Here is a 72,089-nt window from a genome sequence, read left to right as displayed (position 1 = left end):
TATAAACAGGATGAACCTGTATCCTTGGGGGGAGGTTTGCTAGTACTCTTTGGGAGGGTTTAAACTAACTATGCAGGGGCATGGGAACCTGGACTGTAGCTTTAGGGTACAGGATCTTGAGTGTAGGGAGGTTAGGAACATGGCATCGATCTCGAAGGAGGGTGCCTGTAAACAGGAAGGTGGCTTGAAGTGTGTATACTTCAATGCCAGAAGTATAAGAAATAAGGTAGGTGAACTTGCAGTGTGGGTTGGTACCTGGGACTTCGATGTTGTGGCCATTACAGAGACGTGGGTAGAACAGGGACAGGAATGGCTGTTGCAGGTTCCAGGGTTTAAATGTTTTAGTAGGGTCAGAGATGGGGGTAAAAGAGCGGGAGGTGTGGCATTGCTTGTCAAGGATAGTATTACAGCTGTGGAAAGGACGATGGAGGAAGACTTGCCATCTGAGGTAGTTTGGGCTGAGGTTAGAAATAGGAAAGGTGAGGTCACCCTGTTAGGAGTTTTCTACAGGCCTCCTAATAGTCCGAGAGAAGTAGAGGAAAGTATTGTGAGGATGATTCAGGAGAAGAGTGAAAGTAGCAGGGTGGTTGTTATGGGGGAGTTTAACTTCCCAGATATTGACTGGGAAAGCTATAGCTCGAGTTCGTTAGATGGGTCGGTGTTTGTCCAATGTGTGCAGGAAGGTTTCCTGACACAATATGTAGACAGGCCAACAAGAGGTGAGGCTATACTGGATTTGGTTCTAGGTAATGAACCAGGCCAGGTGTTAGACTTGGAGGTAGGTGAGCACTTCAGGGACAGTGACCACAACTCGGTGACTTTTACTCTAGTGATGGAGAGGGATAAGTGTGCACTGCAGGGCAAGAGTTATAGCTGGGGGCAGGGAAATTATGATTCGGTGAGGCATGACTTAGGATGTGTGGATTGGAAAAATAGGCTTCAAGGGAAGAACACAAATGATATGTGGAGATTGTTCAAGGATCAGCTAATGGGTGTCCTTGATAAGTATGTACCAGTCAGGCAGGGAGTAAAGGGTCTTGTGAGGGAGCCGTGGTTTAATAAAAAATTGGAATCCCTTGTGAAACGGAAGAGGGCGGCCTATGTAAAGTTGAGGCGTGAAGGTTCAGTTGGGGTGATTGAGAGTTATAAGGTAGCCAGGAAGGATCTAAAGAGAGAGCTAAGAGCAGCGAGAAGGGGACATGAAAAGTCCTTAGTTGGTAGGATTAGGGAAAACCCAAAGGCTTTCTATAGGTATGTCAGGAATAAAAGGATGGCTAGGGTAGGTATCGGTCCAGTCAAGGATAGTAGTGGGAAGTTGTGCGTGGAGGCGGAGGAGATTGGAGAGACACTAAATCAATACTTTTCGTCAGTATTCACTCAGGAACAGGACACTGTTGCTGATGTGAATATTGAGTCACAAGTGATTAGAATGGATGGCCTTGAGGTATGTAGGCAAGAGGTCAGGGGAGTACTGGAAAGGATGAAAATAGATAAGTCCCCTGGGCCTGATGGCATTTATCCTAGAATCCTCTGGGAAGCTAGAGAGGAGATAGCGGAGCCATTGGCCTTGATTTTTATGTCGTCGTTGTCTACGGGAATAGTGCCAGAAGACTGGAGGATAGCGAGTGTGGTCCCTTTGGTCAAGAAGGGGAGTAGGGATAGCCCTAGTAACTATAGGCCAGTGAGTCTCACTTCTGTTGTGGGCAAATTCTTAGAGAGAATCGTAAGGGATAGGATTTATGAACATCTGGATAGGAATAATGTGATCAAGGATAGTCAGCATGGTTTTGTGAAGGGCAGGTCGTGCCTCACAAACCTTATTGAGTTCTTTGAGAAGGTGACCAAGGAAGTGGACGAGGGTAAAGCAGTAGATGTGGTGTATATGGATTTTAGCAAGGCGTTCGATAAGTTACCCCATGGCAGGCTAATGCAAAAACTACAGAGGTATGGCATTGAGGGTGCATTAGAGGTTTGGATTAGGAATTGGCTGGCTGGAAGGAGACAGAGGGTAGTAGTTGATGGTATAGGTTCATCTTGGAGTGCAGTTACTAGCGGTGTTCCACAAGGATCTGTTTTGGGGCCATTGTTGTTTGTCATTTTTATAAATGACCTACAGGAGGGGCTTGAAGGCTGGGTGAGCAAGTTTGCGGATGACATGAAAGTCGGTGGAGTTGTGGACAGCGAAGAAGGATGTGGCAGGTTACAGCAGGATATAGATAAGTTGCAGAGCTGGGCAGAAAGGTGGCAAGTGGAGTTCAATGTAGCTAAGTGCGAAGTCATTCACTTTGGTAGTAGTAACAAGAAGATGGATTACTGGGCTAATGGTAGGCTACTTTTGGTAGTGTGGATGAGCAGAGGGATCTTGGTGTCCATGTACACAGATCTCTGAAAGTTGCCACCCAGGTAAATAGTGCTGTGAAGAAGGCATATGGTGTACTGGGCTTTATTGGTAGAGGAATTGAGTTCCGGAGTCCTGAGGTCATGTTGCAGTTGTATAAGACTCTGGTACGGCCTCATCTGGAGTATTGTGTGCAGTTTTGGTCGCCATACTATAGGAAGGATGTGGAGGCATTGGAACGAGTGCAGAGGAGGTTTACCAGGATGTTGCCTGGCATAGTAGGAAGATCGTATGAGGAAAGGCTGAGGCACTTGGGGCTGTTCTCATTGGAGAAAAGAAGGTTTGGGGAAATTTGATAGAGGTGTACAAGATGATTAGGGGTTTAGATAGGGTTGACAGTGAGAACCTTTTTCCGCTAATGGAGTCAGCTGTTACTAGGGGACACAGCTTTAAATTAAGGGGTGGTAGGTTTAGGACAGATGTTAGGGGTAGATTCTTTACTCAGCGGTTGTGAGTTCATGGAATGCCCTGCCAGTAGCAGTGGTGGATTCTCCCTCTTTAAAGTCATTTAAGCGGGCATGCGATAAGCATATGGAGGTTATTGGGCTAGCGTAGGTTAGGTAGGCTTCGGTCGGCGCAACATCAAGGGCCGAAGGGCCTGTACTGCGCTGTATTTTTCTATGTTCTATGTTCTATGTTCTATGTTCTAGGTGGTCTCAGTCCACTATGAGCATTATGGACTTCAGTGAGGCGCGTAAGGTACCGGACACTGTCTCATCTTCTTGTTGTTTACACATTGCAGTTTTGGTCATGTTCATTCGTACTGGGAGTGCCTCCCTACAGGCGGTTGCCAGCACTGCCACAAAAGCATTAAAGTCGCCGTTCTGCTCCACTTGTGGGTTGGCTACTCTGGCATGAATGTTTGTGGCTGGCCAGTTATACTTTATTTTGGTGACATCGGCACCCAGTTTTTGTCCCAGGAGACATCTCATCTCATGTGATGTGGGACGGAACTCAATACAGAACTTGGTCACTTCTTCGGCGAACTTATTACCTCCAATCTCGTGTGGGTCAGACAACTGCCCTTAGGCACTTTCCAGATCCTTCATGGTCCATGGCCAGTGGACCAACACTGGATGCCCTTCTGGACCTGCAACTTCAACTATTGGGGCTTGCAAAACTACCTGGTTAGATGATTGTATGCCAGTTCCCTCACCGTCTGACTCAAGATCAACGTGAACAGGATATGGATGCCTTTCCACCCTGGAGTGGTCATCCTACTTTTGGGCTTCTTGCTTCAATTGGCTGCGGGTATGGCGTGCTATCAGTGATTCAGCAGACCCTGAGGCAGCACCGCTGACGTGGAACCTTTGCCAGGCAGATCTCATAGGGGGGCTGTAGGTCTCGGAGGGCAGTCATCAAGGTCAAGATCTGAAAAGACCAAAGACACTGTACAGCTTTGTTAGGTTGTTTTCCACGTGCATCTGCATGTGCGCTGGTGTTTGTATGTGTATTTGATCTATCCTTTACTTGAGATTTCCTTTCTCTGATGTCTGCCTCAGCCTTCCACATGTTTTAAGCACTCCAATTCACCGGTTCTATTTTTCCCTTCCTTTTCTCCTCCTCTCTCTCCTCCAACCTCAAACTCAAAATCCTCAGGAAGTTCAATCTACACATGAACCACCAGCACCTCATGCTCCTCATGTCTTTTTTAAATCTCTCTTCTCTCACCTTAAAAATGTATCCCCTAATCTTGAAATCCCCCAGCTTGGGGAAAAGACATTTACCATTAATCCTATTACTTTATCAATTTCTGTGAGATCACCTCTCAACCTCCTATGCTGTTGTGTTTCCAGCCTTTCTTTATAACACAAATCTTCCATACTTGGCAACACCCTGGTAAATCTCTTCTCAACCCTCCCCAGCTTAATGATATCCTTCCTATAACTGAGCATCCAAAAGTGGACACAGTACTCCAGAAGAGGCCTTACCAAGGTCCTGTACAACCTCAACATGACATTCCAACTCCTATACTTAAAGAACTGAACAATGAAGAGAAGCATTCTAAATACCTTTTTAACCATCTTGTCTATATGTGACACATATGTCATAGCCTATTCTGCCAGATCTCCAGGGAAAGGACAGCCCGCCTTCACACCACTCCACAACCATGATGTCCAGCTACCTAATGGAGAATCCTCATGTCACCTTCCCTTTTTCTAAAGTGTTCACAATCTGTCCTTGAGTGAGCAAGGCAACATTGGAATGCCAGTGATTGCTTGAATACAAAATGTGTTTTTAAAGATGGTGCAGTCTCAAGGGGCACTGGTCTTTCTGCAGATGTCTGCTAAATAGGGAGATGTTCTAAGAACAATATGGTAAGGTGGAGATAGCAAGGACTGCAGATGCTGGAAATCAGAGTTGAGAACACATGGAAGCTGGAAAAGCACAGCAGGTCAGACAGCATTGAAGGAGCAGGAAAGTCAATGTTTCAAGTCAGCATCCTTCATCAGGACTAGGAAGGGGAAGGGAGCCCAGAAGTAAATAGAGGGAGGACGGTGGGGCTGAGGGAAAAGTAGGTGGGATGGTGATAGATGGATGCAGGAGAGGTAGGAGGTCATTGTGATTGGTCAGCAGGAAGGGTGGACCAGGTAGCTGAGATGGAAGATGGAGAGATTAGGTCAGGTCAAGGTGGCAGGAAGGCGAGGAAGGGCTGATTGATACATATAGAATACTGAATGGCCTGGACAAAGTAGATGTTGGGAAGATGTTTCCATTGGAAGGAGAGACTAGGACCCAAGGTCACAGCCTTAGTGTAAATGGAAGACCTTTTAGAACAGAGATAAGGAGAAACCAGACAGTGGTGAATCTATGGAATTTATTGCCACAGAAGACTGTGGAGGCTAAATGATTGAGTATATTTAAGATAGAAATAGATAGGTTCTTGAGTATCAAGGGGATCAAGGTTTACAGAGAAAAAATGGGAGAATGGGGTTGAAAAACTTATCAACCATGATCGAATGGCAGACCAATCTTGATGGGCTGAATGAGCTGAAAAACGTGTTGCTGGAAAAGCGCAGCAGGTCAAGCAGCATCCAAGGAGCAGGGAAATTGATGTTTCAGGCATAAGCCCTTCTTCAGGAATGGGCTGAATGGCCTAATTTCTGCTCCTGTGTCTTATGGTCTTAGATAGCAGGAGAATTTGCTTGGCTTTGTCAAGGAAATCCCTTCAAAAAACTCGATGCAACTCAGAGCCAAAAAATGTCAGACTGTAATGACAATCATGTTGTCCTATGAAAAGCTGGGATGTGAGAATTGCTGATCAGACAAAAAAAAAGTAAAAATTGGGAAATTATTCCATGTTACTGTTGAAGAAATACATTTCAGAAATTTTATAAGATTTAGTTACCACGATGAAATCCTAGGAGGGGGTTCTGATGTTTATTATTTTTCCAGGAAAATAAGTTGTGTACATAGGTTAATAGAGAAGTGATTTGTTTGTCTTAATTAGCAATTATCACATTTTCTGAGTTTGACAGTACTTGTTTGAACATGTTGTATCAATTACAAAGTTAAAAAAATCACACAACACCAGGTTGTAGACCAACAGGTTTATTTGGAAGCACTAGCTTTCGGAGCGGTGCTCCTTCATCAAGTGGTTGTCTATCAATTACAATCTTTTAAATTAGAGATAAAAAGGCAATGTGCAAAAAGTAGAAGGCTAACTGTGCCCCAGGCCTCTCTCCCAGGTTTTGACCACACCTCAGGTTCCCAGAAAAGTAACAAATATCTTCAATGATAATGGGGGAAGAGATCATTGTGAGAAATGGAATGTGTAATACTTAACACAAAAATATTATTTAAATTATTGAACTTTGTCTGGTTTTTGATGTATTAGTTTCTCTCCAGGACGGGTCCACTTTTGTAAGCGTTATTTCAGTTGAGTTGATAATATTGGAGTAACCTATTGTAGCCTTCAAGCTAGTTAAACAAAAGAAGTGATGAGCCACTACCACTTCCACAGAACAATAAACGTGACCTTGTTATTGGTCAAATATTGGAAACAAATCACTTTTTAAAATCTACAATTCCCACCCCTCCCCCACCATTTCAAATTAATTTTGAGCAGATGTTCAAGTTTACTGAATTATGATTTTTAAAAAATTGCATGTCGAAATATTAACATTTAAAAGATTTGTAAATAACTGAAGAAATTATCCCCGTGAGGAAGGGATTAAGAACATAAAAGTAAGGAGAGCCAATGGATAACATCTCCCAATAAGATTACATTTGTTTTGGAAAGTTACAAGCGTTCAAGTGGAAAATCAACTGCCAATATTGTAGTTATAGTTTGAAACACTTGAGCCAGTAATATGTACTGAACAAATATTTTCACGGATTACTCTCTAACCAGAAAACTCTACGAAACGTCGGCATTTGTAAATGGATGAAAACACATCATGAGCCAAATTTAGGTTTCAATTAAAAATTGGAATCTGTGGACATTTGGATAAGATAGGGGAAATTATCTGTTAAATGAAAACCTGGATTACTTTTTGCAGCTACAAAGGACGGAATCTCATGCTGGGGATATACATGATTATCAGTGAATTGGTTCTCATCTATTGTCCCTAAAGCAGTCTGCGGAATATGGTGATTGTGCTCTTAATTTGATGCAGAATGTTAGTATTCAAAATTCGCTGTCGGGAAGGTGGAGGTGAGAAGTGCCTGATAATTGTTAAAGGTTTCGTGTTAACGAATGTCTGGAGCTCACATTCTTCAGCCAGATTTCACAACTGAAAATAGGAACATTGTCATTATATGTTATTTTTAATCGGAGTAATGGTATTTTTAACAACTAACAGGTAAATCCAGGTATTTCTTCAAAACATTACAAGTTGTTGAATTTGTACTAGCAATATTTCTTCGTCTTTTGTAGGTTTCTTATATTAGTGCTTTTCCCCTTCCAGGCTGTCGCGTTTGGGAATGGTGAGTGTGTACCTTATTTGAAGTGAAGTTCTGCTAATTTAGCCCATTCTCGTGATTGGAAGTAGATTCCTATTGAACTTCAGCTGAATATCGTTTATACTATCTGTTTTCAGATTGTGGAGGTGATTCGAATTGTTATCGACAGACTTCACAGTCCGGTCTGGAGAAACGACTCCGTCAAAGCCCTAAGTCCCTAACTGAGTTTAACCAACTCAACAGCAAACGCCAAGAACCAAACTCTTCGGCTGCTGTGAACATCATTCATTTTGTTGGGGTGCTGGATAGTAAGTTATATGCCACAGCGGTAGAAGTGAATCTTAAATTAACACTGTCGTGTTAATTTAAAGTACGTGTTAAAAAGTACCGTTTTTTAATTTTGTTACAATTTTAAACTTATCTGAAGTATTTCTGTGTGGAGTTTATACATTATCCTTGTGTCTGCGTGGGTTTCCTCCCACATTTTTAAAGATGTGCAGGTTAGGTGAATCGACCAAGCCAAATTACCCATAGTGATCCAGGGTTGTGTAGGCCAGGCTCATTAAGGGGTACTGTCAAGTAGCAGAGTAATGGGTCTGGGTGGAATCCTCTTCGGAGGGTCGGTGTGGACTTGGGCCCAATGGCTTGTTCCATATTGCAGGGACTGTGATTTATGCTTGGTTGTGTACTAGAAGACTTTTACAACTGACTTGGGTATTCAGTATATCACAACTGGATTAATGACTTTTATTGTAACTGCTGATTTCTACACTTTTTTTTGCTCCGCAGGTAAAAAACTGAACAGGAGCTGTTGCAAAAACGGTGGAACGTGCATCCTCGGCAGCTTCTGCGCTTGTCCAGTCCACTTTGTTGGGAGATACTGTGAGCTGGATGAACGCCTCAAGTAAAAAGAAATCATTAATGTGTTTCTCTTTCGAGTTTGTATCTTGTTAAATTCGATTTTTTTAAAAATGTTGATCGTACTTTCGTTCCTTGGCAGGGGATGCGGCAAATTTCGTGATGGCCAGTGGGTTTTAAAGCACTGCACCTGGTGTAGGTGTAGCTATGGTAGTCTACACTGCATTGAAGTATTTGGGAAGGTTGAAAATTGTGGTAAGTATGTAATATTGTGGGGTGAATACTGTAATTACTATTCAATTTAAGGAGAGATACTAAGTACGTCCTTCACTTTGCACAACCGTTTTTAGTATTGTGCGTAAAAGTACTCAAATACTTGCGCCTACATTCACTTCCGTCCTATTTTTTTTATTCCTCTCCCACCGTTCTGAAACTATTAACTCTTTTCTCTCTCTTCCCCAAACAGGTATTATCTGCTTCTAGTTTCTCATTCAAATGTAAATTGTTCTTTTAAACGTTGACAGCAGGTATTTCTACAATCTTCACAAAAAACTTGCATTTTCAGCAGGGGACATTGATTCCCAATTAAGAATGGGAAATGATGACCAATCTCTCCTTTCCATCTGCCCTCAATCTATGACCTGGAAAGTTAGTACAAAAGAAATCAGTTAAAAGTCACAACACCAGGTTATAGTCCAACAGGGTTATTTGGAAGCACTAGATTTTGGAGCACTGCTCCTTCAGGTGGTTGTAGGAGCACAGCACTTGGAAAGCTACTGCTTCCAAATAAACCTGTTGGACTATAACCTGGTGTTGTGATTTTTCAAATTTGTACACCCACCCCAGTCCAACACCGGCATCTTGTGGTTCCTTCACAGGTTAGAGTACCATGTGTGAAGTTTCTGAAGTGTTGCATTGCGTCAAATGATTATTAGTGTTCTACATGATCTTTATAATCTTCAATTGAATTAGCTTCATTGCCACGTACTAAAATGAGAAGTAAAATTTTGAATCGCCACTTACAGCGCCATCTGGAGTACAATGCTATATTACAGAATAGAGAAAAGAAAATTACAGCTATACACGGTTTAACCATAAGTCAAAAAGACAATCCGAATCTGTCTCTGCAGCAGGTTAGTGCAGAGGGCGTCCGTGTGGTTTGACTGGGTGCTGCTATCTCTGGCAACCCCTGACCCTGTTTTTGGAGGGTGGGCGTCCAAGGCTGTATGTGGGGGAAGGAGAACCAAAAGAATGGGTGCACTAGATTAGTTCCAGCTAATGTACTACTCTACCACCATCTTACCAGAAGGTCTGTTGAAGTGTCCCTGAAAACTTCATTTTAAAACTACATTGATCAGACATTAGTCAACCCTTCAATATACATTTTAATCCCTTGTACACAAACCTTCTCAGCATTTGGAGAAATGCTATCTCTATTCAAGTAGCTTAGCATGTTCAATGAATGATGCCAGTTACAAGCATATTTAAATGTGCCATGCAGAAAGATCAATCATAGCAACATCTTTCTGTTTGGGAAGAAGAATTCCTTAACAGGAGTTCTAGGAAAGTGTTGTAGCCACAGGCCCATAGAAATTGGGCTTAAGATATTACATTTGTCTGCTGGAGTTTATGTATGAAAGATGACCTGTTTGGTAATATTGTCTTTAGAGCTGAGAAACTTATTTGGATGAACTGGCATCTCTTGTGCCTGTGGAATCATTGCTCCGCAAAGCTTTCAAGCTGCAATCTAAATGGTGCTATAAACTAGTGTAAATCAAAGTCACATGATTCATGTGATTATGATCTAGTTATTGGACAAACCAGATTGAATATTCATTTTTCAGGTTTGAGTCAGAGGTACAGCATGGAAACAGACCCTTCAATCCAACCCATCCATGCCGACCAGATATCCCAACCTGATCTGTCTGCCAGCACCCAGCCCATATCCCTCCAAATCCTTCCTATTCATGTATACATCCAAATGCCTTTTACATGTTGCAATTGTACCAGCCTCCCCCATTCCTCTGGCAGCTCATTCCATACCCATACCACCCTCTGTGTGGAAAAAGTTGCCTCTTAAACCTCTTTTTCCCCCCCCCCCCCCCTCACCCTAAATCTATGCCCTCCAGTTCTGGACTCTCCTATCCCAGAGAAAATACATTATATATTTATCCTATCCATGCCCCTCAATTTTGTAAACATCTCTCAGGTTACTCCTCAGCCTCCGCTCCAGGGAAAACAGCCCCAGCTCTTTCAGCCTCTCCCTATAGCTCAAATCCTCCAACCCTGGCAAAATCCTTGTAAATTTTTTCTGAGCCCTTTCAAAGTTTCACAACATCCTTTCAATAGGAAGGAGACCAGAATTGCATGTAATATTCAAAAAGTGGCCAAACCAGTGTCCTGTATAGCCGCAACATGACCCCCATAACTCCTGTACTCAATGCTCTGATCAATAAAGGAAAGCACACCAAACACCTTCATTATCCTATCTACCTGCGACTCCACTTTCAAGGAGCTATGAATCTGCACTCCCAAGATCTCTTTGCTCAACAACACTCCCTAGGACCTTACCATTAAGTGTGTAAGTACTGCTAAGATTTGCTTTCCTAAAAGGCAGCACCTCCCATTTATCTGAATTAAACTCCATCTGACACTTCTCAGCCCATTGGCCCATCTGATCGAGACCCTATTTTAAACGGAGATAACCTTCTTTGCTGTCCACGTCACCTTCAATTTTGGTGTCATCTGTAAGCTTACTAGCTATACCACTTATGCTCACATCCAAATCATTTGTGTAAAAATGTAGAGAATCCAGCACTGATCCTTGTGGCACTCCAATGGTCACAGGCCTCCGGTCTGAAAAACAACTCTCTTCTACCTTTTGAGCCAGTTCTGTATCCAAATGGCTAGTTCTCCCTGTATTCTGCGAGATCTAACCTTGCTAACCAGTCTCCCATGGGGGACCTCGTCTAACACCTTATTGAAGTCCGTATAGATCGCATCTACCGCTTTGCCCTCATTCGTTTGTGAGACGTGATTTCCCATGCACAAAGCCATGTTGACTATCCCTAATCAGTCCTTGCCTTTCCAAATACATGTATATTCTGTCCCTCGGGATTCTCTCCAACAACTTGCCCATCACCAATGCCAGGCTCTTGTCTATAGTTCCCTGGCTTGTCCTTACCACGTTAGCCAACCCTCCAGTCTTCTGGCACCTCACCTGTGACTATCGATGATACAAATCTCTCAGCAAGAGGTCCAGCAATCACTTCTCTAGCTTCCCAGAGTTTTAAGGTACACCTGATCAGGTTCTGTTGACTTATCCACCTTTATGCATTTCAAGACATCCAGCATTTCCTCCTCCAGTAATTTGGACACTTTTCAAGGTGTCACTATCTATTTCCCTACAGTCTATATATTCTGTATCCTTTTCCACAGTAAATACTGATACAAAATACTCATTTAGTATCTCCCCCATTTTCTGCTGCTCCACAGTCTCCCTTGCTGATCTTTGAGGGGCCCTATTCTCTCCCTAGTTACCCTTTTGTCCTTAATGTATTTGTAAAAATCCTTTTGGATTCTCCTTAATTCTATTTGCCAAAGCTATCTCATGTCCCCTTTTTTGCCCTCCTGATTTCCCTCTTAAGTATACTCCTACTTTCTTTATACTCTTCTAAAGGATTCACTCAATCTATTCTGTCTATACCTGACATATGCTTTTTCTTAACCAAATGCTCAATTTCTTTAGTCATCCAGCATTCCCTATACCTATTAGCCTTTTCTTCACCTTAACAGGAATATACCTTCTCAGGATTCTCATTATCTCATTTCTGAAGGCTTCCCATTTTCCAGCTGTCCTTTTACTTGCAAACATCTGCCCCCATCAGCCTTTGAAAGTTCTTGGGTCTAGATTAGTGTGGTGCTGGAAAAGCACAGCAGGTCAGGCAGCATCTGAGCAGGAAAATTGACGTTTTGGGCAAAAGCCTATCATCAGGAATAGAGGACATATTCCTGATGAAAGGCTTTTGCCCGAAACGTTGATTTTCCTGATCCTTGGATGCTGCCTGACCTGCTGTGCTTTTCCAGCACCACTCTAATCTAGACTCCTGTTTCCAGCATCTGTAGTCCTTGTTTTTACCTTTTTTTGAAAGTTCTTGCCTAATTCCATCAAAATTACCCTTTTTCGTCAATTTAGAGCTTCAACTTCTGATCTATCCTTTTTCTATCACTATTTTAAATCTAATAGAATTATGGTCACTGGCCCCAAAATGCACCCCCTCCCCGACACCCCAGTCACCTGTCCTGCCTTATTTCCCAAGAGGAGGTCAAGTTTTGCACCTTCTCCTAAAAGGTATATCCACATGCTGACTCGGAAAATTGTCTTGTACATGCTTAACAAATTCCTCTCCATATGAGCCCTTAACACTACAGCAGTCTCAGTCTATGTTTGGAAAGTTAAAGTCCCATACCATAACCATCTTATTATTCTTACAGATAGCTGTGACCTCCTTACAAGTTTGTTTCTCCACTTCTCTCTATTAGGGGATCTATAGTACAAATCCCAATGAGGTGATTATCCCTTTCTTATTTCTCAGTTCCACCCAAATAACTTGCCTGGATATATTTCCAGGAATATCCTCCCTCAGCACAGCTGTAATGCTATTCCTTTATCAAAAATGCCACTGCCCCCTCCTCTCATGCTTCACTTTCTATCCTTCCTGTAGTATTTGTATCCTGGAACATTAAGCTGCTAGTCTTGCCCATCCCTGAGCCATGTTTCTGTAATTGCTATGATATCCCAGTCCCATGTTCCTAACCACGCCCTGAGTTCATCTGCCTTCCCTGTTAGGCTCCTTGCATTGAAGTAAATGCAGTTTAATTTATTCGTCCTACATTGTCCCTGCCTGCCCTGACTGTTTGCTTGACTTGGTTTTGTTCTCAACTGTACCAGTCTCAGAATGATCTCTTTCCTCACTATCTCCCTGCGCAAGCCCCCTGCCCCGGTTTAAATCATAATGAGGTTTTTTACTAAAAGGATTGTAAATACCACTAAAATTCAAATTTGATTGCAGACTTAAAGATATTAAAACAAAATACAATTCCACTAATTCCAAAAGCAAGCTTGCAGTACACTCCAGTGAATTCCCTTTGCTACCTCAGGGCTTTACTTGGCAGGAAATTGAAGCCACTGCTTTTCAAAGCTTGCCTCTTCCATGAGCTTTTATGTAACTGAGCTTCAGTTTGTTTTTACCTCTGCTTCGAATAACCCTTTTGGGTTTTAACCAACACTTCTGGTCCTTCTGCTTTTAAAGCTAAAGTTATTTATATCTGAGTAATCACTCATACTCTCCCACTGAATAGTTCTATCCTCTTTTCCCTCAGGAGTAACTGTTTAAACATTTAACTTCAGTCAAGAATTCTGCAAATCCTAACTGAAACCAAAGGGTTTCTTCAAGCTACAGGTGGTTTTCTTAATTTAAACATGTTTTCAGAACATTCTAAACTGCCTAATGCTTTGCATTTTTTTACTATATTCCTAATCTCACCCAAGGGAGAGAAACTATTTATACACCAAGAGCACCCTATTCTAACAAATCACATTGGTTGCAGGAAATAATTAACTTATTAGAGCCCTTCACACACAAACCAAAACCCACATGCCACTAGCTCAGATTTAAACTAACAGTATATAAATCACACACCTTGCATCACAATGCAGCCTAATGCTGCACCCAATCTTTATTGCACTAATGCTTCAGTAATAAAGTGAAAGACACTTTATCAATTGTTGGAAACCATAGGTTGTGAGCTTTGGGGTTGCCATCCAGCAATTCTAGAACATTTGATTACCTGATTTTGCTTAATGGAAACATCATGGTAACTTTTTGTCATTACATTCAAATACAAATTGCTATTTTTAGCCTTGTAATATTAAATCAGTCTGGAAACTTTAAAGAAGCAAATTATGATGGTCAAATATATTCTTGCTCTGTCATCTACTCTAGGGTAAATAAGATGCCTTCAGTTCTAGGAGGACAATATAATTGGAATGTTAAAAAGCCATTCAGACCTATTAGCCAACTTCAACATTTATTAACATATGATTGACCTACATCCTAAACAAGACCTGTTAGCCCATACTTCGCTAACAAACAACCAACAATCTCCATTATAACTCAACTGAATTAGCATCCATTCTTATTTGCAAAATATTTCAAAGTTTCAACAGTCTTCTGAATTTCACTCTTTAAAGACTTTATTGGGGGATAAAATATGAACATAGCAGACAATTGTCTTGATGTGTATTTAGCGCTGAAAATGTGCTAGTTAAAGCACAGCAGGTTAGGCAGCATCCAAGGAACAGGAAATTCGATGTTTCGGGCCAGAGCCCCTCATTCCTGTTGAAGGGTTCTGGCCTGAAACGTCGAATTTCCTGTTCCTTGGATGCTGCCTAACCTGCTGTGCTTTAACCAGCAACACATTTTCAGCTCTGATCTCCAGCATCTGCAGACCTCACTTTTTAACTACTTGATGTGTATTTATTCAGCATTTTTTTCAAAACTTGCATTATCCCTTCCATCCCCCTCTCCCTGATACTAATGTTTTTTTTAAATTGATATGCCTTATACTTAGGAGCTGTTTAATCTCGTCACTCTTTGCATTTTCCCACTTATCAAGTTCTGTTTTGTTTTTTGGGTTTTTTTAAATTTTGCTTTTTAATTTGTCTCTGACTATGTCCATGCTGTCCTTTTTGGCAAGTAAAGTCCTTTTCTTTATCACGTTAAATCTTTGCTTATCTCCCAATAATATTATGATTAGTCTATTAACAGACATGGACAATCTCTTATTCAACTGCAGTCTTATTGCTTTAAATTTTAAGCTGCTTTGCTTCTCCCTTTTCAGACATTATGTTCACTCCTTGTTACATGCTGATTCACTACCCACAGATCCCCATGCCCAAGACTCCCTTTTTTCAGTGAGTCATATGGATCCTTCACTGTATACTACATAAAGTTTTATACAGGGCCGTTATCTGTATTTTGGAAGTCTGTGCCCCTGTTGCCTGCAGATAATGAGGGTTTGATATACATTGAATTAATTATTCATTTACAGTTAGGTTGACAAATTATGGCTCACTACTATGTTTATTGTAGCATGCTACCTTGTACCATTAGGACATTGCTGCAGGAAGTTGATCTGTGATATTCCTTGTTGAAATTTCTGTCTTTCCTATGTTTCTGATCTGTGCAATATGTAACCTACAGATTTGCAGCTTTTACCAGGATATCTTGTCACCACTCCCACTCCAATCTTAAATTTACTTCTATTTCTTAATTTCTACCTAGAAAGTCTCTACTGTTTACTTTTTTCTTAAATCCTCTGAGATGCTTTTTTTCCTGTACCATTTTCTTGCAGTTTATGATCTTGTATGTGAGTTTCAATTCCATCAGTCTTGCAACCATGTCTCAAGGAGTTGAATATTGTATCTAATGGTTCGTAAAAACATTCTTTCCACTTATGCACTTGTAGAGTGACAAACTGTGGGCCACGACTTAATCCATAAAGCAAGAGGATAGATTATAATGTTGGACAGCAAGCTGATTATCAATGATGGATGAATAAGGCTTTGAGAAAAATGTGGACCGTAGAGCTTTGCATGATCTCCAGTTTCCATATATTAGAAATGGAAGTCTAGTCAGGAGAGCATTAAGAATTGTTTAGAACTGACCAAATATACACTAACAAGGATTTGGCAGTTGATCTGAGGAAGGGTGGAGTCAATTACCAAGATTAAACATGATGGTTGGCTTTGGTCTTTCCTTTAGTTGAAAATTTCTGCTTACTCAGCACTGAATATCACAAGTAGTACAATGATTCAGCAGAGGTGTTGGGAAAGATGCCATATTTCTTATGTGCAACTGTTGAATGATCCAAAAAAAACAAAGACCATAAAGCTTGTACACTGGTTGCAGAGGGAAATTGGATTTGGCTATGTCCTGAGTTTGAATAATGTAAATTGTCAGAATTCTCACTTACAAATGTAACTCCGGCTTGCTGTTAATTATGTTCTTCAACCAAGCTAATCTCCTCCGTCTCTCCCAAACTCAGACACTGGGAAGTAAGCAGTAAAGCAGCAAACAACCAAGTTGCAGCAGGTTGGAAATCTAGGGTCAGAAGTAGGCTAAGTGGGAGCGGCCAAAGCAGTGATGTTGATCAGGACATGTAATCAATATCACATCTGGCACAATGTGCATCTATAAACACTCAATAGATATCTGCCCACTAAAACAACTTTAAAAACAATGCAATTTTGAAGCAAGGACTGACTGAGTGGGGATGTTAAGTTACAGTTTGTGTGGCACCTGACTGGCTGCAAAAATGTTGCCAAGAGACAGCATTCGAATAAGAAATTGGGATTAAGGACAGATTCTTGTGAACTCCATAATTATCTAAGTGGAAAGAGAAGTTCATGAAAGTGATTTTCTGGCTATAAATGTTTCCAGTCCTATTTAGCTAGACAAGTGCAGTCCTGCTCAGCTAGGTGTTAAAAGGTTGGAAATAATTTTACAATATACAGGATACAACTAACCTTTTTTTATAGTTTTTAAAGGACCACTTTCTTAGGACAGAAATCTGATCAGAATTAAAAGTTGGAACTGTAGAGAAGGTGGGAATGGATTGGAAGATGTGCTTGAACTTAAAGGGGACTGAAGTTAAGGCAATTATTTGCAAAAAATGGGTTGGGGCATGTTAGTGTCAAGATTAGGTTTGCTTTCAATATGGGGTGGGTTATAGCACCTGAAATAACACTAGCAATATCTGATTACTTAGGGGGTGGGGGGGTGAATGTGAGAAGGGTGCACAGGCAGCAAGGAAAAAGCAGATTTCTGGCATGAGTGTTTGTGCATTTAAATTGGGAGAAAAACTTGTGGTTTTATTTTTGCTTCAGTTTGGTACTGATGGATGACATGGAATCATTTGAATGGACTTAAACTTTGAACCTTCCCTGCATTGAAAAACTTGGACATAGTTTCAGAAGTACTTCACGCTGTTTTTAGGGGAAATATCTCTTCTGAGTCTTCGATGTGCATGCAGGTTGCAACTTGTGCCATGATGGCTTGACTCGTTTTTTTTTGCCATTGAAGTTCACAGGATTTCTCCCCCCACCTAAGAATCTGACATCCTCTGTAGGAACTTACTCCCTTTTTTACCTCTGATTGTGACACCCTTTTCTTTTCCATTCTAGATCCAGAGCAGGATGATGGATTCTCTGCCAATAGCTCCAGCCTGAAACTAACACGACCATTGTTATTGTCTGTGTGCCTTGCTATAGCATTTGCATTGTGATTTCTTAAATATTTTATCTTGTATAAATTTTAATGGACATAAAGGATCCTTGAGGAGAGAGATGCTGCTTTTGTATACATTACTTTTCTTAATAGACATTACCTATCTCTACCTGATGAAAGTGATTTTTTTTAAATGTAGGAAAGCCAAGATGGTGGGTTTTGGCAAGTTATTCAGCTGCCATAGTCAAGTCACCACAGTCCTGAATTAAATCCTTCCCTCCTTCACCAATCCTTGCATGATTGTACAGCCATGCAAGTTATCAGCAAAATGTTATGTCACAGATTCCTAATCTAAAGTAATTCAATTCAAACGATTCCTGACTTCTCAATTTAAAGCTGCTTTCATGTAATCCTGGCTGTTATTTAAATGGGTTTGTCAAGATTTAACACCAGGAACAAATGGCAATAGTATGTAACTATAAGTGGCTTCAACTGTTTTGTACATTGAAGAACTACATTAGTATTTTACTGCTGTAAATACTAAACTTGTAAAACTTTGAAAACTAGTTTTAGTTAGTATGATACTACACTGTCATGAAATGCCTGATACTACATGGGCAATAAAACCAGGAATCAGTTGACTTAAATGTAATTCTTTCCACTTATTCAAAATGAAAGTGTTTTATTTTCTGGAAAAGTTGAGCTGTCCAATTTGAACCAGAAGATGGGGCAATACTTGAGTCTTTCTAATCTACGTACCACTGCTATCTAATGGAAGTTTAATCTTCCTTTTTAACTCAGTCAATTTGTACCACTTCATATGGCACCAAGTATTTTTTTTCTAAGGCAAAAGCAGAATTCTTTGCCCCATATGGTCATGCATTTACTTGCTGCACCTGGTCACAAATACAATACTAGTTTGGATTCAGCATTCAACATATGCATTGAGTGACCTTTTTAATGTTTTAAAAGGTCAATTTTACTATTTCTTCTGGGTGTATAGATCAATTATGGCAAGATTTATATTAGATTGAGCCTCTGCATCCATTGAAACAAACAGCAAATAAAGTAAGTAATTTGGGCTTCATTGAATGATTATGCTCTCATTTGATATAACATTGGCTGAGTCTCTCTCTATTCCTGTTGTGTCCCCATGATTCCTTGACACAGTCCAAAAAAACTTTTTTTCTTCTGTAATACATTGACTCTTTCTCCACAGCCTTCTGTTGTCAATAGGATGAGGGCAGATCAAATTGAAACTTACAGAATATTAAATGACCTGGAACAGAGGGGACTTGTGGAAGATCTCTCCACAGGTAGGAAAGAATAAAACCTGAAGAGATACCCTTTAAAGGGAAGACCCTTCAGAACAAAAGTAAGGAGAAAAGTCTTCAGCCAGAGTGGCGCATCTATGGAATTCATTGCCACAGACAGCTATGGAGGCCAGGTTATCTGAGTATATTTAAGACAGGTTCTTGATTGCCAAGGGGAGAATGGGATTGAGAAACATCAGCCATGATTAAATTGTGGAGCGCACGTGAATGAGCAGGAATTGAGCCTTTTGGCCCAGTGTGTCATGGTAAGATTCTACAGATTCATGGCCCCAGATGAAATTTCATCTTCCCTCTGTCTGAAATGATTGCATCATGGGATTGTGATCCCTTTGCTTTGCCTCAGAGGCAAACATTATCTCTGCATTCTGGAATACTGGGCTCTGAGCAGGGGTCACTGGACTCAACATGAACTTTTCATTTCTCTTCAGAGGTGCTGCCAGACATGCTGAGCTTTTCCAACAACTTGAGTTTTTATCATCCCTGTGTTGGTCCAGCTGTCAGAATTTTAGTTTTAAGCAAGATCTCCTTTATCATTATTTTACCCAGTTGATCTAATCTCACCTTGTTTGATAAAACTGATACCAGAAATCAATTTGTTGAGCACTTGCTGCTTTGCCTCGAGCAGATATGTCTTTTCTTGCATAATGACCATTTGCATAGTATTCCAGCATAAGTAACAAACACCAGCAGATCTTGTAGCATCTGAAAGGTGGAAAGCTTTCTAATTCAGAATGTGGATGGACCTAGACAAGTTGCAATCTTGATCAAATTTTGGGGAAATAAGGCAGGGCAGGTGACTGAGGGGTCAGTGGGGGAGCACTTTGGGATCAGCAGCCATAATTTTATTAATTTTAACAGTAATAGAAAAGGATATACCAGATCTAAAAGTTGAAGTTCCAAAATGAAGGGGGACCAATTTTGATATTAGGCAAAACTTTCAAAGGTTGATTGGGGAGTGGATGTTTGCAGGTAAAGGGTTGGCTGGAAAAAGTAACTTTTTTTTTTAAAAAGAGTCCAGAGACACACTTCTGGAGGGTGTAAGGAATGCTGGATGATTAGGGAAATTGAGGTTTTGGTCAAGAATTAGGAAGCATATAACAGGTATAGGTAACAGAAATTGCATGATTTCCTGGCGTAGGAAGGTAGTAGGAGGGAAATCAGGAGGGCAAAAGGGTTAAGGAGAATCCAAAGGGATTCTACAAACACATTAAGGACAAAAGGGTAACTAGGGCCACTTAAAGATCAACAAGGCTGCCTAGGTGTGAGACCACAGGAGATGAGGGAGATAACAGTAAACACTGATGCAAAATACTAGTTTAAGAAGGATCAGGAAGACAGAAAAATGTGGGGAAATAAATTGCAACATCGCTAATGCGGAGATCTTTCAAGGATGAGATGCTGGACATCTTAAAACATATAAAAGTGGATGTAACTGGGAAGAGATTGCTGGGCACCTTGAAAAGGCAGGGGATAGTCAACATGGCTTTGTGGTGGGAAATTATCTCGCTAGCCTGATTGTTACTACTTAGTCGTAGAGATGTACAGCACGGAAACAGACCCTTCGATCAAACCCATCCATGACAATCAGCTATCCCAACCCAATCTAGTCCCACCTGCCAGCACCCAGCCCGTATTCCTCCAAACCCTTCCTATTTATATACCCACCCAAATGCCTCTTAAAATGTTGCAATTGTACCAGCCTCCACCACTTCCTCTGGCAGCTCATTCCATACACGTACCACTCTCTCTGTGAAAAAGCTGCTCCTTAGATCTATTTTATATCTTCCCCTCTCACCCTAAACCTATGCCCTCTAGTTCTGGACTCCCTGACCCCAGGGAAAATACTTTGCCTATTTATCCTATCCATGCCCCTTTTATAATTTTTTAAACCTGGTACTGAGCAAAACTGGAGTGATAAGCTTACAAGTCCCAAGGGCCCAATGGACTGAAGCCATAGGCATTAGAAGAAATAGCTAGTGGCAGCGTTATGTATTGATTTTAATGGGCAAACATTTTCTGCATTTAGGGAAGATTAGTCAATTGGGAGAGAGGGAATGTACTTCCATTATTCAAATAAGGTGGGAGACAAAAACCAGTTACAGGGAAAATATGAAAAGCATCACAAAGGATGGAGACTTTGTATTATTTCTCTAATTGTCTTGAATTAATCTGTGGTGAGCACTGCAGCCTCAGTGCCATGGACCGATTCCAGCCTCGGGCAACTGTATGGGTGGAACCCCCACAATCTCCCCATGTCTGCATGGGCCTGCTCCAGCCTCCTCCCACAATCCAAAGATTTGTTGGTCAGGTGGATTGGCCATGCCAAATTGCCCAGTGTCAAGTGCATTAGTCAGAGAGGAAAGGGTCTAGGTGGGTTACGCTTGGGAGGGTCAGTGTGCACTTGTTGGGTCAAATGGCCTGTTTCTACACTGCAGGGAATCCAAAGTTTTATGGAAGGGAAATACTACTTAACCCATTTAATCAAGATCTTGGAATAAGTGCTGCAGATAAACTGATGAGATACTTTGATTTGGCAACTTATCAAATACTTTCTGGAAATCTCTGGTTACTGCAGAAAATGAAAATTCCAGCAGAAGGGGTAATACACTGAGGATAGATGGGATATCAGTGGGCGGCATGGTGGCACAGTGGTTAGCACTGCTGCCTCACAGCGCCAGAAACCCGGGTTCAATTCCCGCCTCAGGCGACTGACTGTGGAGTTTGCATGTTCTCCCAGTGTCTGCGTGGTTTTCCTCCGGGTGCTCCGGTTTCCTCCCACAGTCCAAAGATGTGCGGGTCAGGTGAATTGGCCATGCTAAATTGCCCAAAGTATTAGGTAAGGGGCAAATGTAGGGGTATGGGTGGGTTGCGCTTCAAAGGGTCGGTGTGGACTGGTTGGGCCGAAGGGCCTGTTTCCACGCTCTAAGTAATCTAATCTATCATTGACAGACCAGGAATGAGGCAAAGTTGGGTCACTACTTGACGGCAAGTTATAGGGACTTGTGGATTCCTCTACAGTTGGGAACTTAGACTTATCACACAAGAGTCAGGAAATTCCTTATCTTGGGTCTAAATGATGCATCCATTAATCTGAGACGTCCCTGGGTTTTGGACTCCATCACACACACATCTATCCTGTTATGTGCTGCAAAACTCTTTTCAGGTTCAACAAAATTAACCTCATTCTTCAGAATTCAGACTAAGCACCTACTCAAAAGTCTCCCTCGCAATGTCCCTTCCATATCTCTTCTCCACACTAGCCCCCTGATGTCTCTTTCCTACCCCATGACCTACCTCTCCTCAGCCGTTCCCTTGGCCATCCTATGACCTCTCTTCAGCCCCATGCCATCCTTTCCCCATCAACTCAACCCTCCCGTTCACCTTCAACCCCCTCCCTCTGTACCCCTTCCCCATCCCTTCCCTTCACCCCCTCTCTCCTCAGCCCCACCCTGACCCTGCCCTCCCTTCACCCCGACCCGAGCCATTCCCTTTTCTCTTCACCGTTTCCTTGATCCTCCGGTCCACCTTCCAAATCTTTCCCTCCTCTCCGCCTGTGCCCCCTTGGCTCATCCGCACTGAATACGTGTTCTCGCTGCCAGCTTGCTCCGCTTACTAGGCCACGGCTTTTCACATTTTCATGGTTACCTTTGGCCCCAGATTAGTCCTCAGCACATCCTGTAGGCCTCGAACTGTGCTAATATTAACAGTGAGGGCAGTCTGGGCCCTGGCTATCTCTGCTTTTGGGTTGAGAGCTTTGATTGCAGACATTGCCATGACTGAATCGCCCAACGCTCAACTCCGTCCACTTCCAAAACCTCAGGATTGAGGGCAGAGCATTGGCTGTGATCCGAATGGACTTCGTAAGTGGTCTAGCACAGTTCCTTATTGTACACTGGTTAGCAAGGTTAGATTGCATGGAATAGAGGGAGAACCAGCTATTGGGTACAGAACTGGCTTGAAGGTAGACGATGGTGGCTTTTCAGACCAGAGGCCTGTGACCAGCGGTGTGCCACAAGGATCAGTGCTGTGTCCACTGCTTTTTGCCATTTTATGTAAATATTTGGATGCGAACATTATATATGGTTCGTGAGTTTGCAGATGACACCAAATTGGAGGTGTAGTGAAAAGTGAAGCTTACTTCAGTACAATGGGATCTTGATCAGTTGGGCCAATGGGCTGAGGAGTGGCAGATGGAATTTAATTTAGATAAATGTGGGTGCTGCATTTTGGAAAGGCAAATCAGAGCAGGACTTGCACATTTTTTAATGGTAAGGTTCTGGGGTGTGTTGTTGAACAAAGATCTTAGAGTGCAGGTTCATAGTTCCTTGAAAGTGTAAGTAGGACAGTGAAGGTGTTTGGTGTGCTTTCCTTTTATTGTTCAGAGCATTGAGTATAGGAGTTGGGAGGTCATGTTGTGGCTGCACAGGATATTGGTTAGGCCACTACTGGAATATTGTCTGCAATTCTGGTTTTCTTCTTATAGAAAGCATGTTGTGAAACTTCCAAGCTTTCAGAAAAGATTTACAAGGATATTGCTAGGGTTGGAGGTTTTGAGCTATAGGGAGAAGTTGCATAGACTATGGCTGTTTTCCCTGGAGTGTCGGAGGCTGAGGGGTGATCTTAAAGGCTTATAAAATCATGAGTGGCATGGATAGGATAAATAGGCAAGGTCTTTTCCCTGGGGTGGGGAAAGTCTAGAACTAAAGGGTACAGGTTTAGGGTGAGAGGGGAAAGAAATGAAAGGGACCCAAGGTGCAACTTTTTCACACAGGATGGTGCATGTATGGAATGAGCCTCCAGAGCAGTGGAGACTGGTACAATTGAACATTTAAAAGGCATCTGGATTGGTATTTGAATAGGATGGTTTAGAAGGATATGGGACTAGATTTATTTAGAATATCTAGTATACATGAGTTGGACCAAAGGGTCTGTTTCTATGCTGTGTCAGACTGTCTGTTCTTCAGAATAATTCTCCAGGTGTAGTTTTCCAAGTCCCTAGACTGCTGCACTCAGCTATCCTTGCTCCTGTATGCAAATCCCTCCTGTCCTGATGGCCAACATAACCACTTGCCTTTAAGTGCTTGCTGTACCTGCTTGCTTTGTGACTGGTGTACAAGGACCCCAAGTCCCATTGAATGTCAGCATTTCCCAATCTATTACTATTTAAATAACCTGCCACGATTTTTACTTTTAAGTGGACAATTTCACAATTACTGGTTATACTGCATTTGCCTTCTCAATTTTCATAAAGACCTCTTGGAAGTGCATTATATCCTACTCGCGACTTTGTTTAAGGTAACATTACCATGTGGACTTCAGGGATGTTTTTTTAAAAAAAAAAGAGGAAGATGACTGGGCGTGAGATTAACTTGAGGGGTGGGTTTGAGAAGGTGGAACGTTCATAATGATGTCAACTAGTGAGGGAAATGAACCCAGGCTTTTGGCATAGTTTGTAATGCAAAGCAATCTGTTCAGTCACACGAGGGTAGCAATCTGCAGGGTTTCTTCTGGACCCGACAGAATTATGGAAAGTGGCAACCAATGAATCCATTATCTCCACATAGAGCAGGAACAGGAATCTCAGGTTCCGCAAGTTGGTTCTTGGGCCTTGCCTCTATTGCCACCTTCTTTAGTTCTTTGAAATGTAGGTTATTGGCCTGGGTACTTTCAGTTCCTTGAATTTTTCCAGCTGTCTTTTCAGTAATGCTAATTTCTTTGAATACCTAATTCCACCTTTCCCAATACCCCATTGTTTCTCTAGCATTTGTGGGCTGTTTTGCCATCTTATCTAAAAATGGAACTAGAGGTTTAATCACTGCTAATTGTTATGACAAAGTTGTCCATTTTGCTATCATTGACAAATCGGGACAATGTAGAATACCATTCTATATCCAGACAAGTTTACTTCCATCAAGTTTAAGTATTGGCAGGATTCGGCAACTGCAGTATCTGGCAATAAATGTATTTCGGTGTCTGAGATCTCCATGCCCTCAGATCACATGCTGTAATAGCATGAGTATGTCTCTTAAAGGTATACAGTTGTATTGACTATGACATGAATTAGGGACACAACTGAAACAAACATTTAGTAATGCCTGTTTTATAATATTTTAACCTATGAAATTTTCAGGAGCACAGTTCCTTAGTTTTGAGTCTATTTCCATGAGCCAACTGCAGATCAAGTCCCACATAAGCCCACAGAATTAAGGGTCAATTACTAACAGGTACAGGAAATTAGTTGAGTGGCAGGAAACCATAAGAATAATGGTTTAGTACTTAAAATGGCAGGATGTGATGTATGGTATCCTGCAGGGATCTTTTGGGACCCCAATTATTCACAATATTCCTCAGTTATTTAATGGGATAAAAAGTCAAATATGAATCTGACTACACAATGGGGTAGCACTGTAGACAGGTTTGACAGCAGGATATTGAGATTAGGTGACTGGGCAAAGCTATGGTGGATGGGTCTTAATATAAGCAAGTGAGAGGTTGTCCACTTCAGACTGAGATTGATCAGGATTTTTTTAGGCACTAAGTTCAATAGAAGATGCCTGATGAGATTTGGGAGTTTGGGTACATAGTTGTTTAAAATGCTATAAACAGGGGCAGAGAATAATCAGGAAGGCTAATGGAATACTGGCCTTCCTATCTAAAAGGCTGAAATATAGGAATGCTGCAGTCATACAAAAGCCCTGATTAGATGCTAGTTAGTACTATGAGCAGATCTGGGCACCACGCCTTAGGCTGTTTTGAACCTGGAGGGAGTTCAACCCAAGTTTTTACAAGCATGATATCAGGGGTTAAATTGAGATTAGACAAATTAGGCTTTATTTTTCTCAACTTAAAAGGTTAAGGGGTGACCGAATTGCATTTTCAGGATATTAACAGGGAAAGACAGGGCAGATTAACTGTTTCCACTGGTTGGAAGTTTCTAGAACCTTGGACTAAGAACTTGGGCCAGGCCATTCAGAAAATGTTAGAAAGCACTAACACATACAAGTTGCGGAAGATTGGAACACTTTTCCTCAAGTGACAGTTGAGGAATTCAATTGATAAGTTTTAAATCTGATTAGATTAATCTTTTTATTAAATAAGGGACCTAAGCCTAAAGCAAGCTTATGGATTTAGACCACAGATCAGCAATGATCTTATTGAATGGTGAAGCAGGCTCCAGTATTCTTTTGTTCCTAGATTCCAATCACTAATCAATTTGCTGGGGCTTTTTGTAAGTTTGGGCGTATGGAAAATGCTGTAGTCTCTCTTGAAAGTTGATACCTGAGAGTAAATGAGGTTGCCTTCCTGTGCTCCAGCAGACAATTGGGCAAGACTGAACAATTCTGAAATTGTTCATATAATTAAAATGTTGGATATATCCATACAGGCAGTATTTGAATAGTTTAAAAGGTTAATATTTCAAGTCAATGACCAACCTTCAGATTAGGTGAAGGGCCAGCTAGTTCAAGGCTTGGTAGAAAGGGGTTTGCCTAAGATCCCATCATGGGTGGGGGAGTTGAGTTTGGAGACAGTGAATATTTCCTAGTTGGGGATCATGGTACTTAAAAATAAATGAAGACTGCAGATGCTGGATATCAGCATCAGAGTGTGTGCTGGAAAAGCACAAGCTGGCCAGGGAGCATCCAAGCAGCAGGAGAGTCAGTGGTTTGGGCATAAGCCCTTCCATCAAGAATAAGGCTTGTTGGCTAAGGAGGCTGAGGGGTAAATGGGAAAGTGGGAGTGGGGCTGGGGGAAATGTAGCTGGGAAGGTGATAGGTTAGAGAGGAGGGTGGTGCAGATAGGAGGGAGGGAAGATGGACTGTTCAAGAAGTGGAGCTGAGTTGGGAGGTTGGGACTGGGATAAGGTGAGGGGAGGGAAAACTGGGGAAATCTACATTGATCCTGTGTGGTTCGAAGGTCCTGAGGTAGAAGATGAAATGTTCTTCCTGCAGTCATCGGGTGGCTAGGATTTGGTGGTGGATGAGGCCCTGAACTTGCATATCCTTGGTGGAATGGGAGAGGGAGTTGAAGTTTTCGGACACAGGGTGGTGGTGTTGTTTGGTGTGTGGGTCCTGGAGATGTTTCCTGAAATGTTTGACAAATTGGTGTCCTGTCTCCCTAGTGTAGAGGAGACCACAGCGAGATACCTATGCAGACTGGCCTATGAAAATCTAGTAGGGAAATCACTGGAAACTATTCAAGGACAAAACTGAGGGAGTGCCTTTATCAAAGGATATGACAAATCAAGAAGCCAACTCACTATTGTTATCTCAAGTGAAATTAAGGATGAATCTTATCCTATTAATATCTTAATCTAAATGCTCATTGTTAAATTCTACAAAATGTTACCTCTCTACGAACATTTTTGTTTTAGCATCATTTCTAGCTAAAGAGGATGTTCACCATTATTGGTGTAGTCACTATTAGATACGTAGCCTCCAAATAACCACTTGTTGCAATCCGGGCTGAGTGGACTTTTATGTAATTTGGTTGAAGTTCTCAACCCATCTCATCACCTTTCCCTGCTACATAGCCACTACCCTGCCTGCTACAAACTGCCTGTGGAAACCGTTCAGCCGTACCTCTATCACCATTTTGGGGAAGAAAATCAAGCGTCTAGCTTTCATTTTAAAGCTTTGACTCATTACTTGAACATCATATAAAACACAATTTATAGTCCCAAGCCTTTTAACGATGAGAAAACTAAACTGCAGCTGTCAGTTATGTAAAACAAACAGGTGCGGGCATGTTTATTACATGGTAATAAAATAGTTTATTAGCTAAGCTATCTTAGCCAAAGACTCATTAACTTTATCACATTTCAGAAGAAGCATTGGTGAACCTTGTATCTCCTGGAAGAGATCAAAGTTACATGGTCATTAACAATAGAGATAAGAATAACAGCCTACAATAGCCATTTAGAAGTGATGATCTCCTCTGAGAGATCGTCATTATAGCTCTGTTTACTGAAATATATACAGAGGCTTCAGAGTTGATTCCAACTGTCTTACACAATGGGCATCTCCAAATAACATAAGTTTTTGCGTTTCGTGAAACCAAAGTGGATAAGATGAGCCAGCAAAGCTGAAATTAAGATTTTACCCAAAAGCATTGAAACCCGTCAACCTTACCTACTCATGGCCCAGAAGTGGGAAATGGTTTTCTGACATTTAGTCATGTAGACGGGAAGGTCAATCCAAGAATCTTGCAAATTGGCAGACCCATCTCCCTAGTAGAAGTGACTTTTGCATCTCAGTCTTGCATCCTATTTATAACCACCTCTGAACTCAGCAGACTTTGTGAAAAATGGCACTTAATACGGAGGAACCTTGATTATTCGAAGGACACTGGTGGACAATATTTTGTTCAGTTAATTGAATTCCAGATAATTGAATGCCGGATAGCATAGTTTAGCCGAGCATCGGGACCTTGCAATCTTGCCAGATAATCCGATATTTGAATAATCGAACACTGGATAATCGAGGTTCCTCTGATTAATGTAAACTAATGGTAAGAGAAATTAGCACTCTGATTTTATATCTTGAAATCAGGCATCATAATCTGAAAAGAGTGAAAAAAACTAATTCATGCCTGTTTTATTCCAGCATACAAAGTTTAAAATGACCTCAGCGAGTGAGTGCAAGTTGTATAATGTCAGGAACATTGATCATAGAATATTACAGCACAGTACAGGCCCTTCGGCCCTCTATGTTGCACTGATCTATGAAACCAATCTGAAGCCCATCTAACCTACTCCATTCCATTATCATCCATATGTCTATCCAATGACAATTTTAATGCCCTTAAAATTGGTGAGTATATTACTGTTGCAGGCGGGGTGTTCTATACCCTTAATCCTTTGAGTAAGGAACTTACCTCTGATATCTGTCCTATATCTATCACCCATCAATTTAAAGCTAAGTCCCCTCGTGCGAGCCATCACCATCTGAGGAAAAAGGCTCTCACTCTCCACCCTATCTAATCTTCTGATCATCTTGTATGTCTCTATTAAGTCCTCTCCCAACCTTCTCTCTAATGAAAACAGCCTCAAGTCCCTCAGCCTTTCCTCATAAGACCTTCCCTCCGTACCAGGCAACATTCTGGTAAACCTCCTCTGCATCCTTTCGAATGCTTCCACATCTTTCCTATAATGCGGTGACCAAAACTGTACACAATGTTCCAAGTGTGGCCACACCAGAGTTTTGTACAACCATGATCTCGTGGCTCTGAAATTCAATCCCTCTATCAATAAAAGATACCAAACTGTACTTTTTTTTTTAAACAACCCTATAAACCTGGGTGGCAACTTTCAGGAATCTATGTACATAGACATCGCGATCTCTCTTCTCATCTATATTATTAAGAATCTTACCATTAGCCCAGTACTCTCTATTTCTGTTACTACTTCCAAAGTGAATCACCTCACACTTTTCTGCATTAAACTCCATTTGCCACCTCTCAGCCCAATTCTGCAGCTTATCTCTGTCCCTCTGTAACCTACAACATCCTTCAGCACAACTCTACCGACCTTAGTGTCATCTGCAAATTTACTAACCCATCCTTCTAAGCCCTCATCCCAGGTAATTTATAAAAATGACAACAGCAATAGCCACAAAATAGATCCCTGCAGTACACCAATTGCAACTGAACTCCAGGATGAACATTTCCCATCAACCACCACCCTCTGTCTTCTTTCAGCTAGCCAATTTCTGATCTCAACCGTTAAATCACCCTCAATCCCATGCCTCTGTATTTTCTATAAAAACCTACCATGGAGAACCTTATCAAATGCCTCACTGAAATTCATATATACCACATCAACCGTTTTCCCCTCATCCACCTGTTTGGGCACCTTCTCAAAGGACTCAAAGTTTGTGAGGCTTGACCTACCTTTCACAAAACCGTGTTGACTATCCCTAATCAAATTATTTCTTTCTAGATGATTATAAATCCCATCTCTTCATCCTTTCCAACACTTTATCCACAACTGAAGTAAGGTTCACTAGCCTATAATTACCAGGGTTGTCTCTAATCCCCTTCTTGAACAAGAGGACAACATTTGCTATCCTCCAGTCTTCTGGCACTCTTCCTGTAGACAATGATGACATAATGATCAAAGCCACAGGTTCTGAAATCTCTTCCCTAGCTTCTCTGAGAATCCTAGGTTAAATCCCATCCGACCCAGGGGATTTACCCATTTTCACACCTTCCAGAATTGCTAACACCTCCTCCTTATGAACCTCAATCCTATTTAGTCTAATAGCCTGTATCTCAGTATTCTCCTCGACAATGTTGGTCTTGGGAGACCTCAGGATTAACCTGGTTTAAGTTGTGTGAGCCGAAGGAGAGGCAGTGCCAATGTGGGTACTGTGACTTCTTTATCATCCAGAGTACCACACTAATGTTCTGGACATTGGAACCTGAACTTTAATATAGTAGCTGATGAAATTTGAATTTTAAAAAGGCCTGAACTTAAAAGAAAACTAGCCTAATGAAAACCATATAACCCCTTTTGATTGTCATAAAAATCTATCCTTACCCAGTCAGGCCTACGTGTAACTCCAGATCCTCAGCATTATGGTTGACTCTTAACTGTTCTTTGAACTGACCTGGCAAGCCATTAAGTTTTATCAAAGCTGCTACAAAGTCTGAACCAAGGAATGAAATCAAATAGATCATCTGACATCCAAAATGACAGCAAACCCAGCCCTCATAACAGTTCAGAGTCATACTTACTAACGTATAGGCTTGTGCCTAAATTGGGAGAATTTTACGCAGGCTAGTCAAGCAACAGCTTGCCATTCCACAAGATATGATTATGTGAACATACCCAAAATTACTGGTGTCTAGATGTAGTTATGTCCTGTTCTGATGGCAGGACAGACGCATGTTAATCAGAGTGAAAAGATCTGTAATGTGAGCCACGCAATTTAACAGTCTCAAAACAATCAGGTGGATAGCAGAAAAGTAGTCTGGACATCTAAGAATTACATAAGAGAAAAACACAGCAAACAAAAGCTTTTAAGCTGTCAGAAGGTTGAATGCATGATAAAGAGAAAGTGAGCTAGCAATTGTGTGTTAGCGATTTGATTAAGGGTCCCATGAAGTTACATGAACAAAGGAGATAGTACTGAGTGCAGACATTTTCAGGAAAGAAACCAAATAAAGCCTTGCCAACTGAACTGAAACTGGATGGACAACCTGGCATGGTCCAGGCAGCAGAAATGACAATAGCAAAGGCAGCCCTATCAAGTCTGCAAAATCCTCCTAGTAGCATCTGGGGCCTACTGTCAAAATTGGGAGAGCAGTCTCACAGACTAGTCAAGCAAGAGTTTGACATAGTCATACTCATGGAATCATACATCACAGATAATACTCCAGATACCACCATCACCATCCCTGAAATAATCCTGTTCGACAACAGGGCAGATCCAGTAGAGGTGGTGGCATTCTGGTATACGTTCAGGAGAATATTGCCCTGGGAGTCCTCACTGGTTCTGGACTCCAGGGAGTCTAATGGCATTGGATTAAACATGGGTAAGGAAACCTGCTGATTACCACATATCGTCCTCCATTGGCTGATGACTCAGTACTCCTACATTTTGAACAACACTTGGAGGCAACATTGAGGCTGGAAGGGTACAAAACCTACTCTGGGTGGGGGATTTCAGTGTCCACCACCAAGAGTGGCTTGGCAGCAGCATGACTGATTGAGTTGGTCAGGTCCTAAAGGACATTACTGGGAGCCTGGGTCTGCAGCAGATGATGATGGATCCAACAAGAGAGAAAAACATACTTGACCTCATCATCAATCAAGCAGATGCATCTGGCCATGACAGTATTGGTAAGAACGAACACCGCACAGTGCTTGTGGAGATGGAAGTCCTGCTTTCACGTTAAGAATATCTTCCATCGTGTTGTGTGGCATTAACACCATGCTAAATGATAGAGACATCAAACAGATCGAGCATCTCAGGACTGGGCATTGTGAGGCACTGTGGGCCAGCACCAGCAGCAGAATTGTACTGCTGGAATATTGCGTGCAATTCTCGTCTCCTTCCTATTGGAAAGATGTTGTGAAACTTGAAAGGGTTCAGAGAAGATTTACAAGGATGTTGCCAGGGTTGGAGGATTTGAGCTATAGGGAGAGGCTGAACAGGCTAGGGCTGTTTTCCCTGGAGTGTCGGAGGCTGAGGGGTGACCTCATGGAGGTTTACAAAATTATGAGGGGCATGGATAGGGTAAATAAGCAAAGTCTTTTCCCTGTGGTCGGGGAAACCAGAATTAGAGGGCATAGGTTTAGGGTGAGAGGGGAAAGATATAAAAGAGACCTGTGGAGCTACGTTTTCACACAGAGTATGTGTATGGAATGAATTACCAGAGGAAGTGGTGGAGGCTGGTACAATTGCAACATTTAAGAGGCATTTGGATGGGTATATGAATAGGAAGGGTTTGGAGGAATATGGGCTGGGTGCTGGCAGGTGGGACTAGATTGGGTTGGGATATCTGCTCGTCATGGACGGGTTGGACCGAAGGGTCTGTTTCCATGCTGTACATCTCTATGACAATAGACAATAGGTGCAGGGGTAGGCCATTCTGCCCTTCGAGCTTGCACCATCATTCAATATGATCATGGCTAATCATCCTTAATCAGTATCCTGTTCCTGCCTTATCTCCATAACCCTTGATTCCACAATCCTTGAGAGCTCTATCCAACTCTTTCTTAAATGAATCCAGAGACTGGGCCTCCACTGCCCTCTGGGGCAGAGCATTCCACACAGCCACCACTCTCTGGGTGAAGACGTTTCTCCTCATCTCTGTCCTAAATGGTCTACCCCATATTTTTAAGCTGTGTCCTCTGGTTCGGCACTCACCCATCAGCGGAAACATGTTTTCTGCCTCCAGAGTGTCCAATCCTTTAATAATCTTATATGTCTCAAACAGATCCCCTCTCAGTCTTCTAAACTCAAGGGTATACAAGCCCAGTCGCTCCAGTCTTTTAGTGTAAGGTAATCCCGCCATTCCAGGAATTGACCTTGTGAACCTCCGCTGCACTCCCTCAATTCCCAGAACGTCTTTCCTCAAATTTGGAGACCAGACCTGCACACAGTCTCACCAGGGCCCTGTACAGCTGCAGAAGCACCTCTTTGCTTCTATATTCAATTCCTCTTGTTATGAAGGCCAGCATGCTATTAGCCTTCTTCACTACCTGCTGTAACTGCATGCTTACCTTCATTGACTGGTGTACAAGAACACCCAGATCTCTCTGTACTGCCCCTTTACCTAAATTGATTCCATTGAGGTAGTAATCTGCCTTCCTGTTCTTGCCACCAAAGTGGATAACCATACATTAAACTGCATCTGCCGTGCATCTAACCACTCACCTAACTTATCCAGGTCATCCTGTAATCTCCTAACATCCTCATCACATTTCACCCTGCCACCCAGCTTAGTATCATCAGCAAATTTGCTAATGTTATTACTAATACCATCTTCTATATCATTAACATATATTGTAAAAAAACTGCGGTCCCAGTACTGATCCATGCGGTACCCCACTGGTCACTGCCTGCCATTCTGAAATGGAGCTGTTTATCACTACTCTTTGTTTCCTATCAGCCAACCAACTTTCAGTCCAAGTTAGTACTTTGCCTCCAATACCTTGCACCCTCATTTTGCTCACTAACCTCCTATGTGGGATTTTATCAAAAGCTTTCTGAAAATCCAGGTACACTACATCTACTGGATCTCCCTCTTCAGAGTTACATCCTCAAAAAATTCCAGAAGATTAGTCAGGCATGATTTCCCCTTCATAAATCCATGCTGACTCTGACCTATCCTATTACTACTATCCAGATGTATCGTAATTTCATCCTTTATAATAGACTCCAGTATCTTTCCGACCACTAACTAGTCTCTAATTTCCTGCCTTCTCTCTCCCACCTTTCTTAAAGAGTGATATAACATTATCCACCCTCCAATCCATAGGAACTGATCCTAAATCATTCGAACTCTGGAAAATAATCACCAACGCATACACGATTTCTCAAGCCACTTCTTCAGTACCCTGGGATGTAGACCATCAAGTACCAGGGAATTATCAACCTTCAGACCTAACAGTCTCACCAACACCAATTCCTGGCAAATATAGATTCCCTTAAGTTCAGGTCCTTCAGCAACTGTCACCTCAGGGAGATTGCTTGTGTCTTCCCCAGTGAACACAGATCTGAAGTACCAATTCAATTCTTCTGCCATTTCTTTGTTCCCTGTAATATATTCCCCTGTTTCTGGGTTGAAGGGCCCAATTTTAGTCCTAACCATTTATTTGCCTTGCACTTACTTAAAAAAGCTTTTACTATCCTCCTTTATATTATTGGCCAGTTTATCTTCGTACCTCATTTTTCCTCTGCGTATTTCCTTCTCAGTAATCCTCTGTTGCTCTTTAAAAGCTTCCGAGTCCTCCGTTTACCCACTTATCTTTGCTATGTTATACCTTTTCTCTTTTAACTTTATATGTTTCTTAACGTCCCTCATCAGCCCTGGCCACCCATGCCTCCTCCTGGGATCTTTCATCCTTTTTGGAATGAACTGATCCTGCAACTTCTGCATTATACACAGAAATATCCGCCATTGTTCCTCCACTGTTATCCCTGCTAAGGTATTGCACCATTGAATTTTGGCCAGCTCCTCCCTTATAGCTCCATAGTTCCCTTTATTCAACAGAAGTACTGTCACTTCCATTTTTATCCTCTCCCTCTCAAATTGCAGATTGAAGCATATTGTATTTTGGTCACTACTTTCCAATGGCTTCTTCACTTCGTGGTCCCTGACCAATTCTGGTTCATTGCACAATACCAGGTCCAGAATTGCCTTCTCCCTGGGTCGGCTCCAGCACCAGCTGTTCTAAGAATCCATCTCTGAGGCACTCCACAAAGTATCTTTCTCGAGGTCCAATACCATCCTGATTCTCCCAGTCTACCTGCATGATGAAATCCCCCATAACAACTGTAGTAACATCTTTGCAACAGGCTAATTTCAGCTCCTCATTTAACTTACATCCGACATCCAGACTACTGTTTGGGGGCCTGTAGATAACCCCCAAGAGGGTCTTTTTACTCTTAGTATTTCTCAGCTCTATCCACACTGACTCTACATCCTCTGATTCTAGGTCCCCCCACGCAAGGGACTGAATATCATCCCTTACCAACATGGCCACCCCACCCCCTCTGCCCGTCAGTCTGTCCTTACGATAACATGTGCAGCCTTGATTATTCATTTCCCAGGCTCTGTCCACTTGAAGCCATGTCTCAGTTATACCCACAATATCGTATCTGCCAATTTCCAAAAGAGCCTCACGCTTATCCATCTTATTTCTAATGCTTCGTGCATTCATGTATAGTATTTTTAACTTGTTACTGCCCTTACCCTTCCCATCAACTCCTATTTCACTCAACCTTACAGCATGAACCCTTTCTGAGTTTTCTACCTCATTGATACAGTTGTCTTTCTTGACTTCCCTTGTTCTAACTTTCCCTCCAATTTCCTTCTTAAACATAACTCTATGACTCTATGACTGCGTTGCCAAATACCAGACTAATGCCATTTGCAAGTGCGCTGATGACACCACCATGGTTATCGAATCTCAGATGGCAATGAAACAGACGACAGTTGGAAAACCTCGAAAAATGGTGCACTGAGAACAATCTAGCTCTCAATGCCGGCAAAACTGAGGAACTCATTATTGACTTTTGGCGGAATGTTACTCATGCCCCCCTACACATTAACAGCACAGAGGTGGAACGAGTGGAGTGTCAAGCTCCTCAGAATTGTCATCTATAATTGGACTCTTCATGGGGACGCACTGGTTACAAAGGCCCAACAACATCTGTTCTTCCTCAGACAGCTGAGGACATTCGGCCTGACGGCGAATACCCTTGCCAACTTTTATAGGGTGCGCCATCAAGAGTATTCTGTCTGGATGTATCACTACCTGGTATGGCAACTGTACCATTCAAGATTGGAGACGGTTACAGAGCGTGGTGAACTCGGCCCGGACAAAGGTCAACCTCCCATCTATAGAATCCATCTACCAAGCCCACTGACAGGGAAAGGCTGCCAGCATTCCCAAAGATCCATTCTACCCTGGCAATGTTTTTCTACAGCCTCTACCATCAGGGAGAAGGTACAGAAGCTTGAACACATGAACCAACAGGTTTCGAAATCATTTCTACCCTACTGTTTTTAGAATACTGAATGGACTCACAAACTCTTAACATTCGCCTGAACCTGTATTTTTGTTTTTGCTGCTGTTTAAATATCATTTACTTCTCTATACTACCTAACTCTGTGATCTGCCTGTATTGCTTGCAAGACAAAGCTTTTCACTGTGCCTTGGTACACGCGACAATAAATTCAATTCAATTCAATTCACCTCACCTCTTAACTCTCAATTCCTTTCCACTGTCCACAAGGCAGAAATCAGACTTATGTTGCAATATTTTCCATTTGCCTGGATGGGTGTAGCTCTAGCAACATTCAAGAACTTAGACAGAATCTAGGGCAAAACAGCCCACTATATTGACACAGTGTGCACCAAGTTCCACATTCACTTCCCTCACCACCATTCCAGCAACTCACCAAGAAAAATCAGGCTGCACTTTCCAAACACATGACCTACACTACCTCAAAGGACAAGAGCAGCAGATAAATAGGAACCCAACCACTGCAAGTTCTCCTCTAGTCACAAACTGTCCTGACTTAAAATTATATTGCAATTCATTGATTGTAACTGAATGAGAATTCTAGAACAGTCGTGCTACAGTTGGACTTTTGTATCCACACCTAAGGACTGCAGCAGTTTAAGAAGGTGACTTATCACCATTTTCTCACAGGTAATTTGATATAGGCAATAAATGTTGCCCTAACCAACAATATCCACTGCCCAGAAATAAATTTTAAAAGGTAATGGTGATGTAATTGGTCAGGTCCTACTGACCAAAACTAGAAAAATGAAAACTAACAATTCTTGACAGTACATCTTCTATGGATATTAAATTATTTCCAAGCTGTACACCTTGCTCACTGTCTTGGCTGTTAGAACTTTGTGCTCAGCCATTTAGCACTTGATCCTCCAAACTTATATCCAATGTGAGCCACTGAGCTTAAAAGAGGAGAAAACTAAGCATGGAATGCAAATTAATGCATAAATATTCATATTTTACATAAATAAAGTTTCAATTTTAAGGACTGTAAAATGTAATTTTAGGTATTTTTTGTAAGATGTTGAAATTGAAAACTGGTTTTGAATCAAATTTCCTTGGTGTGTTTCATTTCACTCGCGTGATGGTGACAGAAATATAAGATCTAAAATGATAGCTACAAATCAATTGGAGCATTTGAATCTACATTATTTGACACATGCAAGGATGCTATTGCAGTACTTTAATGAGTAACCCTGTGACATTTAACAGTTAAGTTCTGAAGTTTTATTTGAATTTACCACGAGTGAAGAATCAAATTTATTTTCTCTGCCAATTTCCAGCTAATATAATACTGCATCATGAATTGTTGCAATGACTAATTCACACTTACAGTTCTTGTTAGGGCCAAAAGCAAATTGAGCAAGTCCCATGAATGCTGTATGAAAGTGAATGATGTGCTTTTCAAAGAAATATCCATTTCGTCTGTGCCAAGTTATGATTGGCTTGCAGGAGTCTTATGACACCTGCCAGCAACTATTCCCACACCATGGGCGATGTTTCTGGAACTTACAGCCTATAATGTCATCACACATACTATGCTACAAAATGCATGGAATGATAGAAGCCCTCTGATCCAAGATCTGCATTCAAAATAGACTTGTCACCAGCTCCCATATAAACAAGGCAGATACCCAACATAAAGAAATGTTGCTTGTGTAAGTTCCCCACTACTCACTCTGGTTACATCTCTAAGCAGATCAATATCGTAGTTTGAGGAATAATCATTTTATTGGAGAGGAAAGGAATTCACTTCTGGTAAGTGAATTGTGTTTTAAAATGTTATTTTTATTTCTCTAATGGTGTTAAAACAACTCCCAGATGGCTGGGTTGCTTTACAGATCTCATTATATTGCTTTGAAAGCGTTTTTTTGTCTTTAAATGTTTGGACGTGTTCACAGTAAATTACAATGGTTTCCAACAATTTAAACTGACTAAGTTGGTATGATGTGAGGAAATCTTTGAATAACGTGCTGAAATTAAGTGCGTGTTTTACATATGACTGCCAAATATTCTCAGCTGGAAGTCTATCCTGATTTAAACCAATCTTTCATCATATTAAATCCATCAAAGTTCTAGGAACGATGTACATTAAATCATGTAGCAATCCAAATTGAAAGTTATAAATACATGAAATACTTCAGCAAAATGTGTTCCAAATTATATATTTGTGTCATTCTTACAAAATGTAAAATGTTTTGAAGTACTGTAATTTCTAAAAATTTTAACTGAATTAAATTTAAGTTATAATGGTTACTTTAACCTTTATGATGATAAGTAGTAGCAATTATAATTACTGGATCTGAGAATGAGTGTTTTTTTCAAATACAGTTGTTGTTCATAGTAACAAATAAAAATCATTGGCACCCCGCCTGCAAAGAACGTGATTAATTGAACTCAAGCCTAAATTGCAATTTGCTCATACATCATTTATAATTTAAATATCAGTTAGCTAAGGCAATGGGCCACATAAACTACTAGGGAGTCAGTTTTAGTCAGTGATCTGTGCTGCTTTAACTGATGTTGGTATGGTAGCAGCTGGTATGTTGGAGTTGTCCTCATTGTTTCTGCACTATCCACAGGCAAAGACATCAATGTCCCTATTTCTGATTTTTATCCAGCTACTGAGGATGCATATGAAACATCAGGATAAATTAGGATTGGGTTGACTGTGAGTACCTTCTGCTAGTGGTACTACATTTTTAAAAAGGAGGGAACCTGGAGGACAGGAGTAAAATAGTGGAAAAAGATAGGAACATTTCAAGTAAATCTTTGCCATCTGGGGTAATTTTATTAATTTTCAAGACTGGATCATGCAGGAACACAAGTAGAAAGAATAGATCTGATGGTTAAGAAGTCGGAAGAAATATTAACTATTCGAAGTCTGGGAATGTTCCCATGGGCAACATGGAGATTTTCACAAATACCAGCAACCCAACTGAAGTTGGAAGGGACAAGGAGGTGACATCAAGATAGTTTATGGAAAGTGGAATTAGATAGTGAGTCTACAAAGGAGGAATTAGAAGGCTCATTTGGCAAATGTCTTTAAAGTAAGAAAAAGTATTTTGGGGTCTCCTCTTTCTACATTTTCTGCCATTTTGCTGTGTAAATTGATGATAAAAAGGTTAAGCAATGTAAACACTGAAATATGCAAAAGGAAGCCACAGTCTTGTCAGCTTGATATCAATAGTGGGAAAACTGATGAATGTTGTAATATGGGATATAGTAAATATGCACATGAAGAAAAATAAGTTCATTCCAGACAGTCAATGTATTTTTTGCCAAGGGCAGATCATGTCTGACAAGCTTAATTGAGTCTTTTGATGAGGTGACACAAGCAGTGAATGAGGGTAGTGCTATGGATGTTGCATATTAGGACTTTTCTGAACACATTTGGTACAGTGCAACATGGCAAATTGGTTAGCAAATTAGAAATATTTTGGATTAATGGATTTTTGGCAGCATGGATTAGAAGATAGATAAGAAAACAAAGGGGAGGTATAGATGGGCATTTCTCAGTTTGGCGACAAGTTGAAAGTGGTGTTCCCCACTTGGTGTTGGGACCTTTGCTTTTTCTGATTTATTTAAATGATTTGGAGATGGGTGCTAAGGGAAAAATCTCTAAGTTTTCAGGTGATATTGAACTAGGGAGAATAGTGAATCGCTAGAATGATGTTAGGTGACTTCAGAGGGTTATTGATAAGTTGGTCAAATGAGCAGACACCTGGCAAATAGTTTTCAATAGAGAGGAATATAAGGTAATGCATTTTGATAGAAGAAACATGGAGAGACAGGTTCAATGGTATAACTTTGAGGGGAGTACAGGAGCAGAGGAACTTCATGGTTTATGTACATGATTCTCTGAAGATGGATTAGGCAAGCTGAAATTGTTGTTAAGATCTATTGGATCTTTGGGTGTATAAGTAGAGGCATAGAGTATAAAAGCAAGGAAGTGATGCTACACCTCTAAAAATCATTGGCCAGACCACATTTGAAGTTTTGTGTTTAGTTCTGGGCATCTAATTTAAGGAAGGATGTCGGAGCTCGGAAAAGAGTTTAAAGGATCTTTACTAGAACGATACCAGGTACGAAGGATTTTAAATACAAGGAACAATTAGATATTTGGCTTTTTCTTCTTGGAGCAGAGAAGATTAAAAGGTAACTCTACTGAGATGTACAAAATTACGAACATACCTGACAGAGGAAAGAAAGATATTCATTTCAATTAGTTGGTATGTCAGAAACTCGGGATCACAATTTCAAGATTGTCAGCAAGAGAACCAGGAGTGGGATGAGGTGAAACTTCATTCCTCAGAAAGTTGTTAAGATTGTGAATGCGCTAGCTGGGAGAATGGTGGAGGTGGATTCCATAAGAGGTTTCACTAGAGGGCTGCATATATATTTGAAATTGATGAAGTTAGAGGGCTGCAGAAATAGGGCTGGAGAGTGGAACTAGTTGGGTAGCTCTTTTGATAGCTAGTACAGACAGATTGAATTAGGTAAAAACAATGACTGCAGATGCTGGAAACCAGATTCTGGATTAGTGGTGCTGGAAAAGCACAGCAGTTCAGGCAGCATCCAAGGAGCAGTGAAATCAACGTTTCAGGCAAAAGCCCTTCATCAGGAATACAATGAATTGAATGGTCTCCTTCTGTACTGTAAAATTCTATGATTCTATGAAAAGTGCCATGTGAATACAGCAAAGGTAAACCAAAAGGCAAAACAAAAATCAGGTTCATTACCGCCTGCAGAACCAGGGATCATACACATTAAAAAGACTGCACATATCAAAGAAAAGCTTTTACGATAGTGAAAGATACTTTCTAAGTTGCGACTGATTTCACTTGGAGTAATGCTGAGTCACTTGGTATAAAAAGTGAATAATTTTCAACACATAATTCCTGAAAGTGATAAACATTAGAATCAAAATGTTAGTTGAACGTGAGAAAATCTGCGCCTACACCTGTAAAAACAACGAGCTCCTGTCACTGTGTCCTTATTTCTTCTAGGAAATGGATAGTTTGTCATATTTGTCGAATCGAGAGAGATCAGCTGGCTCCAAGTATGATCTGAAAGCTATCTGGGAGAAGAGAATTGAAAAGCAGACGGAGTGGATGGAGCAGGAAAAGATCAGGTTGAACAAGAGTGCCCTTAGTAGGTGTGTTCTATGATTATTTTGCAAATAAATTGATATTCGAGACAGCACAGGTTTGAAGTCTAGAAGATGTGTCATATCATACCAGTGAAAGAGTTGTTTGTTTCTCTGATTTATACATTATTAATTAGAGTTTATATTGACATGATATAATGAAAACAAACAACAAGTGACTGGAACATTTGAGTATAGTGCAATGGATAGATACTTAATGGATTCATATCCTTCGGGATAAGTTTGTGCATTTGTTCTTCTGTTCAACTACCTGCAACTTTGGCAGAGGAGTTGTAGTAACCCTGAAAAATGATGAAAACAGCATTTTTAAAGCTGATTTATTCCTGAGGTACTTATTTATTATTTTCCCCTTAAATAATGATTTTTTAGTTACTAAGTTGAATAATTGTTTATTGGATTGATTCCTTCAACTCTGAACAAGCAAGATGTTGTGAAACTTGAAAGGGTTCAGAGAAGATTTACAAGGATGTTGCCAGGGTTGGAGGATCTGAGCTACTGGGAGAGGCTGAACAGGCTGGGGCTGTTTTCCCTGGAGCGTTGGAGGCTGAGGGGTGATCTTATGGAGGTTTACAAAATTATGAGGGGTATGGATAGGATAAATAGACAAAGCCTTTTCCCTGGGGACAGTGTGTCCAGAACTAGAGGGCATAGGTTTAGGGTGAGAGGAGAAAGATATAAAAGAGACCTATGGGGCAACTTTTCACGCAGAGGGTGGTTTGTGTATGGAATGAACTGCCAGAGGATGTGGTGGAGGCTGGTACAATTAGAACATTTAAGAGGCATTTGGATGGGTATATGAATAGGAAAGGTTTGGAGGGATGTGGGTCGGGTGCTGGCAGGTGGGACTAGATTGGGTTGGGATATCTGGTCGGCGTGGATGTGTTAGGTTGAAGGGTCAGTTTCCATGCTGTACATTTCTATGACTCTATGACTTTATGACAGTGTAGGAGAGGAAAGTGTAGCTTTACTAGAAATGTAGTGATTGTACTGAGATAGGTAGGAGTGAAAATGTATCAAATTGGTTTACATGCCTATAAGCAAACCTGAGTGTGCTGCTTTTCCTGATGAGGGGCTTTTGCCTGAAACGTCGATTTTCCTGTTCCTCGGATGCTGCCTGACCTGCTGTGCTTTTCCAGCAGCACACTCTTGACTCTAATTTCCAGTATCTGCAATGCTCACTTTTGCCTACAAGCACAACTGCTTAATACTTCGTGCATCAATTTTCATGGACAAAGAACAAGGTGGAGCAAAACAGAAATCCTTTGAGCCTAATGACATATATCCTTAATTATAAATATGAAAGAGTTACAGAGATAGTGGATATGTTGGTTTTAATTTTCAAAATTCTGCGGATTCTAAAATGGTCTCATCAGAGTGGAAGTAAGAGAATGTAATACTATAATTCAGGAAAGGATAGGGAGAGAAAACACAGAACTACATGCCATTGAGTCTGAAATCAGTCAGTGGGTAAGTACAGGAATCTACTATTCAGGAAATATTGACAATATATGTCGAAAAACACAAGTCAGCATTGTTTTTGAAAGGAAAATGCTATTTAACAAAATTATTACAGTTTTTAAGAATGTAGTAAGTGCAGTACATAAGGTTAACACACAAGATTTACAGTCTATGTTAATGAATTAGGGAATAATTTAACTAAATTTGCTGATTTTCAAAGCTAGGTGACAGTTCAAGTTGTAAGATGAACACAAAGAGAATGCAAAAAGATATGCACAAGTAGCAGATGCAATATAATGTGGACAAGTATGAAAATTGATTGCAAAAGTAGAAATGCATAAAAGACATGAAACCAGTAACTGTTGGTGATCACAGTGATTTGGCTGTATTTGTAAAACAAAATGTCTGCATGCAGGTCCGAAATCAATTAGGAAAGCAAATGGCATGTTATCCTTTATTTCCAGGTGATTGGCGTACAAGAATAATGAGGACTTACTATAATTTTATGGGATGTCACTAAGACCAGAACTGGAATGCTGTGTGCAGTTTTGAACTTCATATTTAAGCCAGGATATATGTTCCTGGTAGGCAGTGAATTTTCACTAGGTGGGTCCCTGGGATCAAAGAACTGTCCTAAGATGAGAGGCTGATTAAATAGTGTCTATACTCTGTGATGTGTAGATGAATGAAAGGTAATCTTATTGTGACATTTGAGATGATGAAGACTTGAAAGAGTAGATATTGAGAAGCTGTTATCCCTGGCTGAGGAATCTAGAACAAAGGGTAGAGTCTCAGTAAAAGTCACTGATCATTTAAAACTGAGGTGAGAAGAAATGTCTTCACTCAAGGGGTTGTGAACTTTTGGAATTTTCTGTTCCAGAACATTGTTAACACACTATAATTGAACATATTTAATGTTGAGATAGACCGATTTTTGGTCCTTTCGCAATTAAAGTGTATGCAGAGTGGATGGAAAACTGAAATTGAAACCCAAGATCAACGACAGTCATTGAATAGCAGAGTGGGCTCAAAGAACTAAATGGTTCTCCTGCCCCAATTTTATATGTTCCAATGCTTTTAGCATAACCACAGGCCATCTTCTAGAGGGACACCCTTCACCTCAACTTGGATGGGACAGGGGGCCGGAGGTGATGGTAGTGGTGGTTTGGGGAGTGGGGGGAGATGACTGCAAGATCTATTTTCTAACTTGTTTGAAAAGATTGTAGAGAGGGTACTCTTTTTACAGCCTGCTGCTCTTTCTTGAAGCATCCTGATTGGCCTTCCAGCTTCAAGAGCCCTTAATTGTTCTTAATTTGAGTCAGAGAGGCCTACAGCATGGAGACAGGTCCCTTGGCCCAAACCAAAATGTCCATTCGCACTAACCACATTTCCCTGCACTTAACCCACATCTTTCTAATTCTTTCCTAGCCATGTATTTGTACAAATGCCTTTTAAATGTTGTCAATGTATCTGCCTCAACCACTTCCATTGGCAGCTCATTCCATATGCGTACCACCCTCTGTGTAAAAAAAAGGTCCCCACAGGTTCCTTTTTATTCTTTACCCTCTAACCTTAAACTGATGCCCTTCAGTACTTGAATCCCCAACACTAGGAAGAGGACAGAGTGCATTCATCCTTTCCATGCCTCTCATAATCTTATACACCTCTATAAGGTCCCCTCTCAGTCTCCTAGGTTTTAAAGAATTTTTTATAGCTTATCCAACCTCTCCCTACAACTCAGCCCATTGAGAGCAGGCAACTCCTTGTAAATTTCTTCTGCACTCTATCCAGTTTAATAACATCCTTCCTATAATAAGATGGCCAAAACCAAACACAATCCTCCAAGTGTGGCCTCAACAATTGGATGGTGAGTGGCATTCAAGTTATTACTTGAACATTTTTCCTGTTAATCTGGAATGTGATTGAATCCACTATCACCCCTCTGATACTGGGAATAGAATCTTATAGGGGTCTGAGTGATGTGGGCTCTGGCAAAATTTGTGGCAGAATCAGACAAAAAGTCCAGTCAGACCTATCTCAACATTGGGAACATCTCACTTCATCTTTTATGCTTTTGACAATCTGCATGGCAAGCATCTTGCTGGACAGCAGTGAGTTGCCAATAAAGAAAGTTTATTGATTATTAAAGCCTGTTATCAGCACATTTTATTTCATTAATATTCAACTTCCTAATTTAAACTCAGCAAGCAAGCTAGACATTGAGAATCCTCAGTGTGAAAGTCTGCACTAGTACTTGGCTGATTCAGTTCATCATATGTTTCAAAAGACCTCCTGTTGTGCATGATCAAACAGCACCTCAGGGCACAACCAACTGGTTCTTGCTGCACATATCCACAGATCTCGGCACAGTTGTCTGCCACCCCCTTAAAACCATCATGGCACCTCACCAGTATGCTGGTGCGTCTCTTAGGAGGCATAGTTTCACACTATGGGAGAATAGTTCAATGTCAGTCAGAAGCTACAAGCACAGTGGTCTGTTCAGTTATGTTTAGGAGTTGTTCATTGATGTCAGAAATCTGGGCCGAGTATAGTTCTGGGGATCTGTCTGATGATCATTAACGTGGGTGGAAGTGGGGCCTGCAGCAATAATGAGGAGATTACTGCCAAATGGGATGAGATTGCAGGGAGCGGTGGTGGGTGGTGGGGGGGTGGATGGGGGGGGAGCGTGTAGAATGCAGTGGCATTTACAGAGCTGGGGTAAAGGATGTTCACAAGGTATATTGGTCTTATGCAGAACAAGGCATAGTAGGCTACAGGGGGGAGTGGGGTTGTTTGGAGGCAGTGATTACCAACATGGCCTCCATAGGGCAAGGACATAGAGAGGCAGAGCAGATATGACAAAGATGTAATGCTGGAGTTCAGGGTTGCGGAGGACAGTTGGAGGTAAAATTCAAAGTGGTGGTTCATTGTAGGAGTGCGAATAGATGGATATCAGCTTTGAGGTGGTGCAAGGTAAAGGAATTTATGAATGCTTGAGGAGGTTGGTTATGATGGAAGGGAAGCAAACCTAGTGACCAGGGCATTCCATGTCATCCCTTTATATTCTTTAGATTGGGATTGCCACTAGAAAATAGCTGGGACAATGCTAGGTGAGTGTCAGTTTAATGGGTGAAAATAAGGATCCATTTTGCTGGATGTGAGAACATTGAAAAAACAAATATATGATGCAGCCATTTACAAAGAGTAACAAGTCAGAACCATTTTGATGTCCAGGTCAAAGGTAATTTGCAACATATCGTTGGCACTTGCAAATCAAACAAGGCACCTCAGTAATGTCAAAGGTTAGCAGCAATGCTGGTACAGAAGGTCAATTCTGGCTGAAGGCAGTCCATTATTCTTATAACTTCCAAATGTTCTGTAGGAGGTGCATATCATCTTTTCATGATCTGTCATGTAAATATAATGATGTTCTGCATTGAATACACTGACAAACATTGCAACATTAAAAAAAGGAGCAAGAGTAGGCCATTCGGTGTTTCAAGCCTGCTCTGGTGTTGGTTATGAACGACCACCTTATCTGATCATTCAACTCAATAGCATGTTCTGCTTTACCCATATCCTTTGTTGAGCATCTGTAGATGAAAGAGAAGGCAACAGATGCTTTGAACTTCAGTGTGATTGGCTCCTTCCAGGGAGTGATGGGTGACCTTGTGGGATCTATTAGTTGTGTATCTACAAATGCATCAGATCTGTGACCAATACCATCTGTGCAAGAACACACTGGTTCATTTTGTTCCCTCAAGGTGGAATTATTGTTGTAGCCCCAGCAGTATGATTCTATATAGGGTGCCATTGAATGCAAACATTTGCCATTTGACAGGGCCATATCAAACCACTATGGAATTCATCGACGTGAAGGGGCTCAATTCCACTAATGTTCTGGTGTGCTCACCATTACCAATTTGTGGAGATGTGTGCCCGCTACCATAGCAATTGCTATAACTCTTACTTGTTGGCGGAAGTGGGTACTGCAGATGCTGGAGATTAGAGTCAAGATTAGAGTGGTGCTGGAAAAGCACAGCAGGTCAGGCAAAAGCCCTTCAAACAATTTTCCTGCTCCTGGGATGCTGCCTGACCTGCTGTGCTTTTCCAACACCACTCAAATCTTACTTGTTGGTACCTGGTCTATTTAAGGTTCCAAGTGCTCTACAAGTTTGGTCACTGAGGCACAAGACTGACCATGGCTGATGACACTGTTGCACAATTCCCTTCACTATGCAGAACATAGAAACAATGCTGCTCATGCTTCGATCAGAGCTGTAGTGGAGTAGATGAAAAGCCTGCTAAAGGTGCAGTTCCACCACTTGGACTAGGTCTCTTCTGTATTGTCCAGAAACAGTGTATTGCTTCATCCTAGTGTGCTGTGCTCTGCATAACTGGAGCAGGCAATGAAGCTATGTGACAGATGCCAAGGAACTGAGGGAACAGGAGCTGTCTTCCAAGGAAGGGGGAGAGGTTATTGGAGAGGATGAGGAAGCTCCCCTTTCCAATGACAGAGCTTAGCTGTATTGGATGCTACAAGCCAGAAAGGATCTGATTGACACCTGTTCCAGAAAATGAGAGGTGTGTGAAGCAGGCAATAGTAGAATGCAAAATTAGTCATGTGGCTGAAATTTGGTTTGCATTGTCAGGACAAACTTCAACCTCCAATAGTTTTGTTTGCATTCATTTTTCCTTTCCTTAAATAAAAACTCATGTTTGTATTTGTTTGTGTTCCTGAAGCAGTGCCACTGGACCTGAAATGTTAACTCTACATTCTCTCCACAGATGCTGCTAGACCTGCTGACTTCCTGCTTTTGTTTCAGATTTTCTGCATTTGCTGTTCTTCATTTTCTTTTTGAGCTTGTATTTGTCTGATTGCTTACCTACGTGTGATGTTTCCTTCCTGAACAAAGACAAGTTGTAGATTTTCAGTGGGGACAGGTGGTGTTAACTTAAAGATCTTCAGAAGGGATGAAGTGGTGACACAGTGGGGTGAGATGATGAGGTTGTATGTGTGATGGAGTGTCAGCCATGTGCCATGGGCAGCATGGCTTCAGGCTTGCTGTACTGCATCTTTGTTGGTGCGTGACAATTGTGAACACTTATCTGTGTGCACAATGACCTTTCAAACATGGCACAGGCACAAAGGTTCCTGGTCTTTCAGCTCCTGGTCTAACCACTGAGGGACAATTTATTCTGGGTACTGTGCATGGTAAGATGGGGCCTGTTGGGATGTGACAAACGCTGCACGAGCTGGGTAGGTTGTTAACAAGGAGAGCTTGGTAATATACAGTGAGAAAACACACTAAGCTTTGTGGCAGAAATCCCTCCAGGAACTGCAACTCACACTTAGTCAAAGAAAAGTGAGATTCAGCGTTAACATAGAGATATTTGGTTCCTGTTTCTGGTAGGTTTGCAGGTGAGGGGAAAGTGGGGAAGGGTTTACTGTGAGTGTAGAAAATGAACTCCAAATAATGTTTGTGCCCTTCTTCTGATCAGGATTCTTCTGATTTTCAGTAATTAGTTTGAATTACATCCGATTGTGTCTTGGTTTAATGACAGCCTTTAAAACCATAAACTATATTTATATTTAACATTTGTTTACACTTAGATTAAAAGCATTATTTATGCCTGCTGATGATTAGATCTGTCAAACAGGCATGTGGTTCACAGTGAAACTAAATGCTAATTGCTTTCAATTCAACAGTAATCTGAAGTAGTATGCAATAAAATTTTATAGGAGTTATTGTGATTTGTATGACTTTCTTGGATATTTGCTTCTGTATCAGTCTGGTTAGCTAATACAATGAGTAGCTAAATTATAGGAACCAGAAAGATTCCAGTTTGAAGTAATGCTGACTTAAGTGCTTTGGGCACATAGTTAATTTTGGTAGCCCTAGTTAGAAGCTGACAATTGCTCGGGAAGGTATCAGCAGCTGAAGATGAAGGAAGAATAGCAAAGTAAGAAAGAGAAAAGCATCTAACTCTACAAGCTTGAAACATTTTGGTAATATCTTTTAAATTATGATAAATACAGGAAAAGTAAACAAAGAATAAATAATTCCAACTTTAGCTGAAGGGGTCAGATTAGTTGTCTGTTATTTGGCTTGGCTGATGCTTCTTCCTATTGAGTATAAATTAAAATCAGAGAGACTTGTAATGATGACCTAACTATTACCATATACTTAACAATCTGAATAAAAGCTAATTATTTTAATGGTTAGATTTAACGGTGATAGAGAGAAGCAATAACTTTCCTTAAATAATTGCAAAACAGTCAAGAATATACACATAAAACATACTGAGCAAGGTGTAATGTGTTCCACTTGCAGACTCATCAAAGAATGGAACCAAAGGCTTGAAAGCAAAAAAAAGCTGATGCAAAGCTATCATGAAGATGACAAAAAGAAACCTGTCGTACCAATTGAAAGTCCTGTTCAGCAAGTACCGTCCAGTGCTTAATTATTGAAGATGCACTAAGGCCAATTTTAGACAGTGAAATGCTGACATTATTTAAAGGACTCAAATAATAAAATTAGTTAGACATAACTATCCCCTGTCTACATGTGTAGGGTAGGACACCATGGCTTCTTGAATTCATAATTATGCATGGTATTACTATTTGAAAAAAAAACTTATCAAACTCACTTGTTCTAATAATATGTTCAATTTATGGCGGAATATTAACAAGTATCCTTTTACTTTGTTTCTTCCATGCATTCATATAATAAACACTTAATACTGTTGTTTAATTAATCTTAATGACAGAGCTCATGAACCATGTTATATGGCTGGGGCTGCAAATGTGAAAAATCATTTATTGGAACAAAAATATGCTCCTTAGCATGCAACATAATAGTCAGGTCAAATAATATAGTGAAACATATGGATTTTCCCCCCTCCCTGGTGTGGCATGTGCAATTGCATGACAGGAAGGAAAATATGGTGAATTTGAGAAAAAAAAACTGAATATCAACTACAAGAACTTTTTTTCTGATTTTTCCCTCAAGCCTTAAATGGCAACTTCAGAACCTTACTGTTGAGAGGCAACTACCTTATTTCCATGAACTCACACTTTGTCAAAGCCCCAACTCACTTTATTCATTAACCACTTCCAATTCCATTCTCCTTCCCTGAGAAGCTAGAGATAGAAATTCCTAACGTATATATCGGAACTGTTACCTGTTGGATACAGTTCACCAAATGTTTGTCCTGGCCATCGAAGGCTCTTTGTTTATGCAAGTCAGAATCAGAAATTCACCAGCCCAACCACATCGTCTGCCTGTTTTCACACTAACTCTTACGCAACTTCAACCCTGCAGCAGTTTGAAGTTCAGTAACACTAATGACTTGCACTCTTCTGACAGATCGCTTTGAGCACATGAATATATACTCATCTCATGCAACTGTACAGAATGCAACTTGTGAATCTTAGCTTTCTTTCTTAGCATTAACTCACTTGAAGCTTACCAACCTCTGCATACTTCATATTGCTTCCTTAATGCACACTAAGTAACTTCAGTACTGACTTACAGGCCGTCAGGCTCTATGTGAGTCATATTGCTTACACAATGTGTAGGGTCTTTAGGGCTCTATTACAAGCTGTCAGCATCTGTTGTTTGCAGTGCAGAAGGAGAAAGGCAACTTGTCACAGCTGGGGGCACTGATTAGTCAAGGGAACAGACATATCACTGTACAGCACCATGCTACGTCAATGCCACACCTTCAATTTGTGTAACAAGCAGCTTTAAGAAAATGGCTATCTTTGAAAGAGAAAAGAGAACAATCCTTTGTTGAGTGAAGGGGGACTATGGTCAGTCAGGAGATCTGTCACAGTCAGCCAAATATAAGGTACAGAAGTGCACTAACATTATTCCTGCAATGCTAGGCAACTATTTTCATCTTGGACACAGCACTGAGGCAAATTGTGATTTGTGTGGTGTGGTCTGGTAGTGTGGCCTCCTGTGGTCATCAGCTGCAAAAAGTATTATCCTCCTGTCCATCAAGGTGCCCAAGTCTCTGCCAAGGAAATGGGAGTTGAGCTTTCCTTTCCTTTGGGCCAAGTCCTGAATGTAGAGGTTTAAGCACCACATTGTGAAGGGTCATTCCTGACTTTCATCATCTGAATTGTTCATAGTTGAGTGTTAAATATTGCACGAGCAGAGTGAATGATAGAAGATCCTGGCCATGGTGAGCATTTATGTCTCTCTGACTGTATCAATACCTGAGAAAGGTGTCCAGGAATATGATTGATGATGTGATGAGAGGACATTTACATGAGCAATGAATCTCACTCAACAAAATGCTTTAATTGAAGTGGGAAAACACCGTGCATAAGATACAATGATTTTAATAGAAACGCCTTTTAATCATAAAACTGAATTTGAGTAATAGATTTATTTATTGGTGTGACATTAACTATAACTTGAAAATGGTACATTTTCTAAATGACCACCTGTAAAGTCACTGTATTGCAGGCAAAGAACATGGATGTAGAAAGATTATGAAAGAGAATATTGTCAGGAGTGGGTGGTAGAAGAAGAACGTTGAAGGTTTGAAAATTTCCTGTACATTACTAAGCCTTATAATTCACATTAGGGAACTAGGAATCAAAGCAGGAGGAGGGAAAAATTGGAAATGTAGATTTAATTTAATATGTTTTACCTCTTCAAACTGAAATTTCAAACATTATTCAAAGCTTTGTGGGGGACACTAAGCATAACCATTCATAAATAATTTCAAGTTGTGGTTTCCATTGGCATTTGAATTGACTGAGCTCAACCAAGGAAAATTGCATGTTTTAAGTACAAGTGGCCCATTGCATCAAAAGTCAGTTGAGCGCTGACAGCCATTTGTCAAACATAAGCCTGGTTATTGAGCATTGCCAAACTTTTTGAATGTGGAGTGCAGCCAAATTTAAATCTGTCCTCGTCCAACATCCCAACATGTGCACTTTCCAAAAGAGGTCACTAAAGTGTAATGAGGAATGGGAATCTTGGCAGAATTTTCTCCTCCCCAACCCAAGGACACTGAAGGCAGGTGTAGAATTTCACAGAGGAAATTGGGATGTATTTCATTTTGTAGGGGATGTCTGAGGTTGATGAACAACTGTGTTTTGGTCTTAATAAAGTCAGGAAGTGCAACATAAATCTGATTTGAAACAAATACTACTTTCACAGTTTTCAATCTATGTTGTCACAATCATTTGCACATGACAAAACAAAACACTTGAGCAGATCATGGTTACTACATAGCACAATAGCAGAAAGAGTGGTAGGTTATGATACTGAAAGAATTTCTGAGCCATTGCCTGTTAGGTCGGCTGAAAAATATTGCAAAAGCTAATTTTTTTTTTACTTATGCTCTCATTGCTAATTCACATCTGCTTTTACTAAAATAAAATCTCTTATAAAACAGTCATCTACAACTGCCTCTAGCTTTTTGGAGTCTATTAAAATTAAAAGAAAGTAAATACTTAGCCTGAAGTATGGAACTACTAAGATTAAGATTTGATTGGAAACGAATCTTCCAAAGCAACAAAGTTTATATACCAACAACAATTTAACATCTCAACCTAGGAGATGCACAGATGTTATAGTAAGTTTGGTATCAAGATGACTCAAATTTAATCCCTGGTCTGTGCTGGGTTTGCCACAATTTGCATCAACTTTCTTGAACTAAGGATATGAAAAATTACTTAAGATTCAAAGGGATGGACATTATGTGATAACAGCATTGAGCTTGACCATCCCTCACCCATAAATCAATAGCCAATTAAAATTCATTGCTCAAGCACACAAACAAATGACCATGTGGGTAAGGATTTGGAATACAGTACCACTAGAACTATATATGCACATTTAATGAAATTACTTGACAAAAACAGAAAACAATGAACATAATTGCAGAGGTGTGAATCATGATGTAGGATCTGAATTCTGCTAATTATGGATTACATATCCATGTGGTCATGCAGTCCCTTGCAGAGATGATGTTTGCCACCTTTCCAAATCTAAAATTACAAAACTTCCGCAAAAACAATAGTCTCAGACATAATCTATCTGGCACAGAATCACAGAATTGTTACAGGGCAGAAGGAGATCATTCAGTCATTGTGTATGTGTCGTTTCTCCAAATGAGCTGATTTCTTTATCAGGCAAAGTGAAAATAACTCATACTGCATTTCAACAATGTATATTAATATGCATATTTAAAGTGTCATGTCTATGAAATCTCCATTTTAAATGTCATGGTGTAAAATAAAAATGTTTCAATTCAATGAAATTTGTTGTTATTGCTGTATTGGTAAACAATGATTATTATGATGTATAAGTAGAATAAGCTACCCATGAGGAGGTGTTATTAATACATTGAAATACAAAACAAGGCTTCAGTAACATGTTTCCAAAAGTAATACCTTCATTGGAAAGGAAAGGATAGGGTTCTCTCTTTAAGGCACAGTGGTTAGCAGTGCTGTCTCACAGTGCCAGAGACCTCTGTTCAATTCCCGCCTCAGGCAACTGTCTGTGTGGAGTTTGCACATTCTCCCTGTGTCTGCGTGGGTTTCCTCCGGGTGCTCCGGTTTCCTCCCACACTCCAAAAATGTGCAGGTGAATTGGTCATACTAAATTGCTCAAAGTGTTAGGTGAAGGGGTAAATGTAGGGGGGTGGGTTGCTCTTCGGAGGGTCAGTGTGGACTTGTTGGGCCGAAGGGTCTGTTTCCACACTTAAGTAATCTAATCTTAAACAAAAACATAAATCATGGCATACAAGTCAGCACCATATAAGATGTATGGAATGGCCCCATTTATTTAAAGCCAAATATCCTGTTTAGGCCTATACTCACCCCATAAGTGGCTGCCTTTAATAGTAACATAAACGGTATAGGAGTCAGCTTCAAATTTTCACTTCAGATATCTATGTTTTGCTTACCTTTTATATCAACCCATGGAATCAAAGAGGTTGATAGAGGGCCTGTTGCCAAGAAGATATGCCTGCTCATAGCAAACCACTCACGATGATCCATAAACAAAAGTGGATCCTCAGGAAAAATGAATAAAGATTAAAGCTGGTTTCAAGCTAAAAAAATCATAACACTTGCTAACTCTTCAAATATTGTATGAGGAAATTTTGTGTTAGTGAAAAATTGATAAAAGAACAGTAGGAAAAATCCTCTCTAAACAGGTTGTCCAAGACAAAAGGAGCCATTAAAACAGAGACGAGCCACTAGTATTGAGAAATATATATCACTTGGGCCCTCAAATATAATCACGATAAATACATTGTCACCAAATATGCAATACACACTTAAATGGACAAAATCAAATCTTGATTTGCCTCTTCATCGGGTGTATGGAACAGTCCATCTTCTGCAGTTACACCGGCACCATTCCCCACCTTTTCTTCCGTTACCTCGATGACTGCATCAGTACCACCTCATACTCCCACAAAGAGATTTAACAGTTCGTCAACTTCACGAACACCTTGCACCTTGACCTCAAGGTCAGCTGGACCATCTAGGACACTCTGCCCCCTTCCTGGACCTCTCCATTTCCATTTCCGGCAATTGACTCAACATAGACATCTACTTCAAACCCGCCACCTCCTACAGCTACCTGGACTACATCTCCTCCCAAACTTCTCCTGTACAAACACTATTGCTTAATCCCAATTCCTCTGTCTCTGCTGCATCTGCTCCTAGGAGGACCAATTCCACTCCAGAACATCTCAGTTGGCTTCCTATTTCAAGGACCACAATTTCCCCTCCCACGTGGTCAACAATATCCTCCAGTACATCTCCTCCACTTCTGCACTTGAACCCCACCCCTCCAACCGCAACAAGGACATAACACTCCATCCAACCCCGCCATCTCCCGGTCCTCACCTTCCACCCTTCCAACCTCTGGATACAAGGCATCATCCTCTGCCATTTCAGCCACCTACAGAGAGACCCCACCACCAGAGGTATATTTCCCTCCCCACTTTTTCAGCATTCAACAGAGACCAGTCCATCCGCAACTCCCTCATTAGGTCCACGCCCCCCACTAACCCACCCTCCACTCCCAGCACCTTCCCTTGCCACAGCAGCAAGTGTGAAACCTGCGCCCACACCTCCCCCTTCACCTCTGTTCCAGGCCCCAAACAATCCTTCCACATTGGCAGAGTTTTCCCTGCACCTCCAAACACCTCATCTACTGTGCCCAATGCTCTCAATGTGGTCTCCTCTACATTGGGGAGACAGGACACCAACTTGCAGAACATTTCAGAGAACATCTCTGGGATGCACGCACCAAACAACACACCCTGTGGCCAAACACTTCAACTCCCCCTCCCATTCCGCAAAGGACATGCAAGTCCTGGGCCTCCTCCACTGCCGAATCCTAGCCACACGCGCCTGGAAGAAGAACACCTCATCTTCCACCTTGGGATCCTTCAAACACACAGGATAAATGTCGATTTCACCAGTTTCCTCATCTCCCCTCCCTCAAGATCTAAACATCCAACTTGGCACCATTCTCTTAAACTGTCCCACCTGTCCATCTTCCTTCCCACCCATCTGCTCCACCCTCCCCTCCAACCAATCACTATCACCACCCCACCTTCATCTACCTATTGCATTCCTAGCTACCTTCCCCCAGCCCCATCCCCCTCCACTAATCTGTCAGTCCTCTTCACCTCCATCCCACATTCCTGATGAAGAGCTTATGCTCGAAACATCAACTCTCCTGCTCCTCGGACGCTGCCTGACCAGCTGTGCTTTTTTGACTCTTATCTCCAGCATCTGCAGTCCTCACTTTCTTCTAAATTAAATCCTGAGTCCAAAAAACCTTTTCTGAGCAAAAGCTAGCTGGTGTAACTGACTGATGAAACAAAATAAATTGTGCTGCAACAGAAAACCAAACTTACTCTGAAGACGACTGAGGTGCCACAAAAGAGAACAAGTTGTTGTATTTAGGAGAAAGATAGATTCTTGAGTAGTCAGGGATTGAAGTTTACAGGAAGAAGGCAGGAGAGTGGGAGTGGATCATACTAGCCTGTATGAGTGATGATGGAACAAATTTAAATCCTAATGTCATTTATAAATGCAAAACCATGAGGCAAATGAAGTTACCTTCAGGAATTTTGTACATGTCCATGACAGTGGTTGGAAGGATGGGGTCAGAGTGGAATTATGGATGAACAATGTGTGGAACATAGATTCTGTTGACGTAGAGTCATCGAGTCAGACCCTTCCGTCCAACGCGTCCATGCCGACAAGATATCCCAACCCAATCTAGTCCCACCTGCCAGCACCCGGCCTGTATCCCTCCAAACCCTTCCTATTCATATACCCATCAAAATGCCTCTTAAATGTTGCAATTGTACCAGCCTCCACCACATCCTCTGGCAGCTCATTACATACACGTACCACTCTCTGCGTGAAAAAGTTGCCCCTTAGGTTTCTTTTATATCTTTCCCCTCTCACCGTAAACCTATGCCCTCTAGTTCTGGATTCCCCAACCCCAGGGAAAAGACTTTGCCTATTTATCCTATCCATGCCCCTCATAATTTTGTAAACCTCTATAAGGTCACCCCTCAGCCTCCGATGTTCCAGGGAAACAGCCCCAGCCTGTTTAGCCTCTCCCAGTAGCTCAGATCCTCCAACGCTGGCAACATCCTTGAAAATCTTCTCTGAACCCTTTCAAGTTTCACAACTTCTTTCCTATAGGAAGGAGACCAGGATTGCATGGAATATTCCAACAGTGGCCTAACCAATGTCCTGTACAGCTGCAACATGACCTTCCAACTCCTGTACTCAATACTCTGACCAATAAAGGAAAGCATACCAAATGCCTTCTTCACTATCCTATCTACCTGCGACTCCACTTTCAAGGAGCTATGAACCTGCACTCCAAGGTCTCTTTGTTCAGCAACACTCCCTAGAACCTTACCATTAAGTGCATTAGTCTTGCTAAGATTTGCTTTCCCAAAATGCAGCACCTTGCATTTATCTGAATTAAACTCCATCTGCCACTTCTCAGCCCATTGGCCCATCCGGTCCAGATCCTGTTGTAATCTGAGATAACCCTCTTCGTTGTCCACTACACCTCCAATTTTGGTGTCATCTGCAAACTTACTAACTGTACCACTTATGCTCGCATCCAAATCATTTATGTAAATGACAAAATGTAGAGGGCCCAGCACTGATCCTCGTGGCACTCCACTGGTCTCGGGCCTCCAGTCTGAAAAACAACCCTCCGCCACCACCCTCTGTCTTCTACCTTTGAGCCAGTTCTGTATCCAAGTGGCTATTTCTCCCTGTATTCCTTGAGATCAAACCTTACTAATTAATCTCCCATGGGGAGCCTTGTCGAGCACCTTACTGAAGTCCATATAGATCACATCTACTGCTCTGCCCTCATCAATCGTTTTTGTTACTTCTTCAAAAAACTCAATCAAGTTTGTGAGACATGATTTCCCACGCACAAAGCCATGTTGACTATCCCGAATCAGTCCTAGCCTTTCCAAATACATGTACATCCTGTCCCTCAGGATTCCCTCCAACAACTTGCCCACCACCGAGGTCAGGCTCACTGGCCTATAGTTCTCTGGCTTGTCTTTACCGTCCTTCTTAAACAGACTTAAAGAATGTAATGTATTCATGTGGGATATGCTCAGATGCCATATGATTCCAAGAGGGAGCTGTGAATAAATAACATGCAAATTGCAATTAGTTCATAATTCATGTTCACTTCAAATGGTGTAATTGTTAACCCATCGTGTTAGTTATCTAGAAGGCTAGGAAGGTTCATTGGACTTGAAACATTAACTCTGTTTTCTCTACACAGGTGCTGCCAGATCTGCTGAGCTCTTCCAACAATGTCTGTTTTCCTGCTAGCTAAATGGCGCAGGGGCATAATTCCACTTCCACCTTGATATCTGGTGGAGTTTAAATTCATTTGGATGAATTTGAAATTGAAAGCTAGTTTCAATAATCATGATCATGAAACTATTGTCGATGGTCATTAAAAAAAACTTCATCTGCTTCGCAAAGTAGTTTTACCATCCTTACCCAGTTGTTCCTATATGTGACTTCAGACCCAAAGAAATATCCCCTGAAATGATCCAGCAAGCCATTCAGATCAAGAGTAATTTTCCTTGTCAGTGATGCCCACATCCTATGAAGAAAAAGGGAAATACATATTTGGTAGCCGTCTCAAGCTAAGCTGGCTTGCAGGCAAGCTGAAACACTTTTTTTAAATAAAAACTTGCCTTTGATGAAGGTGCCCCACATATCCCTTTGGCCAAAGCCTCAAATGAACCTTAGCATCAACAAGCTGTTAGTCCTTCTCCTCCCCCTTTCCCTCTTCCAAGGCTGGCTGTACAATCATTCAAATTAGATTACTTACAGTGTGGAAACAGGCCCTCAGCCCAACAAGTCCACACCAACCCGCCGAAGCGCAACCCACCCATACCCCTACATTTACCTCTTACCTAACACTACGGGCAATTTAGCATGGCCAATTCACCTGACCCGCACATCTTTGGACTGTGGAAGGAAACTGGAGCACCCGGAGGAAACCTACGCAGACACAGGGAGAATGTGCAAACTCCACACAGTCATTCACCTGAGGCGGGAAATGAACCCGGGTCTCTGGCGCTTTGAGGCAGCAGTGCTAACCACTGTGCCACCGTGCCACCTTGGAAACAGGTCCCTCGCAACCACAAGCCTGCTCCAACATTCAATAAGGTCATCGTTGAGATGTTTATGTCTTGAATTCCATATGGTCTGCCCTCTATGGGAAAGATTTTGTGAAACTTGTGAATGTTTTCTGAACTGTATCAAGAATGTTGCCACGATTGGAGGATTTGAGCTACAGGGAGATGCTGAATAGGCTGGGGCTATTTTCCGTGGAGGTTTGGAGGCTGAGGAGTGGCCTTTCAGAAGGTTATAAAATCATGAAGGGCAGGAATAGGATGAATAGTCAAGGTCTTTTTCCTGATGTGGCAGAGTCCAAAACTAGAGCGCATAGGTTTAAGGTGAGAGGAAAGGAATGATTTAACAGGGAGCTGAGGAGGAACTTTTTCATGCAGAGAGTGGAATATGCATGTATGGAAGTAACTGCCAGAAGTGCGGAGGCAGGTACAATTACAACATTTAAAAGGTATCTGGATGGGTATACGAAAAAGAAGGGTTTAGAGGGATATATACCAAATGCTGGCAAATGGGACTTGATTAATTTAGGATATCTGTTCAGCACCGACAAGTTGGACTGAAGGCTCTGTTTCTGTGCTTTATATCTCTATGACTCTATTCCAATCTACCCCCAACAACCTTCAATTCCCTTGTCTAATACAAATCTATCTACCCAGCCTTAAAAATATTTACTGACCATGAGGATCTGGTGTTAATTGTTGTAATGTCCCTATGCCATTGATTCTGAGCTCTGGGTTAATGTTGTGGTCATGTAGATTCAAATTCCACAATGATGGATGCTGGAATGAAAATTTAATTTAAACAAGAAGCCTGTCTATTAGTAATGAGACTGCCTGAGAATGAATGAGTGGTGATCATGCCTGGAACCATGCACATATATACGTGAAGTTAAAGTAGTTCCAAATACACTGTGCATTGAAGAAGACAAAGCCCTTACCATCCACTATTGCATCTGCCTGCTCTGAGGATGATTTAATCGGTAAAATCAAGTGCCCTTTGCACCTGAGGCAGTCTATCACTGAGGTAAAGTCCATTGTCTTCTCAGCATGATTGGGCAGGTTTGGGAAAACTTGATGTCCCAACTGCTCACACTGCATTTGTCACTGACATTATACGGGCACAGGCAGCCGACTGAGAGATACTGCAAATGTCCCAGACAATTTCTGAAATACCTTTCCAAAGTACAGCTTCTCAATCTGTGAAGTTGAAGAAATGCTTATAAATGTTTTGTTGAGAGTTGCATATCCTTCTACATCCTGCACCTTATCCAGCCTGCTTGCTGTGCTCTGCTATCTGAGGTTTTCTGCGCTGGTATTTTAACTCCTCCTCTTCCATCATCTAGTCGACTTCTGAGCAAGCGACTACTGGTGTATATATAATAGCTGTGGTGTACCCAGTTCCCTTGTCTAGACAGATTATGTTGACCCAAACCAAACTACCTTATCATTTCATCACCACAGGCCCCACTTTGCCCAGCGCAAGTCACAGGAATTTAAGCAAGTCATTCAAGAATTGGAAGCAATGCAGGGAAGATTTATGAAATTGTCCCCTAGTATCAATAAGAATTATAAAGAAATGTTGGATTATCAGAATTATGTTGAATTTGTAATGTTCATCATCATTAATGCGTAAACCTGACAGTGGCTTCTAGCATTTGTTCCTGCACCTGCTCAGAGAGTAAAAACAAAGTATCAGTGATTTGATGTAAACTTTACTTTTTATGCGGTATTTCATTGTAAATAGATTTAAAAAGTCTAAGCCTTGTTGAATAAATTGTGGCAAAGTAATATGTTTTAATTATAGGTGAACAATATCTTTGGCCTTAAATCTGGAATGTCACTTCATCCATTACATGGAAAAAAAACCCATAGATTTTTAAAATTATAAATATCAATCGGAATTTTCTAAAGTTTTTCGTGTTTCAATTTTAACCTTAATCCCATGTGTATATGTAAAATTATTAAAATGGAAATGATAATTCATCATTTTACTTCCTGGTTTGCTATCAATCTGAATTCATTAATCTGATGGGCTGCTTAATTTGATTGATGACATTGTTCCTGAACATCACAGATTCCTTATGGATGGGGTCAAAATAATATTGACATCATAAGATTTGAAAAAGATAAACATAGAAAATGACTTGAAACTAAATTATAAAACTAAGACAAAGATATATAGATTCAAAGCTGTAAGAGGTAAACTTTGAGCTGGTATAAGGAAGTACTGTCACTAGCTGCACCAATTCCCAAGGAAATCATCAACAGGCAGGGTGTATTGCAGAATAGATTCATGCAGGCAAACATCCTGAATTATTTTAAGCATCCATCAAATATTACCATGTAAAATTTTGGAAACTTTCTGGGTTAACAAATTAAGGAAGATTAAATAACCTACATCAATAATCCCCATTCTCCTTGGGCACCATTTATGAATTATTGATCTATGCATTAAAATTGTTGAACATGGAAATACATGGTCAGGATCACCAAGCGTGGAGATGTGCATTGTGGTTTCTATCTGGATTTATGCATATGGGTGTTAAGAAATTATTACCCTCCTTTCCCTGAAAAAAACCCTGAGAATATATTAAAGATATGATAAAATCTGCTATCAAGAAAACCTATGTGTCCTGCGTGAATATGTTGCATGCTCAGGAAGCTATCATTGGCACTTTGTGCCTGAATAAAGTGGCACCAAGTCACTGTGGCACGACAACAGCAGTGTAAGACCACTGCATTTCCATGCCTTGTAATTTTATCAGTTGCAATTTTTTTCTTCTTGTCTCTGATCTATTTATTTTCACACAACAGCTATGCATGCCTCACCCAGGGTAGGGTCTCAACACTTATAAAGTGATATTACTGAGTCACAATAAGCTCAATGCAAGTGGGGCACAATAAATGATTTAAAATCGAGCAAAAGCAGATATCAATAATTTAAGTTAAATTATAACATTAAAAATTGAAATGTTTTAATTGTGGATTTTTGAAGGCTATAACTTGAGTAGTGCATTAAAATTACAGATGAAATTTAACAAATCAATAGCAATATTAATACACCTGATGTGGATGCAAGGTCAATTATTGCTACATTTACATCACAGACTAGCTCTGGTAAGAGAGACATTACAGTTTGGATTTTTAATTGTGTTTTAGGCTTAACGTCAATTGGGTGGTATGTTTTTAGATGGGCCAGATGATAAGCTCAGCAAAGCTGCAATTGGCCCTTGGGCATTTTGGATAACATGTTTAAGAACAGGTGATAACTACAAGGCACAAAGAGAACTTGTGCCCAACTGGATTAATTACAATAATCCAAAACTTTATTTTGCAGAAAATGATTGCATTCAGATTTTCAAAGCTCTCTTCCACAGTATCAGTACAGAGTATAAGAAAGGAAAATCTAAAACATTACTTGAAACTAAATTGGAATGGAGATTCAAATGAACAGAAGGTAAATTTGAGACCGAATCCTGAAAAATTCTTCTTCACAAAGGAATGATCAATACCAGGTATGCATTGTTTGATAGCCTGTGGAGGACTTTGTCAGAACAAATCTATAGAAGCCATATTGAATACTACAACAATTCCTGATTATAAAAATCATTCAAAATTGATGGCACTCAGCTAAAGGTAATTGCTATATTTATCTATGGACTGGGGTATAGCTGGTCAGATTCAAATTATTTCTAAATATGGTGCAGAGAGTCACAGATTCCTAATTGGTATTGCATGCTTAAATGATGAAATAAGGAATTGAATTTTGTCACTTGCCTATCATATTCTAGATAAGCTTTACCTCTGGTTTCCTCTATGAATCTATTATTGGCCCCCTCCTGTTCCTCATTTCAAGCTGTCCCTCAGCGACATCAACTTAATACACTGCATCTGTTTTCACAAATGTGTTGATGGTATCCAACTTTACCTCACTACAATTTGTCTTGACCCTATCCCTTCTTCAGTCTCTGAATTGTTAGGCTGCTTGTCTGACATCTGGTACTGAATGATCAGAAATTTCATCTAACAAACAACTCCAAAACCTGAAGTCATTGCATTTGAACCTTTTCCTAAACTTTATCCTTTAGTCATTGAGTCCATCCCCCTTCTTGGTGACTATTAGTTGAACTAAACTGTTTGCAACTTTGGTGTATTCGATCCTGAAATAAGCTTCAAAGATGAATCTGTAACAACACATAGACCTCTGCAATATCTTTCAACTCTGCTCCTCCAAAACTTGCTTTGTTGCTGAATGAAAATTTCATCTATGCCTTTATTTTGTCAAGACTTACTTATTCCAATGTGCTCCTGGCTGGCCTCTTACTTTTCAGCCTTCGTAAAATTAAGCTCATCCAAAAGTCTTCTACTCAATTGAGCATTTGATTTCTCTCTACATGTGAATTGTTATTTTTGCACAGAATTTCCTGTAAACAAAAAAATTATGCATTTTTATTCCATAACCACACCTTAAGGAATATATGCATTGAAAACCTAATGAGCATTCACATTATAGCTATAGTTTATGTCTGGGATTATCCAGAGATTATATTAGTTTCTAGATGTCCAACAGGTTTCATCTATTTTAAAATGTCTGCTTCATGGTTATAGCTTTGTCTTTAAGCAACCTCTATTTTCTTTGAATTTGCAATTAGACTTAATCAGAGCTGAAAATGTGTTGCTGGTTAAAGCGCAGCAGGTCAGTCAGCATCCAAGGAACAGGAAATTCGACGTTTCGGGCACAAGCCCTTCATCAGGAATGAGGAAAGTGTGTCCAGCAGGCTAAGATAAAAGGTAGGGAGGAGGGACTTGGGGGAGGGGCGATGGAGATGTGATAGGTGGAAGGAGGTCAAGGTGAGGGTGATAGGCCGGAGTGGGGTGAGGGCGGAGAGGTCAGGAAGAAAATTGAAGGTTAGGAGGGCGGTGCTGAGCTCAAACTCAGCACCGCCCTCCTAACCTGCAGTTTTCTTCCTGACCTCTCCGCCCCCACCCCACTCCAGCCTATCACCCTCACCTTGACCTCCTTCCACCTATCACATCTCCATCACCCCTCCCCCAAGTCCCTCCTCCCTACCTTTTATCTTAGCCTGCTGGACACACTTTCCTCATTCTTGATGAAGGGCTTGTGCCCGAAACGTCGAATATCCTGTTCCTTGGATGCTGCCTGACCTGCTGCGCTTTAACCAGCAACACATTTTCAGCTCTGATCTCCAGCATCTGCAGACCTCACTTTTTACTACAATTAGACTTAATCTATCTAGCACAGTGAGCATCAATGGAAAATATGCTCACATATTCCAATAAATAGCAATTTAACAGTTCACTTTGCACTATAAACAGCAGTTATTTGTGCAGAAGAAGTCTGACAAGATTTGTTCACCATTTTAACATTGACAATTGTATGTGCTTGTTATCCGTAAAACTTATCTAATATTTCATCATGGCTGTACCAAAGTATTGTGATGATCAAGATTAAAGTTGTCATTTAATTTCTGCACTCACCCTGTGACATAGTTACATTTCAAAAGGCAAAATTTAAGGTGAGGCAAGACTTTATATTATCTATTTAAACTTGTTATTCCCAGCTGAGGAATGACGATGATTTATGGTCAGTGATTTATTCTACAATGAATGGCACTGTAAAGTGCAGCGAAAAGCTTCAACTCATGCCACAGTCTGGCTTCATTTAAATATTTTATGAATAAAAAGATAAAGCTGAAAGAGTCCATCTTTGTTCTGCTGCCTGCACAATGAGTCCTGAGCCAGCTGACCAATGACAGCTGTACCGGATGCGTCAACCTCACAGCCATCACCTTTCAGGTGCCATCTTTTCATCACTGAGCCCATCTCACCAATGGGCCGTCAATGCTAGGTTCAAGAGGATTCATGGCTCCTCTCTTTTCTAAGTCCAACTCTCAGTCAGTTAGAAAGTTTCATATAAAAATTCTTCTTTAGCTTATAGCTATCAAACTACAATTAAATGTAGTTAATCAGATCAAAAATGAAGGGAAGCTAGTTCCAAGTTTTTCTTGAGTGAAAGAAGGTAGAGTTTAAAACCTACGATTTTAAAATTCAGAAGTGGAGAAAGTTTAGTATAAAGAAATGGTGGAGAAGCAAAATAGCAATCCTCCTAGAAATGATTAAGCCCCCAGGGTCTAAAGAGAGTGTGGAACTTAAGGAAGTGACTATTTGTGGAAAAAAGTTATTACAACAACTAATGGGACTGAAAGTTGACAAATTTTCAGAACCCAACGACCTCCACCCCATAACGCTGAAAGAGACAATTTCAGAGATAATGGATGCATTAGTGATCAGCTTTCAAACTTCTATTAATTGTCCAATGGTTATCTGCACAACATAATGTCTCTGTTTAACAAAAGAAGAGGGAAAGAAAACCAGGAATTACAGACCTGTTAGCCTGATGTCAGTTGTAGGGCAAATACTAGAATCTATTGTAAATGATGATGAATACTGGATATTTAGAAAATAGTTTTCTGATTTATGAAAGGGATATATTTTCAACTCTGCCCTTGAACCCTGACCCTTCCAACTGCAACAAGACAGAAGCCAGGGCTTCAGATGCTGGAGATCAGAGTCGGGAGTGTGGTGCTGCAAAAGCACAGCAGGTCAGGCAGCATCCGAAGAGCAGGACAATCGACAGGGACAGAATCCCCCTGGTCCCCAGCTTCCACCCCACTAACTTCCAGATACAGCGTATTATTCTCCGCCATTTCTACCACCTACAATCAGACCCCACCACCAGAGATATATTTCCCTCCCCATCCATAGCAGCATTCCGCAGAGATCATTCCCTTCACAACTCCCTCATTAGATCCACTCCCCCAACAACCCACCCTCTACTCATGACACCTTCTCTTGCTGCTGCAAGGGGTGTAAAATTTGCACCCACATGTTTCCCCCTCACCTCCTTCCAAGGCCCCAAAGAATCCTTCCACATCTGGCAAAGATATTCCTGCACATACAAACACTTCATCTACTTTGTCTGTTGCTCTTGATGTGGTTTCATCCACACTGGGGAGACAGGATGCCAACTTGCAGAATACTTCAGGAAACATCTCGGACACAATGCACGAAACAACCCCACTCTCCTATGGTTGACCACTTTAACTCCCCTTCCCACTCTGCCAAGGACATGCAAGTCCTGGGCCTCCTCCACCGCCAAATCCTAGCCACTTGATGACTGGAGGAAGAACACCTCATCTTTCATCTTGGGACCCTCAAACCACATGGAATCAATGTCAATTTCACCAGTTTCCTTATCTCTCTCACTGCACATCCCACCCCATCCCAGATCCAACCTTCCAACTTGGTACCATACTCCTGTCCATCTTCCTTCCCACCTATCCACTCCACCCTATCACCCAATCACTCCCCCATTTTCCATCTACCTATCACCTTCCCAGCTACCTTCCCCCAGCCTCAGCCATACCTTCCTATTTGTTTCTCCTAACAAAGTAGATAACTGTATTTTTCCACGTCATGTTCCATCTGCCATGTTCTTGGCAGCCACTAAGACTGTCGAAATCGTCTTGAAAATATTTTACATCTACATTATAACATACATTCCTGCTTAGCTTTATATTTTCTGCAAATTTCAAAACACTACACTTGATCCCCATGACCAAATGATTGATATAAATGATGAACAGCTGGGCCAAGTATTGATCCTTGCAGTATCCCACACGTCACAGTCTGTCAACATGAGAATGACCCAATTATTCCCACTTCTTATTTTCTGTCTTTTAGTCAATTATTAATGCATGACAGTACATTACCTCCTATCTCATGGACTTTTAATTTCTAATTGGCCTTCTATAGGAACTTCTTCAAAACTCCTGAAAATCTAAGTACATTACAACCATTTGCTCTCTTTTCTCAATTTTGTTGGTAACATTTTCCAAAATTCAAACAAGATCATCAGATATGATTTTCCATTCACAAATCTACTTGACTATACCCAAACAGATCACTATCATCCAAGTATCCATTTATCACATCTTTTATGATAGATTTTAACATGTTCTTGAGTGCTGGTGTAAGGCTGAGAAATCTGTAGTTCTCCCCTTTCTCTGTCGCTGCCAAATACTGAGTGATATTTACAAGATTTCAGTACAATAGACAATAGACAATAGGTGCAGGAGTAGGCCATTCAGCCCTTCGAGCCTGCACCGCCATTCAATATGATCATGGCTGATCATTCCTAATCAGTATCCTCTTTCTGCCTTATCTCCATAACCCTTGATTCCACTATCTTTGAGAGCTCTATCCAATTCTTTCTTAAATGAATCTAGAGACAGGGCCTCCACTGTCTTCTGGGGCAGAGCATTCCACACAGCCACCACTCTCTGGGTGAAGAAATTTCTCCTCATCTCTGTCCTAAATGGTCTACCCTGTATTTTTAAGCTGTGTCCTCTGGTTCGGCACTCACCCATCAGCGGAAACATGTTTCCTGCTGCCAGAGTGTCCAATCCTTTCATAATGTTATATGTCTCAATCAGATCCCCTCTCAGTCTTCTAAACTTAAGGGTTTATAAGCCCAGTCGCTTCAATCTTCCAGTGTAAGGTAATCCCTCCATTCCATGAATTGACCTCGCGAACCTACACAACACTCCCTCAATAGCCAGAATGTCTTTCCTCAAATTTGGAGACCAGAACTGCAGGTGTGGTCTCACCAGAGTCCTGTACAGTTGCAGAAGCACCTCTTTGCTTCTATACTCAATTCCTCTTGCTATGAAGGCCAGCATGCTATTAGCCTTATTCATTACCTGCTGTACCTGCATGCTTGTCTTTATTGACTGGTGAAGAAAGTGAGATCTGCAGATGCTGGAGATCAGAGCTGAAAATGTGTTGCTGGAAAAGCGCAGCAGGTCAGGCAGCATCCAAGGAACAGGAGATTCGACGTTTCGGGCATAAGCCCAAGAACACCCAGATCTCTCTGTTCTGCCCCTTTACCTAAATTGATTCCATTTAGGTAGTAATCTGCCTTCCTGTTCTTGCCACCAAAATGGATAACCATACATTTATCCACATTAAACTGCATCTGCCACTCACCTAACTTGTCCAGGTCACCCTGTAATCTCCTAACATCCTCATCACATTTCACCCTGCCACCCAGCTTTGTATCATCAACAAATTTGCTAATGTTATTGCTGATACCATCTTCTATATCATTAACATATATTGTAAAAAGCTGCGGTCCCAGTACTGATCCCTGCGGTACCCCACTGGTCACTGCCTGCCATTCCAAAATGGAGCCGTTTGTCACTACCCTTTGTTTCCTATCAGCCAACCAATTTTCAATCCAATCTAGTACTTTGCCCCCAATACCATGCACCATAATTTTACTGATTGAAGGGCTCTGGCCCGAAACGTCGAATTTCCTGTTTCTTAGATGCTGCCTAACCTGCTGTGCTTTAACCAGCAACACATTTTCAGCTGTGATCTCCAGCATCTGCAGCCTTCACTTTTTACCATAATTTTACTCACTAACCTCCTGTGTGGGACTTTATCAAAAGCTTTCTGAAAGTCCAGGTGCACTACATCTACTGGATCTCTCTCATCCATCTTCAGAGTTACATCCTCAAAAAATTCCAGAAGATTAGTCAAGCATGATTTCCCCTTCATAAATCCATGCTGACTCTGTCCTATCCTGTTACTACTATCTAGATGTGCCGTAATTTCATCCTTTATAATAGACTCCAGCATCTTTCCCACCACTGAGGTCAGACCAACTGGTCTATAATTTCCTGCTTTCTCTCTCCCACCTTTCTTAAAAAGTGGTATAATATTAGCCGCCCTCCAATCCTCAGGAACTGACCCCGAATCTATTGAACTCTGGAAAATAATCATCAACGCATCCACGATTTCCCGAGCCACCTCCTTCAGTACCCTGGGATGTAGACCATCAGGCCCCAGAGACTTATCAACCTTCAGACCTAACAGTCTCTCCAACACCAAATCCTGGCAAATATAGATTCCCTTAAGTTCAGGTCCTTCAGCCACTGTTACCTCAGGGAGATTGCTTGTGTCTTCCCCAGTGAACACAGATCTGAAGTACCCATTTAATTCTTCTGCCATTTCTTTGTTCCCTGTAATATATTCCCCTGTTTCTGTCTTCAAGGGCCCAATTTTAGTCATAACCATTTTTTTGCCTTGCACATACTTAAAAAAGCTTTTACTATCCTCCTTTCTATTATTGGGCAGTTTACCGTCGTACCTCATTTTTCCTCTGCGTATTTCCTTCTTAGTAATCCTCTGTTGCTCTTTAAAAGCTTCCCAGTCCTCAGTTTTCCCACTTATCTTTGCTATGTTATACTTTTTCTCTTTTAACTTTATATGTTTCTTAACTTCCCTCATCAGCCACGACCGCCCATGCCTCCTCCTGGGATCTTTCTTCCTTTTAGGAATGAACTGATCCTGCAACTTCTGCATTATACACAGAAATATCCGCCATTGTTCCTCCATGGTCATCCCTACTAAGGTATTGCACCATTGAATTTTGGCCAGCTCCTCCCTCATAGCTCCACAGTTCCCTTTATTCAACAGAAGTACTGTCACTTCTGACTGTACCCTCTCCCTCTCAAATTGCAGATTGAAGCCTAATGTATTATGGTCACTACTTCCCAATGTCTCCTTCACTTCGAGGTCTCTGACCAATTCTGGTTCGTTACACAATACCAGGTCCAGAATTGCCTTCTCCCTGTTCGGCTGCAGCACCAGCTGCTCTAAGAATCCGTCTCTGAGGCACTCCACAAAGTCTCTTTCTTGAGGTCCAATACCATCCTGATTCTCCCAGTCTCCCTGCATGTTAAAATCCCCCATAACAACTGTAGTAACATCTTTGCGACGGGCCAATTTCAGCTCCTGATTCAACTTACATCCGACATCCAGACTACTGTTTGGGGGCCTGTAGATGACTCCCAAGAGGGTCTTTTTACCCTTAGTATTTCGCAGCTCTATCCACACTGACTCTACATCCCCTGATTCTAGGTCCCCCCACGCAAGGGATTGAATACCTTCCCTTACCAACATGGCCACCCCACCCTCTCTGCCCGTCAGTCTCGCCTTACGATAGCACGTGTAGCCTTGAATATTCATTTCCCAGGCCCTGTCCACTTGAAGCCATGGCTCAGTTATCCCCACAATATCGTATCTGCCAATTTCCAAAAGAGCCTCAAGCTCATCCATCTTATGTCTAATGCTTCGTGTGTTCATATACAGTATTTTTAATTTGTTACTGCTCTCACCCTTCCCATCAACCCCTATTTCACTCAACCTGACAGCATGATCCCTTTCCAAGTTTTCTGCCTCATTGATACAGTTGTCTTTCTTGACTTCTCTTGTTCTAACTTTCCCTTCAATTTCCTTTTTATACATCCAGTTTGTCCTCCCCCCGCTACTTAGTTTAAATGTAGCGGTGTTGCAGTAGAAAACCTGCCTGCCAGAATGCTGGTCCCTAACCTATTAAGGTGCAAACCATCTCTCTTGTAGAATTTATGCTTACCACAAAATATACCGCAGTGATTCAAGAACTTAAATCCTTGCTTCCTGCACCAGTTCCCCAACCACATGTTCAAGTCCATTATCTCCCTGTTTCTGGCCACACCAGCCCAAGGAACTGGAAGCAAACCGGAGATAACCACCTTGGACGTCCTGCTTTTCAACCTTCTTCCTAGTTCTCCGAAGTCCCGCTGTAGTATGTTCCTCCTCTTCTTCCCGACATCATTTGTGCCAATATGTACCACCACCTCTGGTTCTTCACCCTCGTCCTTGAGGATTTCCTGCACTCTGTCCGCGATGTCTTTCACCCTGGCACCAGGAAGGCAACACATCATCCTTAAATCCTGTTCTGCTGCCATAAAAACCCCAGTAGGTTCCTCTCACAATGGAGTCCCCTATTACTACGGCTCTGTGCGATGTCCGACTTTTCCGCTCTGCCTCTGCGCCAACTTTTGATTGACAGACCTGGCTGCCTTGTGAACTGGCAGTGTCATCAGTCTCTACTGTTTCCAAAAGCTTCAACTTGTTCCTGACAGGTACTTCTCCAGGGGTCTCTTGCACCTGTCTCCTCTCTGCCTTCCTCATCATCCACTCTCTTCTGCTCTCTTCTGGCATGATTAGTGTAATAACCTCGCTGAAGGTCTTGTCCAGAAAGATCTCATTCTCTCAGATGAGCCTAAGGTCCTCGAGTTCTTTCATCAGCGCTGTAATATGCTCGGTCAATAGCTGAACGTGCACACACTTTCCACACTTATACGAGCCAGACACATCAGAGTCGTTGACCTCCCACATCAAGCACGTAGCACACTGAACCAGCTTGGCAGTCATGTCTTCACCCTCTTCAACTGTGGCGTAATCACTTCACTCAACCTCCTTGTTAAAGACTCCTGAGCTGAAGCCTCACTCTTCGATCCAAACTTCCTTAGACCCTCTTTTTGTGGCAAGTCTGTGGATTCTTAATTTAGGTTAGAGGAGGAGGAAGGGAGGGAGACCCTACTTTGTAGGACCTGGGGTTTAGAACACACCCACTCTAATAGCAATCACTTACCTTCCCGACTGGCTTTGTGCTCCGCCTGAACTTCCGCCCAGCTCCCGCCGCTCTCTGCTGCAAAAAACGTACGCAGGAATCATTACACAATCTATAGAATTTTGGAAGATGATCACCAAGCATCAATTATGTCTACAGCTGTTGCTTTCAATACTCTAGGATGCAAACCTTCAGGTCCAAGCAACCTATCAAGTGTCAGTCCCATTAATTTCTCCAGTGCAGCCTCCTTGTTCATATTCATTTTCTTCATTCCTCTCATTCTTCATTGTCACTTGATCACTAATTTTGGGAAATTTCTTGTCTCTTTGTCAGTGCAAAATGATATAAAATGATCATAGAGCTTCTGTATTTCTCTATTAAGCATTATGAATTCTCACAACTCCATTTCCCTGTAATGTATTTGTTCAATCATTTATTGCCCACTTTTATGTTTTTTGCGAGATTGTATTTGTATGTTATTCTTCCTTTCCTTACCAATTTGTTGGTCCTTCTTTGTTGTTTTCTACAAACTTCCTAATTTTCAGATTTATTAGTATTTCTGGTCACTTAATAAGCCTCTACTGCAAGAGGATGTGACATTGAGATAAATGATCATCTCTGATCTAGAATGGCAGGCTTGAGGAGCTGAATGGCCTTTTCCTATGTGCTACCTCTCAAAATAATAAAATCTAATAACAATCACACAGATAAATAAGGAATGTGAGGGTGACAGGTATCTAGTACAGAGAAAAAATAAACTACTGGAGAAACCCAGCAGGTCTGGCAGCATCTATGGAGAGAAAGCGGAGTTAATGTTTCAAGTCAAGTACAATGACCTTTCTTCAGAACTGAGTTCAGAAACACTCTTTTTTTTATTTATCTGTCTAGAAATTTTGTTTTTGTTTCAGATTTCCAGGATCCACAGTTATTTGTCTTATTATATATAGACAGAATGGTAAAGGAAATATCAGTTACAGATCATAAAAGTCTATGTGGTAATGAGAGAGAGAGAACAGCAAACCATGTCACTTTTTCTTTTAAATATACAGCTACCTTTGATATACAAATTCTGTAATCCATGCCATTGCTTCAATTTAAGCTGTAGAGTTTTAAGTAGAAAGTTAAAAATCACACAACACCAGGCTATAGTCTATATGTTTATTTGGAAGCGCTAGCTT

At 41.2% G+C, this 72,089-nt stretch overlaps 1 long non-coding RNA gene across 1 annotated transcript; it reads left to right on the top strand.

Annotated features, from left to right (window-relative positions):
* Positions 1 to 37,726: 37,726 nt before the first annotated feature.
* LOC132828317 (uncharacterized) lies at positions 37,727 to 49,338 on the top strand. Its single transcript, XR_009646106.1, has 3 exons — positions 37,727 to 37,798; positions 41,050 to 41,198; positions 49,004 to 49,338. It is a non-coding gene; the product is annotated as an uncharacterized LOC132828317 (long non-coding RNA).
* The last annotated feature ends 22,751 nt before the right edge of the window (positions 49,339 to 72,089 follow it).

The sequence above is a fragment of the Hemiscyllium ocellatum genome, chromosome 2, assembly GCF_020745735.1.
Source record: "Hemiscyllium ocellatum isolate sHemOce1 chromosome 2, sHemOce1.pat.X.cur, whole genome shotgun sequence".
In the NCBI taxonomy this organism is placed as follows: Eukaryota; Metazoa; Chordata; class Chondrichthyes; order Orectolobiformes; family Hemiscylliidae; genus Hemiscyllium; species Hemiscyllium ocellatum.
The sequence above is the reverse complement of the archived record's forward strand: the minus strand, read 5'-3'. Positions and strand labels throughout refer to the sequence as shown.